Genomic DNA, 69,606 nt, shown 5'->3' with positions numbered 1-69,606 from the left:
TAAATTCGCGGAGTGGGGCACAGCTTGGAAAAAGGTTAGGAAACCTCAACGCACCAGTTAAGAAATTTCAAAGGAGGGCTCTACACGTTCAAGGGGGAGAACAACTAGGCTTGGGCAGGGCCTGGGCACAGACAGAGGTAGGACACGACTTTGCACACCTAACACCAGGTCAAAGGAACAGAAATTTCACAGCAAGGCGGGATCACATTTAGCTGCTCCCCAGCAGTGGGGAGTGGTGGGGTAGGGACAGGGAGCCCGGGAAGTCTCCCCTCGCAGACACGGTGTCCTAGCAGATCTTCTCACATGGGCAAGGGAAGGCTTGCAGTTCGAGGACTGTAAGGCTCTGGCGCCCACTACTCACGCCCCTCCCCCCACCCAATCCGAGCAGCAAGACATTGTCGCGAGGTGTGTTTTCTTTTAAATAAAGATTCTTGGCCTCGGCGCCAACGGTGTCCACTCGCCGTGGATCAGACACTTTCCTTCACCCCCCTTTCCAGGCCCGGTCCCTGTCCCACACTGAGTCAGACCAAGGTGAAGGAGGTTCCGGAAAGAAGTGCGGGCAACGGCAGTGGGGGCCAGCCCTGGCCACAGTCCAGTTTTCCACCCGCGGAAAGAAGGCGAGTTAGAAAATAAAAAATAAAAATAAAATAAAATAATCTCCCCCTTTCCCCCCTCCCCCCAAAGGGCCCGGTCCGCGGTTACAGCAGAGGATTTCCTGAGAAATACTGCAGCCGGTCTCTGCTTAGTTTTTTTTCTTTCATCCTTCTGTTCTGAAACCAAATTTTCACTTGTCGGTCCGTCAGGTTCAGCATCCGCGACAGCTGCAGCCGCTTTTCTTTGTTGATATACACGTTGAAGAAAAACTCTCGCTCCAGTTCCCGGATCTGGAATTTCGAATAAGGGCAGCGCTTCTTGCGGGTGCGGGGGGCGTCTGGAGGGGAGGGGAGGGGAGGGGGCAAGTGCGAGGAGAGGGGAAGAGAGACACGTGAGACCCCGGCGACCCCAGCCCCACCGCCCGGCAGCCCTCCCGCGGGCGCAGCGCTGGGCCGAGCCACGACCCCCTGGCAGGGCGAGCTCGTCCCGCATCCCGGGCCACCGTGGGACCCGCGCCCCCTCCCCTCGGACGAGGGCCGGGGCTGGCGGAGTCTGGGGGAGAAGGAAGCCAGCCGGGGCCAAGTGCGTCCCCGCGGACAACGCGCCCCCCCCCCACGACTTCTGCTCAGCCGGGCTCCTCTGCCCCTTCCTGCGCTGCCCTCCTAGTGACTCTGAAAATCCGCCTCCCCGCCCCCCCAGAAATCTGGGGGAACCGCGCAGAACAGGCGCAAAGAAGTGAGACCGGGCGAGAGTCGTGGGGAGGCAGGGAGGAAGCGAGCGAGCAGGCACCAAAGACACCCGAGAGCTGCTTCCGGGGGCCCTGGCGCCCCGGGACGCCCGGCGGGCCGCGCCTTCCCCGCGGCCAGGCTAGGCCGGCGCAGAGGCCGCGGGCCGCAGAGAAACGCTGAGCCCCAGGCCTGGAGCAGAGTGGAGCCCTGAGCCGCCTCGTCCCCACCCCCTGTCGCCGCTGACCCCCGGCTTGCTCCGGGTTCTGCTCAGGGACACGCGAACACAGTTTGAACATTTGGAAAATAGTTTTTGAAAGAAGCAGAGCGGCCCTCGCTGGCCTCCCCGGCCTCAGGTTCTGCTCCATTGCCTCTCTCCCCCACCACTCCCCCTCTCTGAGTTTCTCCCTGTCTTTCCCTTGCCCTCCCCTTTCTCCCCCTCCACCCCTCCCCTCCCTCCCGCCCCCCCGGCAGCCGGGCTCCCCATCCTTCCTTAAATGCTCCTCTAAGTTCACGATCAAAGTTAATATAGCCCGCGATGGTGGCGCTTTTAAAAATTTCACAGACCGAGGGAGATAACGGGGAGGGGGTTCACCCAGCTTTTCCAAAGAGCCCTTTTCCCTCCGTCCCCACCCCTTCTCCATCGTAAAAAGTCGAGTCGTTGGGAGAGAGGGCTTTGTAGGTTATAATAAAATCCTTTGAATGCTTATAAAACTCCACATAAAATCGGACTGACCCAAAACACGAGGCCGTCCCCGCTCGCCTCGCCTCCCCCCTACTCTCGCCCTCCCTCTCTGGCTCCCTCCCTCCTGCCCGCCTGTTTCACGGCCGCTGCTACCTACTGGGGGCGGCTCCCTTGGCCGGCTCCTTGGCCGCCGAGTGGGCTGAACCGGACGAGCTGGGATTCGTGTTTTCCTCCTCGGCCTCGGCCGCCTCGGGCCCCGCCTCAGCCCGGGACGCCAGTCCCGAGGCCGGGGGCGCCTCGGGCTCCCCCTTGGCCTCACCCTTGCCCGGGCAGGGGGGCTCGGCGGGCGCGTCGCCGCCACCGCAGTAGGCGTTGTCGAAGAAACGGTCGAAGGCTTGGGGCAGGACGCTGTTCTTGTTGACTGAGGAGTAGAAGCCGGCGGGGGCGGCGTGCGGGGCGCTGGGGTGGTGGTGGCCGCCGTAGGAGCCTTCGTTTTTCATGAGGATCTCGGTGACGGTGGAAGGAGGCAGGCACTCCCGGTGCATGAGCTCGTCGGCCGCCGCATAGCAGGAGGAATAGCTGTTCCGGTGGTGCCACTTGCCGGAGGGCTCCAGGCCGTAGGAGACCTCCCGGACCGGGGGCACTTGGGCCGGGTAGGGATAGGAGATCTGACGAGAGGGGGCCTGGGGCAGGAAGGAGGAGACCGTGGAGAACTCGGGCACGTAGTAAGTGCAACTGGGCAGATAGAGGTTGGAGGCGCAGCTCCCTCGCTCGCCGAAATCAGCGCCCCTCTCCTTGCGCGACGGCGAGCAGAAGTTGCCCAGGTTGACCGAGTTAAACATCGTTCTCTTCTCCTGCCGGCTCCAGATGGAGGTTTTGGACCTGATCTAGCGAGGGGGGAAAATTTGGGAAGGCGAGATGACGCGTTATCCGTCTTAGTCTCTCTCCCCGAGCACGTGATCCAAAGTAGATATTGTCATATATCAGTTCGGAGCACTTCGCAGTCGTAGGAGGGGTTCTCTCTTAGGTAAGATGGGGACGTTCAGGCGATTGGTTTGCAAACACCGCAGAAACATTATGAAAATCAATTGCAGATTTGTATTCGTTTTTCTCTTGACACTCCCCTCCTCTCCATTCCACAGAGCGAGCAAAGGAGGAGAGAGAGAGGGTTGGGGTGGGGTGGGCGGTGGGATGGGCGGGGGCGGGGGCTAGGAGGGGGTAATTGTATTTTTTTCTAGCTGCTGCTCTTCCCCCCCTCCAGGATTGGGAGAAGGAGGAGGGTTCTCACGTATGGGGGGGGGGTCTTGCCTCCTCCCCGTGATCAGCCCAAGACAGGGCTAGGGATGAAGACCTCTTTCCCCACTGCCTGATTCTGCCAGAGATGTGAATCTTTTCCCCCAACTCTCAGGGACTCTTACCCCACCAACCTGAAGAGGGTCACAGCGCGTGTTTACAAGAGTTTGAAGAAGTCGATTCTTTTCCTGGCCAGGGCTGGCTATCAAGGCTCCCTTTCCCCTTTGGAGAGACTCCCTGGAAGTGTATCTGAAGTTTCCCAAAGGTGAGGCGGCCCAGCAGCAAGCCAGTGTCCCAACTTTGTCTGGCTTGCTATGCTGCTGGTGGCTAGGGACTTAGATTAGTCATAAACAGTGGTAAGCAGTGAGCCAGCCGCCCAGCCGGTGCCTGGCGAAGTCTGGGAAAAACCTTCTCTAATGTTGTGTTAAATATTTAGTATGAGAGAGTGGCCCTGGGTGAATATTTCATGCCTGACTTTATTGTCAATCAATGCACAGAAAGCTACATCCACTGTGGATTTTTTAAGTCTCAAACCCGCAAGAAAGAGGTTGGAATGAGAGTCCTGTGTCTTCTCTGTCAGGGGCCCTTTGGGTTGGTGGTTCAGTCTCAGCTTCTTCACTGAAAAGAAGCCCAGTGTCGGCTCTAGGAAGGATATGGTGGAGGGACAGGGTTTGGGGCTCCTATCGTTGGACGCTGTGAGGTGGATGGTGGGGCCAGGTACAGGTCTCTGGAATAGACCAGCAGGGCAGTGGAAGGGAACTGAGGGCCCTGGGTGGGCTGGGCAGGGCCAGGGGTCACTCTCTAGTAGAAAACCCCAGCCCCTCTCCCTGCTCCCCGGGGGGCTGCAGCCAGGCCCTGGTGGGTGCCACTTTCCTGTTTCTCAGTCCTGCCCTTCCCTGCCAGCCTCCTGGGTGGCTGTGACCCCAGAGGTGGACTCAGTGGTTCTGAACTCCCTTGCCTTTCTTCCCACAGGACGCGTTTGAGCAGCTGAAAATCAGTTTATTGAAAGGTTCTAGACTGGGTACCAGAGCAACTGCCCACAAGCAGAAAGCAACCTGGCGTCCAAGGAGGAGCCGCTAGGGCATCATCTGTTCTGTTCAGATCAGCAGGAGGAACTGAAGCCCCCGGGGACGCAGTCCACCGCACCCTTAGGAAAAGCCAGAAATGGCCCAAACCCTCTTTTAACTCCTAACCCTTGTTTAAAATTGGTTTCCACTGTAAAAATATTATTTGTATTTGATTTTCCTTGTTGAACTTGACAAGGTACTGAGGCTCCGATAGTAGATGGGGAAGACACAAAAAATGGTACCTTGAGCCCAAATACAACCCCTCCCCAAATCATTCTTTCCCAACCCTCCTGTCTCCTCAAATTTGCTTTAGAGCAACACCTGGGTTGGAACAGCCTTGGCCATGGGTCCCATTCTCAGGGAGGCTCTGGCATACCCACGGATAGGTCCCTGGCATCCCTCTACCCATTCATTGCTGGGCACTGCTTCCCGAGCCCTCCTTTAGTCCTGGCCGGATCTTAAGTAAGGGCCAGATCTTAACTAAGGGCAAAAAGGAACTAGATTAGGACTTTGCTAACGAGAAGGCTGCAAGAAAAAAAAAAATCTGTTGCTTTTCCTCTTTCCCCTACCTCTTTTTATAGGGTGTACTGGGGCCGGCATTTTTAATTATAATGATGGGGAACTATGGACTATGGCTTTTATGGGGTTTGTGCTCTCCTCATTAAACCCGAGTTTATTGGAGGCAAAATGCTCCCCAAACAGTGATGGGAACTGGTAAGAGGGAGCTGAGAGGTACCCCTTGCAGAGGTGTGGGCGAGCATTCAGAGTCTCCACTCTGGCTTTCCCCACTTCCCCCCAGGGCCCTGGTTCCCCCTCAATCCTGGCCTCCTGGGCCTTGTGGGGCCCAAGCCCCCAAGGCAAATTCTGCACCGCCAGGGCCGACAGTGGGGAGGGGGTTTGCTTCCTGTGAGGAGACAGCTGTGGGCCTGAGCACTTGAATTTGACCACCAAAGTTTATTCCAGGGCCACCATAAAAGTGAGCCAGGCTGCTACAAGGAGCTGCTGGCGGCTCTGTTTCCTTGAAACAAAAAAGAAAGGCAAGAAAGAATGTCAAAGGAGCGGATGTTCAGGAAATTCTAGGGTCTCCCAATAGAGGCTTGTGAACATTAATATTTTTCCCCCTAAAATTAAGGCACAAAGTTCAAAAAAATGTTTTTCTAGTTTTGGTCTGACTTTTAATTTTTTAACAACTTAAAAAAATCCCAACAACTGGAGGTTGCTGCTGGGGTCAAGGAGAGAAGGCCTTGGCTGCTGAAGTCGGGGAGACATTGATTGGCAAAAGTGCCCACGGTGTGGGCGAGTGGCCTCCCTGCCCAGTCCTAGGTCCAGGCCACCCTGAAGCATAGGCTGAGCTGCCTGCCCCAGCCGGCATCCCTGAGCATCCGTGCCTCCCCCGACGTGAGACCCAAAATCGGTCCCCAAGTTGATCCCCAGAAGCCCTGGCAAGCCCCACGCCGTGGAGAGGAGGCTGCCTTCCCCCCTCATCTCATGGGTGCCTGTGGCCTCTCCACCTACTGGAGTCCCAGCTTTCACCTGAAATCCTCCTTAGCAGGGCCATCCTGCCCGCCCCACTGACTCTGGGTGGCCTCATTCAGGCAGCTAGCAGGCAGCTGTGGTTTGGGCAGCCGCCTCGGTACTCTGGCCAGGGCCACGACAGACTCTTCCCTTTCACACACAGACACCAGAGGTGGCTTCAGAAGGGGGCAGTATCTCCAGGTCCTAGCCCAGCACCCCACACACAGTACTGGGCCCCCTCAGAGCTTGTCCACCTCCTGCTGCTGCTCTGGAGAGAGCAGACTGCAGTAGGGAAAGGGGCCCACCCCACAGACCAAGAACTGGGAGGAAACTCCAGTTTGGAGAAAGGGGGCCCTTAGAGCTCTCCAGTCTGTAAGTTCAGTTTGTGTGGGGTCAATAAAGAGAAAGGCAATCAGCGCATGGACACCCTCAGTGGATCCGAGGCTGGGCCAGCGAGGATTGCATCCTTTTGCACAAAATCTCTCTCCCTTGCAATGCCACTGAGTTTAATAATCCCTTTAATGTGCTTGGGGATTTTCAGGCGGGGATTTTCAGGCCTGCACCCCGTGACACCTCCCACCCCCAGCCAGGGAACTAGAAGGGAAAGGGACTGCCAGTTCTCAGACTCCCATCTCTCCTCAGCCCTGGCCATTGCCCCAAGCCCAAGGCCCCAAGTCAGGTCACCTAAGAGGACGCTGCTCCAAGGTTCCTCCGGCCCCTGGACAGGAAAGGAGGAGGGAGAAGGGCAGCCCCTCTGCCCCCACAGCCCCACCCCCTTTCCTCTTCGGAGGAGGGATTGTCCTGGGAGGCTAGCAACGCGACCCCATTTCTCCCAATAAAAGTCCCATTTTACGAGCCAGTTTCACTGGCCCCTCACCAAATGCTCTAAAACCAAGGAAATGTCTTAAAAGCAGTCTGGAAATGGAGCCACTACCATTGGACCTTGGTCTCCAAACTCAGCTGCAACAGCACACACACACACAAAATGCCTTTTCTGGGCAGAACTGCAGTGCTGAGCCACCCAGATCTCCGAACTCTTGGCCCAGTGCAGGCCGGGTTGGCCGGAGCCGCCATTCCCCGGCTTCAGCGCCTACTTAGGCTCGGACCCAGTCCTCGCAGATCAAAGTGAGCTGGCGGCATTTTTATGAGATCAACTTCAGTGGCTCGTTACTTGTGATCAGATGCCTGGGTTGAAAATGCAAAAGGGAACAGCCCATCAACCCGAAAAGGAAAAGGAGAGAGAGAGAGAGAAGGCGCAGGCATGGGGTGAAAAAATTCAGGTGACACATGGCAAGAAGATTCCAGTCACCCACAAAAAAGACCCTTTGCCTGCAGCGAGAACTGTTTGTGGGTCAGTCCCAGCCTCCAGGCGCTGCCATTTCTCCCCGGTTTCAGGAGCCAGGAAACCTGACTTGCCTGTGTTCTGAAGCCTGATACGAAAGCTTCCACAGTGTGGACCTGCCACGTGGGGCAGAATGTGGCCGCCTGCACTCCCTTGCCCCAGCGGGGAAGTTGCCTTCTGCTCACGATTCAAAAGTCTCTCCCATTTTGCTGCTCTCCTCTCTGAGGTCTCCGTGGTCCTCCGGTCGCTACAGCCAGAAGTTGAGTTACAAGAAGATTCGCCAGAGATTTATCGCCTGGCCCCAAACTTGGAGAGCCTCGTTGTCATAAACAACCGTCTATTGTCTAGACTTTTATCTCCGGGTATGGATCGTGCATTACTGAGGCTCAGGAGACACGGGCCTTGCTCTGTGGGGTGTGCGTGCAGCTGAGTGCTTGCCCCCTTGCCCCCAGGGGTTTCTGTGGGTAGGTTTAGGAGGGGACGCAAGTGTGTGTGTGCCCTTGGAGCTGGGCAGGTATACCTGAGTGTCCAAGGGTGAGGGCTCGAAATGGGGAAGGTCTGTCTGTGCCTGGGAACGTTCTGGTGCATGTACTTGTGTGTTGGGTCAGAATTTGTCACGGTATACTTTGTTTCTCGGGCATTTTAAGTGTTCCTGTCTGGGCTTTTGCGGGTTTTATTAACCTGTATCCGCTTGGCCTGTTATGTCCCTTGGAAGCAGATCATCTGGTGTTTTTCAGTATTGGGCCCATTGTGTGTGTGTGTTTGGCTTCTCTGAGAAAATGGGTTTGGGTGATACCTTTCCAGTCTCTCCCTCAGATTTCTGCACCACCTCAGCCTAAATCACACCTCAGCCTCTGCCTTCACCGCAATGTCTTGCCTTGCTTCGCTCACTGCAAGTCCCTGCCTCTCCCAAGTGACTACCAATTTTCTGTCACAGACACAAAATACATTTTTGCAGGATGAGGTCTGGCTATCTTTGCCTTTCCCACACTAGGGGGAAATGTCGCAGCTCGTAGTAAACTCCCTCCCTTCTTGGGGCTCCCCTTCTCTGGGCTGAGGGGGACATCAGAAAGGGCTTCCCCAGTCCACTCTGACCTTTAAAGATACTGTCCAGACAACTCCAGATAATGACAGAGAGGGCCTGCCACTCCCTCCCTGGCGCTTCCCGGCAGCAACTGTCCTCACCCTGGCCACCCCCTCCGCCCCTTGAGCCCAGGCAGTAGGACGTTTGCCCAGATTAAACGTCAGTGGGAGAGACACTTATCACCTTAGATCTCAGGGTCAGAGGCTGTTTTTGAAAGCCAGGCTCCTTTAACACCAGCAGAGATAATCAAATCCTCCCCCTTTGTTTCTCATGATCAGAACACAGGGTGGCAGGGCTCCAGGCATACAGGCCTGGGAGCTCCCTGCCTGCCCCCACCGCTCCTGGCAGCTCCCACCTGGGCCCCAGACCCCACTTCAGGTCCCAGATAGTTCTTAGGCACCCTCAACCAGGTAGGTCAAGTGGGACGGGGCTGATCCCAGACTCCGTCCGGTTTTCCAGTTGAGAAGGGTGTAGGTGACAACCAGCAGGGGTTTGTGGGGCATCAGATTTAACCAGAAGCCCCCCATCAGTGCACCCCTCCCTTCCCTTGCCATTAGAATTCCCATTTCTCTCTCTCTCCCCCCCCCCCCCCCGCCCTAGTGCTGCTACCCTGGTACCCTGGAGGGAGAGGGCCAATGATTCTACTTCAGGCTCCTTTCTTCGGCCGCCTTCCTTCGCCTGAGTCCGCCGGCTGCCCGCTGCCCGCTGCCCGCTGCCCGCTGCCCGCTGCCGGCTTCCCGCAGCCCAGCCCGCCGCCGCCTCCACTCCGGAACTCGCTTTCCCTCCAGCGTGCAGGCTGCGGCGTCGCCTTACTCCGCCTCTCTCCCTGCCTCCCTCCATCCCTGCCTTTCCCCCACGTCTCAGACCAACAGATATCTAATATACTTGTCTAGGCTGAGCCGGCTCAACGCTGGGGGATCGCAGCCGCGTTACAGGGTCCTAGCGCGGCGCGCTTCGCTCCCCGTCCCTCAGCTGCAGCCCCCTACTTTGCTAGTTGCCGGGTTCAACAGCTTCTCTCTCGCTTTGCCGCTTCTTCCCCCTTTCTTTCCGCCTCTGGATATGAGAAATAAATAAATCCACGGCTCCTGCCTCATCAGCCCTCCCCACTCCTGCTGCCTCACTCCCCCTCCTCCTTACCGAGTGTACCGCCTTGTTTTCGAAGAAAATCTTAATAGTCAGACATCTAAGCTGTAAATGAACATTTTTTTTCTTTGTGACGGCTAATTTTCTCTCCAATTCTTACGTCTTGCTCCGCTTCGCGGTGGAATGGAATGGATTTAGAAGTCTGCGTATGGGAGGGGGTGAGTGGAGAGATGGAGCCCAGAGTTACAGGCGGTGGCGAGAGATACGGAAGACGGAGAGATACGGAGAGAAAAAGAGGCATTGGGGTGGGGAGAGGAGGGAGGGAGAGGGAGGGATGGATGGAGGGAGGGCGGGAGGGAGGGGGCCCCAGCTGGCGGGAGCGGAGCCAGAGAGAGAGAAAAGGAGAGAAAAGTTTCCCGGAGTCTTCATTAGTTGACTTCCTTCTCTGTCCACTGCTTCCCCCAGCCGGCCGAGCTCACCCCCAATAAAGGAAGGAGGGGGGGGTCTTTTTTTTTTTTTTTTTTAAGGCCCCAAAGAGTCCAGTGTTTACAAGACCAGAAATGCCACGGCCACGTCCTGGCAGAAAGAAAGGCTGAAATGGAGGACTGACGCCTTCCTTATAAGGTACGATGCTAACTTGACCTTCACTTTGTCAGGGCGCCCCCCGCCCACCCAGACCGCTGCAGGCGGCCAGGCAGAGCCCAGGCGACCCTGGCCTCTGCCTCCCTGCTTCTTTTTCTCTGTCAAATCTCTCCTTTCCTTTTTTTTCACTTCATCTTTTTCTCTTTTGTCCTTTTCTTCACTTTTTCCTACCTTTTCTTTCTTATTCCCTTCCTTCTCTTTTTCCCCTGCTTTTCTTCTTCCTGCCCCTTTCCTTTCACTCATTCCTTTTATTCTTGCCCACTGGTTTCATGGTTTCCCTTGATTCTCTCTTGCCCAGCTCTCTATTGCAATCTCTCTCTCTCTCTCTCTCTCTCTCTCTCTCTCTCCTGATCTTTTGAATCCCGGAAACAAGAATAAATATTTTAAGTACTCTCCCATCCCCACCCCAGCTGACCTCCACAGCCCTAGCCTGGCCTCTGCCCCCATCCAGGTATCTCTGGGGAAGAGGGTCCAGGAAAGAAGGCCGATTTAGGATTATAGGGGCTTCACTCTGGGCCCAGTGCCCACTTGAGGATGGCAGTGAATTTGGTTTTGGTAAGACTCTGTTTTCCTCTCACTGGCCTCACCCGCCAAGTCTCTGTGACCCTAGTCGTCTTGAATGGAGGACGAAGCCCTTGTTGTGGCAGTATGGGGAGAGCAGAGACCACTGCTCTTGAGACTAAGGGGGAGACTTAAGGACCAAATTGTTGTTTGCCCTTCTCTCAGCTTCCAGCCCCTAAAATCCTAGAGATTTCACTTAAGACCTTTGGGGAGGGAATTTAGAGAATTAGGGATTTCTGGAGATTCCCACACACATGAAAATAGGAAAGAGATAGATTATCCAGACCTCTCTGCTTTGCCTCTTGTTGCCTCCCATGCTCCAACAAAGCCTCGGACATTAACTCTAATCATATCTTGTGTGGCTATAAAATAAATGATATTATGGACACCCCTATAATTATCTATTATTCACTTACTTGTGATAATTAAAATACTGGATGAGGCAGATCTATGCAGACAATGTAAAGCCAAGCAAATATCCTGGAAAATGAAAGTGAATCTGTGTCCATTCTTGAGTATGTTCCAGAATCTGTAAGCCTGCTAGGACCTCCTGGATTTAGAAGTAGCCATCTTGTAGGGGATAGGGTCATATTGGGAGACGCTACCACTTCCTTTTCCCCCCTACATCCCACTTCTCCTCCTCCTTTGCACAGACACCAGAGAGGATCAGACAATCAAAGGGAAATTCTTTCTCTCTCCCCCTACAATTATCCAGATAATTGCATGAATTCTTCCTTGAACATTGCTGTGTGGTCAGGGTTGAGATTTCAGCAGGAAGTGCAAGGGACAGGATTCCAAATGGGGGAAGCTGAGAGAGAGTCCTGTGTTCTTACATTCCCATACTTTATAGTTCTGTCTAGTGTTACATTGTTTCTTCAGGCAAAGATCTTTGTTCCCTTTCAGTCATATTTCTCCCTTCCCCCTCCCTTTCTCTCTCTCTCCCTCCTCCCTTTTTCCGGTCCCTTTAAAGGAGACCCAGATCATCCTCTGCTCTTAATAGATGACTATAAAAGTAAAATTAATTCCCCCCTGCCTTTTAATATCAATATCTCTCTGTTAAGTATGCACATTGGTGAGAATAAACAGAATTAAGTGCTGCAACCCAAACCAGCAATTATATCCAAGGGTTTTTTGGGGGGGAGTGTTTCGTTGTTATTTGTTTTTTTGTTTTCCATTGGGCTTATCTGGGAGTGTTTACTCTGCCGAGAGATAACCAGGGGGTATTTGTATTATTTTTACAAGCTCATTGGGGCCTGAGCCAGTACCAACCTGGTAGAAAAAGCAACCATGAAGCCAGAGAGAGAGCCAAAGGAGGGAAGAGAGCGCCAGATGGAGATGAAAAGGAACCACGCGGAGAAATGCAGGGAAAGAAGGAGGCGGCAGGTCCCGGAGCAAACGTGGCAGAGGGCAAGACAGGCACTCAAGGACAGAGGTTTATGTATTTTTATTAAATTTTTTTAAAATTTGGGGCTCAGTGAAGAGAAGGGACGACTCAGAAAAGGGGAGGGGAGAGGGGATTATTCGAGTTACAGCGTGACCACCCCAGAAGGGGAGAACACTGGATACACCAGATCCTCGGTGATCCCCGGTGCTGGTGCTGGAGCAGGAGCTGCACTGGGCTCGCTCTGGTTCCGATTTGCCGCCGTCCCACAGCCCGTCGGGCTGGGCTATCGAAGCCCCCCCTCGCGGCCACCAGGGCTTCCTCGCTCTCCTTATCATTCCATCTTTATGACGAGGCTTGTTAACAAGACCAGCGAGCTGGCCACGCACATCTATCTCTGCCGCTCGAGCTCAGCCAAGCAGCGGCCGGCGGGGGCGGGGTGGGGAGGGGACTGGCGAGGCACTAATTAATTGATTTCTTTGGACAGTAAAGTATGGCCGCATCTACATGGAACCTATCGACTCATAAACAATATCTCTGTTGGGTGTGAGTGTATTGTCTCTCAAAGAATTTTTCCATAGGCGTGTGTCATGTAGTCCAGGATTTTTAGCTGCTAAAGAAAGACCCAAGTGGGTTTCATTTTTAGGGGGCCAGATCGGAGTTAGCTCAGCTCCAGAAAATACTTTATGACTGCCTCTGAAAAAGCGTTGGGAATGGGTTTTGTTGAGAAAAACTTGGGTTATTGGATAACCTTTCCCAGTTGCTTGGTTAAGGTTAAGGATGGGAACTGGAGTTGAGGAGTTGGGCAGGCCGGAGTCCTCTTCCCGGTCGTCTGGGACGGAGTGGGGTGCTCTCGGATTTGAGAGGAGCATAGAAGACAAGGTCCAGCCTTTACTTCATACTTCCCTGGACTTGAGTTTTTAAAGTAAATTTTTAAAAAGTTAAACAAACCTTAGCTTTCAAGAAGCCCTTGCATGCCCAGCACACAGCCGGAACCTACCTGTTACACACCTCACCTGGTTGCTGCGCTTCCTTCTTTCCCCCTTTCCTAACTGGCAGCTCAGAGTAACTATATTTATATTATATCTAGAAGAACACATCCTGAGACAGAAGGGGCAATGTAATTATACAATGCTAATTCCATGCAGGAGTGGTTATGCAGTCAGACCCTTCCGCAAACAGGACCTAGGGCTCTAAATATAGACCCTGACCTCAGACAAGAGAAGCAACAGTTAAATAGAGATAGAAGACCACTCATATAAATAATCCACGTAGACACAGAAGGGGGTTTGTAAAAGACAGAAATAATAGAAATACAGGACAGAAAAGAGGTTCAGCTGATAGAGAATGTCATTGCCAATGCCTGAGCTTCCTCCTGCTACTGTTTTTAAGATTGCCAGAGAAATGTGTATTATAAATACAGTAATATGTGAAATCAAAGTATGTACTTCAATGTATTTGGTACACATACACCATGTGTACAAACATAATTCACAATATATTTTTCATACACTGGGTTGATAGGCACTTTGTGTATATATAATAACATGATGTATATTTTTCATGCAGTTTTTTAATGTGGATATATTAATATCTGGATGCATTGTCCATGTACTGATTTTATATGCCCTTTGGAGTGTATACATCCATGGAGCTAAATAGATGTAGGACTGTACCTTCCCTGCGCAGGATGTGTGCAAGTGTACTGTTTAATCTATGTAAATGAATTTTTACATGTAATGGGTATACATGCTATATGTAATCTTTTCCCAGGAGGTTGTTTTCCCATACAATAGATGAGTGCCTCCATATGTATATTTTCTAGAGAAATATATTTTCCATGCCCAGAATGTACATGTAATATAGATGGCTGTGCATTTTAGACTGTTTCAGTATATCGGTTATGTCGGCAGTATGGCCAAGCGTGCATTTTGTGGAACGGCTTTTCCATGCTCCGAATGTGGACTGTGCGTCTTTCACAGGGAGCTTTTCTAGCAACAACTGCCGGTGAGTTCCGCACAGACCGGTCGTTGAAGGAAGTTCTCCACTCCGGTTCAGGGAAACTGACAAACGGAAGGCTTATCTCGGAGTCCCCAGGAAGCGGCTCCGGCTCAGAGAGGAGAACTCACCCCCAGGCAACCGGCTGGGTCACAATGGCTAAAGGTCCGCTGCGTTTGGTCTCATCCAAGCCCAGTTCCTCGGCTCCGGTGCCAGGCTCCCTCGGGCGGCACAGCGTTTCGGAGCTTGGGGCAGAGCCGCCGGCGGTGACGAACCCGGCGGGAGGGCGGGCCGCCGCTGTGGGGACGCCGCGTGCCCAGCAGAGGGAGGGCACTTGGGAGAAAGGCCTGGTTCCCGCAGCCCGGCAGCGCCTCGGACTCGGGCTGTTCTTTGAGGTCACCCACAAACCCACGGAGCGTCCCCCCGCCCCCGGGCTGTGGCTCAGGGCCGAGCGGCTGGGCGGGTCCGGGTCTTCGCGGTCTCCGCGGATCTGGCCAGCAGGGGTCATCCGGTCCTTCGCGGGAGCCGGCGGCCCTCGCGCGGCGACCGGAACTGCCGGCTCTGTTCGGGCGGCGGGGCCGGGGCTGGGAGGCGCGCCGGGTTTCCTCTCCCCGGGACCCCGGGCACACCGGAGCCGGAGCCGGGGCCGGGTCAGGCGGGCGGGGAACTGGACTGAGGCCCCGGAACCCTGTCCGCCGGGCCGGGGCACGGAGCGCTCCGGGCGCGGGGAGGGGAGCGAGCGGCCAGGCGCCCGCGTCGGCCACCAGCGGCCGGCGGGCCTTTGTCTCGGGGCCTCCCCTGAGCGGCGATCGCGAGCTCGGACCCCAGCTGCCGCGGTGCTGCGCGTCCGGTGGCGGAGGGCCCGGGACGCACGCTTCTCCGCGGAAAACCGGCAGCTCCGTCTCGACGGAGGCGGATACCGAAGGGCGGCCGCTCGAGCCTAACGCTCGGCTTATACGCGGCTGCGGGATCCCAGGCCTGCAGCCCACCTCGCGCTAAATTACACCGAGACCTTCGGCGCCTCCCTGTGCCTGCCGCGCAGAGAGGGTTGGGGGCTCCGGGGTGCGTTTCCCCCACGGGTCGGGGGCCTAAAAACCGCTCCTACTTTCCTGGTAATGGCGGGGAGGATGGGCGGGAGCTCCGGCCGGTCCGGAACCCAAGGTCCCGGGGGTTTGATTTTTCGAAGATCGGGGCCGGCGGTCCCTGCACCGCTCTGGGTCTGAGCCATCGATCGCGCCGGGTTTCCGGCTGCATTAGCATCCACAGAGCCCGGGCTGCCGGGCCCATCTCCCGCCCGCTCGATAGTGGCTTTAAATACCCTAGCTGCGTGTACGCAGCTCAGACTGGAGTAGAACTGGGTGATAATCAGGGCCAAATACACAACTCATTTGAATGGCATAAGCTTACACATACACAACAGTGAAATTATTTTTCTACCTGGATTATCCAGATAACTCTCTCCTTTTCTTGTTCCTCAAGACCCAATTAGAGACACAGGGTGCCTTGTCTTAAATCAGTGGAGTAAATTGTAGTTTGAGGACTTAAGCCAGACAAATACTTGCAAAATAGATGCAATCTTTGCCCAGATCCAGAGCTCAGCCAGGTCCTGGGTATTTGGGTTGTGGCTGCAGCCATGACCTTCTCTTTGGCCAGGAGACCCAAGGACTTGTTATTCAGCCGTTGGGAGGAGGTTATAGTGTTTTTCCTTCTCTGACAGCTTCCCCAGTTATTGAGTCTCAGGGCCTGCATAGACAAAACCCAACAAGGAACCTTCTCTCTCAGATCTGCAGTGTCTCTGGGAATAAACCAAGGGAATAAATTAAAGGCCAGTTATTCCTGACCTCTCTAAATTCCCTCTTTCCTATTTAGCCAGAAATGCCTTCACTGTTAACTCTTCCTGTATAGATGTGGCTTAAGAAGAGGGTAGTCTCTTGCCTGGATTCACTGGGATTCAGACCTCCCCCAACCTTTATTCAGACTCAAGGGTAGCCACTCAGTCCCTCCCCTACACCACCAGCTCAAGGCTGCCAGAAGCTATCCAGTCCCCAGCCTACCCCGAACTCTGTGGGCCCTTTATAGGAGTACTCCTAAAGCTTGGGATCTCCTTCCTGCCCGAATCCTTCAGATGCACACTCAGCAGGGGATTGGGGCAAAGGGAGGATGGGATTTGGTCTAAATCTGCTACTTTTCCTAGTTGCAGGAGTAAAGAAAGGAGGGGAGAAAGAGAAAGAAAGATTTCAGGGCAGGAGGCGTGGCTCGGGAGGCTGGGCTCAGAGGGGGGCTCTTGTTATTCTGGAGCAGGCCCAGGAGGGTGGAGGGGGAATTTGGAGGAGACTTCGTGATTGGAGCCTGGCTGTGAGAAAGGGAAACTCAGGGATCAGAGGCTCACGGGTGGAGGCAGAGGGAGGGCATCCCATCCATAAGGAAGGAGTGAGGTGGAGGTGCAGAGGACTCCTGGGCTCAGCTGAGACTAGACTCTGGCCTGGACCTGGGCCTCTCTCTGTCACGGCCTGGAGGGGCCGCAGCTGACAGAGGCGGAGCCTATTTCACCAGCTTCAAGGGGTCTTTAGTACACTCTCCAGTCATCTTGCAGTGCACAAAATGTGCTTTCAGAGTGAAGCCACAGGGTTAGAACCATCAGGGTGAAGTGTGGACCCACCAACCCCTGCCCCTACCCCATGGCACTCTCACCATCCCAGCTCCAACCAGCTCTTGCCCCTACCCTGGCTTCACTTCTTGGAGATCTTGCAGCTCAGACTTCCTTTTTGTGGTGCTGAAGGTAGTTTCAGCCTCCTCCGGGCTGTCCACATTATTTTTACAACCCCACGACTCCTCAGATATCCCTCTCCTCCCTGCTAATCTACCATCCCCCAATTTTCTCTCTGCTAGTAATTGCTTGGGACTGGAGATGGCAGCTCATCAACAGATCTTGGTTGCTTGTATATTTTTGTTGCCCCTGCAACCGCTCTTCCTTTATTATTATACGTTTACTATTTTTATTATTCACCTGGGCTGGAAAAAGTAAAGTGGGGGAACAGCTAGGAGGTTGGGGATCCCATTCTTTCTGGGCATAGGAGACGGTGTGTATGGAGCCAGTTTAAAATTTTTCTCTCAAAAAAATCACATCATCATACCATCATGTTTTAATTATTATTATTAATATTAATATGATGAAGCAACTCTGTACAAGGACTATATAAAGGGAAAACGTGCTAGAGACAGACGTTTGCATAGGAGGGCACACTACAGAGAACCGGGGAGGGAGGAAAGGAGGGCATCTACCCACAGGGATCACACTAGGTACTAGCAACAGACACAGAGAACAGGACACAGATTGACAGAGAAGCTCACAGAAATCAAGTTTAAAGCGACAGGAAGAGAATATTGCATATCTTTGTCCCCCCACCCCGTTTGGAGTGTTTTGGTCTCCTTTATTAAGCTGGGAGAGTCAGGCTGGAGTGGTGAAACTCAAATCCAGCACCCCAGAGACCAAGAGGTCACAGGAGGGGCTGTATGAAGGGGTACATGGGTGACCAGGCAAAGAGGGGAGTGCCTCATACCCAGCGCCAGCCCACAGGGGAGTGTGCAGACAGCTGGAACGGTGGTGATTTCTGCAAACGTGTACATAGGTTAATGTGGGTGGGGAAGTGTGTCAGGTGCCCAGTGCGGGATGAGGGTATGTGATTGTACGGCTACTCTGCAGGGCTGTATTTGGGGATATGAGGCTGCCTCTTTGCAAGTACAGTCAGGAGAGTGGTGTGGGCCAAGTGCTGTACTGGGCAGCTGTGCCTATATGTTTGCCCATGCCTCTGCACAGTCTTTCACAGGGACTTGAATCTGGTGGGAGAGTGGATTGCCTTTCCAGGGTGTGGAAGGAGAGACTTTCCCCAGGTGGGAAGAACTCCAAGCTGGCGGGCCAGTTTCACACTGTCCAGGCTGGGCTTAACTCCCATCATTCCCCTGCTTCTCGCCCTCTTGATCCTAGCAAGGGTGGGTCAGCAGGTGGGAGGTTGGGGGACTCTCACCAAGGGGAATCAAAACAGAGTGCAAGAAGGCAGGGGGGCTCCTTCACAGCTTCTCTTTCGGAAGCCAGCCTGGGATCTACTGGGCTGGGGCTGGGGCCTGAAGGGGGCTATGAATAAAAGGCCCTCGGCTGGAGAAGCCACTTTCTGGCCTCCAGTGGGTTTTGGGGATGTGCCCTTCCCTCTGCTCTGGTCCTCCTAATCTGCGGCTCCCTGGCCTGGGGGCGGAGACAGCGGATCCTGAGACAAAGGGCGCCGTTGGGGAGCAGGTGGAGTAGGGGTGGGTAAAAGAGAGAAAGGAGTTGGGTGGGGGGCTGCAGTGCCCCCTCCTTCATTGTCACCAGCCTGGGAAACCCGGGCTGAGCGGGGGCCTCCGCGGCCGGTAGCCCCTTTTAGGGGCGGATTCTCTTCCCGCCTCGTAAATTACGCCGGTCCAGCCTCCGGCCGGCCGTGACCGTGAACGCCAGCGGCGAAGCGAGAATCTGCAGCGGCTGCCAGAAACTCTCTCGGCCAATCAATGCCGCGCTTCGCAGCTCCTTTTACAGCTTCCTGGGCTTCCCGGAGGGCCAGGTGGGGGTCCCTGGGGTGGCTACTGAACCCGAGGCTGCGTCCGCTCAGCTCTCAATTCCCCGCTTGCGGCTTCCGGTCCGCAGCCGCCTCAGCGGCAGGAAGAGTGGATGGCAGCACACCTGTGAGCGAATGGGCGCAGGGGGCTCGGGAGAGGGCTGGGGACCAGGAGACGGTTCGGGTGGCCTGCCCTAGAGGGGACAAAAGCCTGATCATCACCTTGTCCACAGCCGGGTCTGCCAAATGCTTATGCCTGGGCCTGCTCTGTGTCCAGGCCTGGAGGACCCAGACCCCAGCGGACCTGGACATTGCCGATCATTCTGTTCTCCCAAACCACACTTCCTCCTAGGTCCCCCCACTTCCTTCTGCCCTCCCAGAGCTACCCTGACCCCTTCCCTGCTCTCTGCCCATCCTCCACTCTTGCTCCCTCCTCGCAGCCTCTCCTAACCCCAATAACTGCAAGTTCTGAGAGCCTTAGTCCCACTGTCCCCACCCTCGCCTACTCCTGCAGGCAGACAGACCTAAGACCACGGAAGGAAAGTGGTGGGAGGGGACGCCTGAGTCACCTTTCCTCCAGATCTTCAGACGGAGGCCCAACGCCCCGGTCCCATGTCAAACTAGCCCCTCCCCAGCGCCTCAGCCTTCCCTGCCCCTACCCCCTGCCTGCAGCTGTGGGCTTCCTCTCCCTGGCTGGGTTCTTCCCTTCTCTCTGGGACCTGGCAGGGTCTGCTGGGGGGTGTGTGGGAGGGAACCACGAACAAAACAGACAAGAGGACATCCCAGGAGGACCTGCCAGAGACGCCTGGCGTTCTAAGCGGGGACTGTGTCCCAGGCAGTGCCCCCTCTTTGCTCTCTGCCAGAGACAGGCTCAGTCTGGGGCTGGCGCCCGTGTCTTGCCCCCTAAAAGAAGGAGAGAGCTTGCTCCCTCAACAGAAGTCTTTTCTTTTTCATTCTGCGGTTCTGAAACCAGATCTTGACCTGCTGGTCACTAAGATTCAAGCGGTCTGAGAGTTCCCTCCGGCGCTGCCTTGTGATGAACTCGTTCACCAGAAACTCGCCCTCCAGCTCCGCCAGCTGCAACTTCGAATAGGGTTTGCGCTTCTTCCGTGAGCGGCTGTGGATCGGGTACCAGGGCGCGCCTGGGTGGAGACGAACCAGCAGGGTTGGCCAGGGGACCAAGAGGTGACAAGCCCAGTACCGTCGGTCCTTCCCCAGCCCCTTTCACCTTGGCCTAACACCCGACCCCAGGCTCTTCCTCTCCTCTCTTAGGAAGACTCCCATCCCCACCAACTCCTCCGCCTCCATCAATCTCTTTTTCCCCTTTCACTCTTTCTCCTTGCCTCCCCTACTTCTCACTGCAGTATCCCAGAACCTTCCAAATTCCTATCCTCTCACTTCTCCCCAAACCTCTTCTTCTCCAGGATATCCTGGCCCCTTCCTCTCACATCCTCCAGGATGGGGTCCTGATTAGTTAGAACAGACATGAGCGAGTGACAAGAGACAACCACTGGCCTTTCTTTAAAAAAAAAAAAAAGTAGGTAATGGGGGCCTGTGGGAAGGTGGAAAGAGAGGCCCTGGGAGGGCAGGGACCAGCCTCTGGGTCCCCACCCCCCAAGGCCTGGGGAAGTGTGTCAGAATCCCCTTTCTCCGGAGCTCCCTGCCCCCTCCAGCTGCAGGCCGAGGAAAAAGGGAATCTCTAGTTCTTTTACGGGGATATTTACATGTTTATAGGGCTTGCCCCCCCCAACTCCCTTTTTTAAAAGAAGCGCTTCCTCACCACACAGTCTGTCACCCCAGGAGGCCCTAGCTCAGTCCTACACTGCCCACCCCCCCCCCCGCCCCGCCCCGGGTCAGACGTCCCGTCCGGAGTAGCCTCGCGAAAGGGCCGGGGTCCTTACCGCTGGCCGCGAGGCCGCCGCCGGGGTTTAAAGGCGATACCAAGCTGCCGGGGTCGCCCGCGCCGGCGCCCTTGTTGCCCTCGTTAAGCAGGGACGAACTGGAGTCGGATTCCAGCGACTGGCACGAGGGCGGGTCGTGCGGGGGTCCCGCGCCACCCTCGCCGCCTGCCGCGTAGTCGTACTTGAAACCGAGAGCAGGCGGCCCCGACGGCTCCAGCTGCAGCAGCGCTGCCCCGGGCCCGACTCCTGGGCCGGGGTCGCGCCCGCGCTCCTCACGCTTCAGGCCCCCGCCGCCGCCCTCGGCGCACGGCTCGCGGTAATAACCCTTGCTGTCCTCCACGCGCGCCAGCTCGCACGTGCGGCCGAAGGGCGGGTTGAGCGACACCGGGCTGCCGAGATAGGGCTGCGGATAGCCATTGCACGGCTCCGCTGACGGCCAGGGCAGCGAGCACACGTTGTCGCGGCGCGGGTAGGACAGCGAAGGCAGCCCGGGCAGCTGCGCCCCGGACGCACGGAAGTTGGGGAAGTAGAAGGTGTCTCCCGTGTGGATGTTCACCAGCGGCCCCACAAACCCGGGATTCAGGAGATTATGCTCGCCCATTTCCGCGGGGCCCGACCGGCAGCTTCTACTTTATTGCTATCTGACATTAAACATAGTTAAACCTGCACCGGCCACCCATTGGCCGTCCAGCTCACGTGGGCGCCGCCGCCAGGGGGATGGGTGGGGACAGAGAATCCCCCCACCCCGCACCAACTCCAACTTCCCCCTTCCCCAATGGGGGGGGGAGGGAACGAACCGCGGGGGCAGATTTATTCTCTGGCTTCTGGTTTTTAAAAAATCATATAAAACCTAACGCAGAGATCGAGGCAATCGCCCGACACGGGGCAAGAGGGAAAAAGCCACACCAAAAATACCCGCACATACACGCTTCTGCACCCTGCACTACCCCCCCAGATGTATTATCTTCTCACCAACAGCTGGCCGAGCCCAGCCCGTCCCTCTTTAATTAGCTCCTTTATTAACTAAAACCGTTGGAATTTACAATATCTCCCCAATAAATTACTATTAGATATTGTGTCATATAAAGTTTACTGGCTGTTTAAGGAGACGGATGAGCCCTTTGGCTCGGGGTTTATTTACAGTAGAGGAGAAGTGGGGGTAAAGACAGGTTTCCCTGTCGCTGTCTCTCCCAGCCCTGCCGCTGCTGTGCTCCTTTTCCTCAGCTCTTTCTCCCCAAGAATTTAGGGAGACACCTGGGGTGTCTCCTCCAGGAAGGGCTCAGGGAGGATTACTAATGCTGGGTCTTCCCCATTCTCCAGCTGGGAGCCACCCAGCCACACACCTTCACTCACCGTCAGAGGAGAGATGCAGAAGAGAGGCAGAAGCAGCAGAAAAAGGAAGCGCCCAGCTCCATGAGGACTTGCCTGCCTGCTCCTGAAAATCTGGGGGCTGAACTACTCTTCCCCATGACTTCTGTGGGTCAGGGGGGCTTCTGGGGGCGTCTCTTGGAGACTTTGCAGCAAGAGGCTCTGGGCTCCCAGCAGGGCTTGGCTGGCCCAAGAGGCTCCTGATTCCCACTGTGGAGGAGACACTCACACCCCAGAACCAGCCTAGCATACCACTGGGACCATCAGATAACTGTGCCCAGCCCAATAGGTGTGCTGGGACTAAGGGAAAGAATGCCAGAGAATTATCTTGTTAGGGGTTTAAAATTATTTTTATAGTGCTAACCTCAGTAGCTCCTTCCACAGAAGGCTGAGGACCCAACGCTGGCCATAGGCGAAATTAATCGACATCTGGAAACCACAATCCGGTCTCAACCAAGTCCACAGACACAGCCAAACAGATTAAAATGAAAAAGGAAACAAACCCTCAAAACTAGGTGTATTCTATTGGAGTCCAGTAGACACAATACTCAGATTTCTATGCGATTACTTCGGGCTCCAGCAAAAGCATGGCTTTAAGTAATACCAGGTGAGATCAATAGTTCAGCAAAAGTCTAAATATGACAGAACACCAGAAGATTTGGAGAAAATGAGGGAGACGTGAGTCTGAGAGAATCTGGGAGAAAGAAATCCATGTGGGTGAAAGTTAAATATCTGAGAACGAGCGGAAGCTACAAAAGCAGAGCGAAGCAGAAGATTCTCATCTCCCTCTTTTTCTCTCTTCTGCAGGACATGGCAGAGAGAAACGCAGATTCTTCGAATTCCACAGCTCCCTGGGCGATTTCATATCCCAAACCATAGCTGGGACAGAAATGTGTCCGCGCGGGCTTCGCCCAGCCCGGCACAGCTCGCAGCTCGGCACCCGCCCCTCGCCCCTCTTCCCCTTCCCTGCCCTGGCCGTCCAAGGTCCCTCCCGCCCCCCCCCCGCCAGGAGCCCGCCCCGCGCCGGGCCCACTTGCCAGAACTGAAGCCAAGCGGTGGGATCCCAGCCCCGGCGCAGTCACCTTCAGTCAGAACCACGAGAGCCGGGGCGCCGAGGAGCGGGCAGGAGAGAGCCTGAATTGGCCTTTTCGTGCTTAATTGATTAAGGGGCTGCGCGGCTGCACAGAGCATCCCTCGGCTGCAAAATCCATGTCACAGCATCTCCAACATCTTATTTATGCCTCTTTTCAAGATGCATTAATGAGCGTTACTGAATATTTAATTTTAAAAATTTATTTGGGGGTTATTTTTGGTCATAAAGATAAACAGGGTGTGACTTTAATATCGTTGCTGTTTTCAATCAGAACGTTGCACCGGCGGCGAGGTCTCCAGGCCTCCAGGCCTCGCGCTCAGCCGCTATTGTTGGTGTGGGGGAGGCCGAGTTGAGCTTAGCGAGATAATCGCTAGTCCTTGTGCGGTGGAGGTTTCTCCCCATTCTCTTTTTCCCCTCCCAGATGACTCCAATCTCCTAGAAGGGAGACGCCAGGAGGAAGGTCTTAGCCTTTTCGCATCCCTCGCCAGCTCGAAAATCTCAGGCCCGGAGCTGTGCTCGCTGCCCTCCCGGCCAGGCCGCTGAGCACGCAGAGAGGCGGCCACAGGGCGGCAGATGCAATGCCGGGGAAATGAGGATGGAGTGAGGACTTCCTTCTTCCAGACACGCAGTTTCTCCCGGTCCGATTTGGCCCCATCAAAAAAGACCAGTTTCCCCACGTTTCGGACCCTGGGCACTGGCACACGCACAAACCCCTCTTCCTTCCCCCTCTTCCTTCCGTGCAGCCGACCTGATTCCTCTAGGGGAGAGCTGCCGAGGCCCATCAGCAAAATTCACATCCCCAGTGCCCTGCCACTCGAGGATCACTAGGAACCTAGGGGTTATCAGGACCCCGGCGAGGACCCAGGCAATCTAGGCGCCCAGCCTCCTCGTGTACCACCGCGGTTCTGTGCGCCTTTAAGGCTCCCCGCCGCACACGCAGCTCAGGCGCCCCTTTCTTAACCCTACTCGGACTAACTGGCTGCAGAGCTCCGCTCCCAGCCTGGGTCCCCAGGACCGGCGGGAGGCTCGGGTGCAAAGCTTCAGATCTAAATCCAGCCTCGGCGAGAGCTGCTCTCCAGGAGCCGACGGGGGACTTGGTGAGGAGAATGCTTAGGACTCGCAGCAGCCGAAGGCGCTGGGCAGCGGCTTCTAGCTCGGTTCAATCCGCCGGCACTTCGCAGCTCACATGGAAAACTGTACTGGCCTGGCAAGGCTCTGGACCCGCGGAGCAATCTCTGCGCCCGCTCTTCCGCACATTCATCAAATCACGAGATCAGAAGAGGTGGACTGCCTGCTGGACCCTGGACCACAGGTTCCTGATGCAGCTGGCCTGGCTCAACCATGGCCCGCTCATTAACTCAGGGGTTAACTAAAACTGAAGGCCAGGATGTGGTCCAAGGCTTTCCTTGAAGACCCGCGGCAGCCCTCTTGCTTCCTCGCATCCACCAGCTGGATGCGCCGCCGCCTCTCCCGCACCGACTCTGTCTAAGCCTCCGTCCCTCCTGCATCTTCACGGGCTATGCGCTGGTCCTCGAGTCCCCACCGCCGCCGAGCCAGGCGAAAGGAGTTATTATAAAATCTACGGCCGGCTCTGGTGGCAGGGGCAGAGCAGCTGCGGGAGGCTTAGGCCACCGCGGAGTGGCTGTGAGCCGCAGTGTTCGGGCTCCCCAGGCAAACCGAGGTCGAAATTATACCGCGCGGTGCTGCCTTCTCCCGCAACAGTCGAGAGGCCAAGGCGGCCCAGTTCAAGGTCACTGCCTAGTTTGCACAAAACGGTTCTGCCGCCTATGCACATGAGGCAGGGCCTGGGTCTCTGAAGGGAGGTGAGCAGGAGCTGGGCTGGGCGGGAGAGGCGAGACGGAAAGCGGCGGGTGGGGAAGGTCTGGGCCCCAGCCCGACCCCTCTGCTCTCTATGTGTCACCCCTTTAGGGCATCTTAGGCTTGGGGCAGGATTTTGTCGGGGTCAACCAAGGCTGACGGGTGGAGGTAGGGGCTCAGACTCCTCGTTCTTCGCTTCACCAGCTCATCCAGGGGTCCGAGCCCACCTGGCTCCCAGGCCTCCTTACGGGTGCCTAGGACTTAAGGAGAAGGTGAGGAGGCCCCTTCCCCCGTGCTGCCTTCCAGGGCTCTGCAGCCTGGAGGAGCGGGGTGTGAGAGGGACCTTGGGTGAGGGGGCCCAGTCAGGCTCTCAGGCTCACACAAGCAGCCTGGGGTCAACAGCGTCCTAACCTCCTCCAAGCATTCAGTGGCTCCACTTGTCCCCCTCCCACCACAAGATCCCAGCCTGATTGCTACTCAGGAAATGGGGAAGGGATAGGGGTGGTCCCAGGCAGGAACATCTGGGAGACCATCCCTCCACCCCTCACCTGAGCATCCCTAAGTGAGCCATCTTCCCCCATTTTCACTGTCCTTTCGGCGCACTAATAGTTAAATAATTTCGGGGTTCTGACATTTTCCCCCTCGCCAGCAGAGGATCTCTTCCACCTAGTGAATTACTGAGTATCAGGAAAGGTGTGGGGACCAAGTTATTAAAAAAAAAAAGCACCTTCTCCACAAACACCACACCTACAGTCGCCAGCAAAGTATGGGGAGCCCAGGGCCTGGTCTCCGTGGACCTCGAAGCTCAGTATGGGGTGAGGACTACCCAGAGTGCCCTCTGCCCCACAGCCAGCCGCTCCCTGTGACCATGGCCTCTGACCAGGCCTAGCTCTGGGGAGGGGCTGAGTTCTGCCTGGGGTCTGATCTGCCCAGCTACCCAACTGCTACCCAAATCCAAGCCTCCAGTTCGGGGCGGGGGCGGGTGTGGCGCTGGGCAGGGGCGGATCGGGGTAAGGGCAACGGGCCCGGGAGGCTGGTGGGGGTGGGAGGATGCGCTATCCCCAAGGCTGGCTGGGCTGGAAGAGCGGGGGTCCACTTACCTTTGGAGACGGAAGAGGTTCAGAAGGGTGCGGGGCGGGGGTTCTCGGCCTCTAGAAACCCTCTGGGTGCCCCCTCCCAAGGCGGCCCGCAAGCCCAGCCGAGGTATCTGAGGAGGGCGGGGCGGAGGAGGCGGAGGCTGCGGCCAGCGGTAGGCGCGCGGGAGCCGAGTTGCAGAGCATCTCTGGAGAGGCCGCCTTTTATGGGCGTTATTAGCGCCCCTGTCTAGACTGGAGACGACACCTCTGTGTGTAAACAGAGGCGGCGGGCTCTGGCGGGAAGGGGGATGGCGCGTCAAGGGGGCGAGTGGCCCTCCCCTTCTCTGGCCACCGGAAGATCAAGGCCTTTTCCACCCTCCCCCCTTCCCTGTGCTCCCTGTGATGTCAAGGTCAGAAAGACCTAGTCACGGTCAAGGCTAAAAGAGGAAGAGCCTGGTTGGTTGCGAAAAGGCTCTGGCCCCCTCCTCCTCCCAGAAGCCCCTGGCTCCCCAGGGCCCCTCAATCCTCCACCAGCGCGGGTCTAGATACACATCTGCCTGATCCGGCACTTGGAGTTTTTGAGGAGTGGGCTCCTGACACCATCCAAGTCAGACCCAGGTGGATCCTAGGGTGGGGAGTTCTCTTCTGAACAGAGGGGGCTGCTGCAGGGTCCCCAGCTTCAATCCTCTGGTAGATGGAGAGTGTCCCAGGGGCTGCCCCCGCCTTATACCCACACGGGGCCTGCTGACCGAGCCGCCTGTCGAAAAGCCTCAGGAGCAGATGGTCTGGAGACAGTCCCGGAGGGATCTCCCGAGAACTGCTGGCCTTGCTCCCTCAGGTGGGTTCCTGGCTGTGGGACTGACTACCGGCCAAAAGGCCCATTCTGCTGGCCCTAGGTCTGAGGACTAAGATGTGGGTGGGGAAGGGGTTTTCTCCCCAAGCTCAGGAAAATATCTAACTGAGCCCTCCCTGGCAGCCTGGTATAGAGCCCTCCAGACCGAGAGTCCTGTGAGGCTCCAGCTCACCCGGGTCCCCCCAGCCCTTGCCTCGGGGAGCCACAAGGAGCCAGGGATGTCATCAGATTATGAGAAAGATAGCAGGAACCTCAGTCCCAGAGAAGAGCTGTCCATTTCCCGGGGATGCCTCTATACTCACAATCCTTCAGACATTTTCTATCCCCTTGCCCCCGCATATTTATTGCATCCTCACTCTCACACAGACACTAGAGGACTGGCCTTGGAAAGAAAGGCTTTCTATAGATTTGCATAAAGAAAAGAAAACACACTCTACGCCCTGAGATCAGTGCCGGCTGACAACATTGCTACACGTGCACACACACAGGCAGAAAAGGCTGAGGAAATTCTGCACTGGTCAGAGGCTCTACACACACGCATACACACAAACACACGTATACACACACCTTCACAGGAATGTCTCACAGAGTTCCCCAATGAGAATGCCAACTCTCAGAGGAAGGAAAGGTAAGGAACCAACACAATCAGGGAGAGAATCATACTTTTTCCCAACTCTGGGAAGTGTGTGTCCCCACAACGCATACTCACACAATACCTGTCTCACCTAGGACTTTCCATTCTCGTGCTTACTTTTATGGAAGAGGCATCTCCAAAACTGATCCAGGAATATTTGATCCAGTGCATGGGACGCATCTTAAACACCCTGCGGCACACTGGGGCTCACAGGGACTCAGAGGGACCGCAGTGCTTGCTTGGGTCACTGGTGTCCCAGTGCAACCCCAGTGAGCCCGCGCAAGCTTTCTTCTCTTTTCCATCGCCCCCTTCTGGGGCCTTAGGGCGTATCCCTCCATGTGGGAAGACTCGCTCATTTGCCCTCATGTGGATTTGTGTGCAGAAGTGGAAGGATGCCTCAGAGAACTATAGAATTCTCTTTCCCCACTGAGTGTCCAGCTTCCACTGACTCTACAGCTGTGCCATGGGACTACCCAATGTACCCCCAAGTCAAGAGGGGTGGGGGTATCAAGGGAGCCCCAGGTCTCTTGTCTACTCAGTTCCTTTTTCTGACCAAACACACACATTTAATTTTCAATTCTTCCCATCTCAGGAGAGACTCAGGGGTTTTGGAGAGAGGTTAAGGTGGTGAGTGGGGAGAGAAAGGAGAGATGGAATTAAGAATGAACATTATTCCTGGGAGATTCATCTATTCCCTCCTAGATCTGTACTGCCCAGCGTGGGATTCTTTGGTGGTTAACCCAGAGTTGAAATGGAGTAGAAAAGGACTGGCAGCAGTATCAGTAGCGGAGCCTCCACAGAGGGTGAATTCCTCAGGCTCTTTGTCTCTCAGATTCGGGGTGTGTGTGTGTGTGTGTGTGTGTGTGTGTGTGTGTGTGTGTGTGTGTGTGTGTGTGTGTGTGGCACATACACACACCCCTGAAACATTTATTTAAATAAAATTTTAAGAACGTCAGCCATCAGGCAAAGTGAGATCAGAGAACTCTGATTTCCAACCCAATGCCTCCAGTCTTTCTGTGTCTCAGGAACGGAAAAAATATTATATATAAATAAAAATTGCTGCAGTAAAGATTTAATCTGAGATAACATTGTTTTAGGCTATATCGCTTTTTAAAAGTCTCTTAACCTGACAACTTAACGATCTCATTAACTCAGCCAGATAGGGAGATAGGCACAGACGGACGCAGCAGGGAAAACAAATTAGTGGCAGAGTCTACAGGGCTCCTGATTGCCTGGAAGACTGGGGTTCCCGACAATGCTGGAGAATACAAGTGAGATTGGCTTAGAGGACTGGGGGCCCATGGGGTCCTAGCAGCCCGACCTCTTGCATAGGTTGGTGGAGAGGAAAAGGGAGCAGCTTGGGAATACGGAGCTTGCAGCGGCCTCCCAGCAGGGCAGACTGAGGGGACCCCTTCCCAGCTCCAGCTCTGAACTGTCTGGAGGGATTTGGGACCCTCTGGGGGCAGTAGAGCCTCAGGAGCAAGATTAGCTCCCCACTGCCTCCACGCTGCCACCACCACAGCATCCAGTCGCCAGCTGGGACACCACTTTCTCAGCACAGAGATCCAGCTCTGAGCTCTATTAACTGAAGTGAACCCACTCACTTGCTCCCAGGCCTTCTCAGTCGCTGATCACATCCTTCTCTCCCAAGCGTACTCATCTATTTGGGGCATCAGGATGGGAAAGAGTTTTCTTCTGTCTAGATCGTATCAACAATCTGAAAACCTCACTTAAAAAACTTACGTGGAGCAGAATATAAATTTGGGATCTATCCAGCTGGGGGTGTTCTCTCTAATCTTCCCCCTGCCCATTCTGGCTGAGTCAGGGCAATAGAGCCTACCCCAAGAACCAGTGGATAGAAGGAGTTTCAGAAGGAATCTGAGCGATAAAATCAAGGCAAAAAAAAAAAAAAAGATTTTATTTTAAAAACAGGTTTGTGGTATTTTTTTCCTTTTTGCATTCAGTACATTGTCATTCAGACATCACAATACTATATACAGATACACAACATTTTTTAAAAGCCTGTTTTGGATGAACATTTCAAAAGAACACGCTTTTGTAATGCACCAGTGGGAAGGGAGAAGGTGAGCCCCCATCCCCCAGCACCAAGTTGGCCTTTGAGGAGGGAAATGTCAGGCAGCGTCTGCGTTAGCTGGCTAACTGGGAGACAGCTATCTTGGCCTCCTGGAAGAAAAACTGCTGTCCTCAGGACAATGAGTAAAAGTGAAAATGTGAGGCCTTCTCAGCTACCGCCTTGACGGAGAAGCAACTGGAGAGGGAATCTGCCGGGGGACCCGCTCTCCATCCCCTTGGAAGAGAAGCTTGTCCGTTCCCTAGAATAAAGTTCTGCTCCTGTGCATGGCCTCACCCTCAGTCTCGCCACAGAGAGAGAAGAGAAGACAGATTTAGCAGCATGGTGGGAGTTTCTGTCTTCCCTGGATTTCTGCATGTTGATTGAGAAGCAGAACAGAGGAGGCCATGGGGGCAAAGGTGGCTCCTCAGAAACTCAGTTCCTTGGTCCGGGTGGGGGAGAAGGGTAGGTGTCTCTTCATCCAATTCCAGCTTTTGTTGAAACAGGAAAGAAAAAACCTAAGCGCTGTCTGTACTCCAGTCACGATGCCGTGTCCCTAATACTTCTCATTAATATTAATGTGACTTTTAAAATATGCACAGAAACATCTTAACTGGGAAATCTTGCCTAACTAAAGAGTGCCAGAGGGACAGGGAACGGGAGGAAGGACTGGACGGAAAGTAGGAGCTCGCCAGGTCCTGCTCGGGGTCGCACCCTTAGGGGGATCATCTACCTGCCCGGGCAAAGGATGAGGCAAAAATGGGGTCATTCGGGGTTCCCCAGCTCTGCTTTGGCTGGAATGATTGGGCTCTTGGCTGCCACTCGGCGCTCCGGCAAGGCGAGGGGCAACGGCCAGAGGGAGTGGAGGCAGGCTGCCTTCCTCCCACTCCCGCCCGGACCCACCTCCAAAGCCGCTGAGGCGGGGTAGATGCCATCTGCATAGGGGTGAGGGGTGAGGATGGGGTGGGGAGTAGAGGGCGGCAGAGCACACCCTTTGATACCCTCTGCCTCCCAGCGGAGTGGTTCCTCTTTCTGGTTAACATTAAATATTTGTCTGTACCCGAAAAGCGTCCTTCGGTGTGTTCGGATATGGTACAAATCGGCGACATAAATAGACGGGGCGGGCAGCTGGGTGGGCGGTCAGGTAGAGTGAAGATGAGGCGCTTTTGATTTGCTGACCACCTTCTTCTCTTTGACCCGCCGGTTCTGGAACCAGATGGTGACCTGGCGCTCCGAGAGGTTCGTGGTAGCCGAGATGCGCCGGCGCTTCTCTTTGGTGATGAACTTGCTGGCCGCATACTCCTTCTCTAGCTCCTTCAGCTGCACCTTGGTGTAGGGCACGCGTTTCTTGCGCCCGCGGCGGTAGCTGTTGACCTCGGGCTGTAGGGGGACCACGTCTGGGGGGAGAGAGAAGGCGGGCGGCAGGAAGTGAGTCGCATGGTTGGACCCAGGACCCCGCGAGGGGCCTCAAGTCCGCACGGCTGCGGAGGCGCAGGTTCCGGCAGGGACTCAAAGGGAGCTGACGGATTGTCCCCAAATCTTTTGCACCTCTGTTATTAGCAAGGCCTCGACTTAGGTGAGGACCCTGGGGTATTGCCTCTGGCGCAAACTTTAAAGGAGGGGGCGCCCAAACTCAGTAACCAAGATGAATGATATTTTAATGCAATGTTTTAAAATATATAAACGAATGCCCAGGAATCCATGATGAACAAAATATGAAAATTTTAAATAAATACGGGACCAGTATTACTGATTTTTCCTTTTGGCTCAGCTTCCAGTATGGCTCTACACAGCACTCCTTATTAGAATCCCTGTTCCCTTAGAGGGGTCCCTCCAAATTGCAGCCTGGTCTGCTAGCCTGCAGGATTGCAGGTATTCAGGAAAATCCCTCTTTCCTGCAGGTAGGTCATTTGGGCATGGGTCAGTTTATACTCTGCCCCATTATCAGAGGAAGGTGTTCTTTTGTATGTTTGAGGGAGGGCATGGTGGGCAGGGAGACAGTTTCAGTGGGCACAGACCCCCAAGTGGGGCCTCTTGCCTTTGGTCACTGGCTCTGCACTAGGAATCTGAGGCCAGCACCGACAGCTAGAGAGAAGAAAAGTGGCCAGGTGAAGCCAGACTGCCTGGGAGCCAATCTCTAGGAGTCCAGTGTTGTGAGCCACTTAGTAACATCCAAGGTGGGAAGTCCTAGCACTGAGATGTAGGGAATCAGGTCCCTAGAAGTGGAGGGTCCACACCCAGGTGTGTGCCCACCAGAGGAGACACCAAGAGAGCCCTTCTTGGGTTGAAACCAGCTGTTCACGTAAGTCTTCTATAAAAAGAAATCAGTGCCCCTCCCTTGCCCCCATAAATGTCCACTCAGCAAAACAGCAAATCCTGCTCCCATGTGCTATCCCTGTCATTCCTCTGAGGCTGAAGGAGACTGTCCCCACCCCATGCGGGAACCCCAATCCTAAATACCTTGTCATCCCACTACTAGTTCAATTTCTTCATGCTCTGAGAATGTCACAGGCAATACGTGTCACTTATATCCCCCCTTCCACTCCACCCTCACCTCTGTCAATAAAAATATCATAGCAACACTTTCAAGGGGAAGTGGGGAACTAGGGAAATTATCTGAGTAACTCACCCTTCAATTTTTAAAAACGTAATTGGCAGACTTCTTCATGCAGGATTTAATGAGTAGGACTGAATATCTGAGATTTCCCCTTCATTCTTACTGCCCTTTGGAAGTGTAGACACAGTCTAGAATAAGGACACAAAGCTCTTTCTGAAATGCTTGTTCTCACTGCCCCCCCACCCCGCCCTCATGAAACACCTTCCTTATACCCATTCTCATTGGGTCTGCTCTCTCTCAGGGACCCTTGTCTACACAGGATGGGGAGAGAAGAGGTCACCATCAAATGCAGGGGGCGAATAAAGTACGCAGAAAGAATATGGGAGAGAGGGGGTTCCAATGGCCTGGTTTGGCTGTCTTCATGACGACAATTTTTCAGGAAAATTGTTGCACTTGTCACTTTTCTCTGCCTATGTAGGAACAGGCCAAGTTTTTTTTTTTTTTTAATCTGCAAAACAAAACAACTTCACTTTAGCAGAGCAGATCCTTTATGTTAAAAAGGATTTTTTTTTTTGCACAAGATAATTTTTAAAAGTCTCACAGTTCTTAAATGTGTCTTACTCTTACAGATGTAACTATGATTTGAGAAACTGACGATTCTGGAATAGGAGTAAAACAGAGAGGGTCAGTAATGATACCGTGAGGCTTTTTTTTTAATCCTCGGAACATTTTTTCCAGTCTTATTTTATTAAACCCATTTTACAAGATAAGGAATCTGAGGCTCAGAGTAGGTAAAAGAACTTAAGTGGCAGAGCCAGATTTCAAACCCAGATTTTTGGACTCAACATAATGACACAGTAAGTTCTAAAATGGAAACAGACCACTTGGTACAATTTAGCTTTAAAGTACCTCCTTTTTCCTGGAGAGCAAATGGGATAAACGTGGGTTTGGGTTCCTGAATTAACCAGATAACTGTCCCTGATTTTTTTAAACTTCACTTTCTGGAAATGCTCACAATTATCTACCCAATTTTGGGTCTCCTAAACCCCAACTATAAATTTCCAATGAGGCTTAATCAACAAACCCTAAAAAATCAGTTTAAAAAAAGCAGATAGCTGGTCTAAATTGGTTATTTTTCTCTACAGAATGCCAAGAGTTGATGTGGCCAAGTTTTTCATGGATCAGACCTAACGGCTGGTTGTTTTGGCCAACTGGGGAAATACCTTCAGTCTTGCCTTCTGAAAGAAGCCCCCTTTCATTGTCTGCTGTCTTGTCTGGAAAGGAAGTGGGATCTGCAGATGTGGAAACATCTGGAAGCTTAGGCCTCGAGTTGTGTCTATGCTGCCTAAAGTAAGTAGAGGACTTGGTGATTAATTTTACAATCAACCTTTCCCTAATCTCCCTTCAGAGCGTGTGGGCGTGCACACACACACACACACACACACACACACACACACACACACACACACACCACTTCATACCTGGGAACCTAATAGACACTTTTGAGGAGCAGATAAAAATCAGATCAATGCTCAGCCACAGCTCTCTCTTGGGGTCCTGTGTACATGTTCCTACTGCCCACTGGCTCTTGACCCACCCACTCCCAAAACAGGGCTCTGGTCCTCCGAAGAGGACCTTGTTCAGCTAGAAATCCTAGCCACTCTTCTCAAGCAAATTCCAAAGACTTGTCAGTAGAGACTTCCAGTATGGCCCAAAGAGCCCATTATCTCCTTCTCTCTCTTACTGTCTCCTCCTATCCTATCTGTCTCTATCTCTCCCTGTCTCCCCCACCCCGCCCCCCTCCTCTCTGCTTCTCTCTTGGAATTTCTGCTGATTCTCTCGGAATTTCTGCCTCTCTCTGTCAAAATTAAAAACTGTCTATACTAACTATAGGAAGAAAAAAAAAAGAGCAAAGAAGCAAGGGTCTAGATAATTGGGTGAAGGAAGAAGCCACAACTCAGCTGGGCCCTAATTATCTGGATCTTTCTGAACAATTGCCTTCATCTCCCACACCAGCCCAGACTGCCATAGATGAGGTCTCTCAGAGCCAGAGGCACTGAAAAGAGACAGTAGTGTTTATGCCTAGATGCTGCCGAACAAACCACAATTGCATAGACAGAGTTATCTGGAAATCTCACTACTTTAAAGGAGCTCTGTGTGGGTAGAAAGATGGAGGGTGTCTGAGCATAATTTCTTATTCATCTGCCTTTTGCCTGGACCTCTGCACTCACTGAGATACACCAGCCCGATTCTATTTCCACACCGGGAGTGTGTGAGCACATAGCTGTTGAGATACACTGGGTTTTTATATCCACTTCCATGCCATAATTTGCAAGTGTATTAAATCTCAGTTGGGCTATATATTTTTTTATGTCAAAGATATTTTTCTCTAGGAGGCTGTGATAAAAAAGTGCTTACTTTTAGTTTTTTTTTTCCTGGGAATCTTTAAGATGTTTATTTTGCTCAAAGATATTTCTGAGCTTCTCTCCAATCTCTCACTCCCACCTTGCTCCACATGCATACACAGCAATGCCAGAGCAGCTCCCTCTCATCCCCTCTTCACACTAAACCCACCGCCCACTGCTCTAGACTTGTGCCTCTGCCCACAGTGGGCTGGGTGGGCATCTGCCCCTCTGCCCTTCAGCCCCTTAGCATGGCCTGTTGGCTACCAGCTACTGATGCTCCAGGAATTCCTGCTAAACCCCCATCTCCTAAGCAGCTTCCCATCTGGGTGGGATGGGAAATTAAAGGGCCATATCTCCACAACACACTATTGTACACCTACATGTGAGTTGCCTATCTTCTAGAAAAGTGTTATTATGTGTTTCGTATTAGGTGGTTAATAACAGAAATCATATTACATAAAAATATAGTCAATGCAGAGTAGGTAACGCATGACACCATGTACTAAAATTCTATCAACCTAAATCTTCTGGCAGCCAGAAATTGGGTGTCTAGTGTGGGTCCCACCTTGGTCAGTTGTGTTATACTAAGTCATCTTATAATATTTACAAGAATGTTATTTGCTACACTTTTTAATATCATTCAGTAATTTTTTTTAACCATCTGTCCTTGCCCCAATCCCGGATGCAGAGGAATTTCAGGCCCACCCTTAGGAGGTCTTCAGGTCTACACTTCCCAATGAAAATGTCCCTGGGTCCACATGTAGAGTTGGGGAGGGGGGGGGCTCTGGGCAGTGTGGGGAGCCATATATGGCTGGTCGGGGCCCCCAGGACCCCTGTAGGCATCAGAACGGAGCCAGTCAGCCCTCTCCCACTGAGCTCTGCTCATATATAGCAAGAGCAGACTCAAGCTCTGGATTCACTAGACCCTGAATCCTGATTTCTCAGCACAAAGCTGAATACGAAGCTCCTGATGTGGTTTTGAGAAACCTGGAACTGGTCTTTTCCCCTGTGGAGTGGGGGGGGGGGTGGTGGTTTGCAGGATCCCTTCCTGTTCAGAGATAGCCTCAATTGGAAAGGGAACAGAACACCAGTAAATTCCAATCCCCCACCGCATATGGAGCCAGACAATGCAGAGGGGTCCCCTGCCTGGGCCTGGACCTCAGATCCTTCCAAAGCAGGTCTCCCCCCCACCCTCATCCTCACTCCCCTCTAAGAGAAAGAGACACTCCCCTGTGTCTAAGGCATGGGGAACTCTCCTTCTCTCCCGCATTTGGGGGAGTTGGTAGTGCGAACACCCACAGGATTTGAGCTCAGTGCACCAGAGAGGCAAAGAATTTTATAATCCAGGAGAGGGATGTGAATTCCCTTTTCTCCACACCCTCTCTAGAGATTTTAGCTCTCTTGTTCCTTTAACAATCAGGAAATTCGTGGCCAAATTCTTAAAATAAATCAAGAAAAGAAAAAAGAAAACACCCTACATTTCTGTAGATCCCGGCAAATTAGACCCCTATTTAAAAACAACAACAAAAACTGTCCAGTGCCTGCAGTGCCTGAATGATCTTGGACATTCAGGCAAACCAAATGTTTGGGGGTTCTAATTTTTTTCCCCAATTAATCGGTGGGTTGAGCGTTTTGTCCTAGTGGTTTTGGATTCCAAGGCACCCAAGGCCCACCCCACCCCCCATTCCTGGCCGGAAGCGGGCTTAGGAGGCCAAGAGCCGTGCGTGAGACTGGAGCCCGCTGGGGGAGGAGGAGACAAGCTCCCGACTGGAGCGGAGCCGGCGGCCGGGCGCTCGGGCGCCTGTGATTGCTTCACTCTCCGCCCGGCAGCTCCGGGGAACGTGTCGGAGCAGATTTCTTCCCCGGCGCATTCCTCAGCGCAGCTCGCCCGGCCGGCTCCATCGGCAGCCCAGGAGAGCCGGCGCGCCGGGGCCAGACGGCGGGGGTGGCTGGGGCGCGGAGCCCCGGGGCAGGCGGGGCTGGGACGGGTCCCTGGCGGCGGTGGCGGCGGCGCTCGGGCCCCTTCCTTACCTGGAAAGGGAGACTTCCAGAGGTGGGCGGACTGAGACTGCTCCTTGGAGCAGTACACCTGACTGTCCCAGCCGTTGGAGAGAGCCCAGTGCTGGTAGCCTTCGACGGGGATGAGCGCGTCGTGACGCGGCTCCGGGTGCCCGCTGATCCCAGGCACCACAGACACGTCCAGGTAGCCGGGCATCGCCTGGTAGGAGCTGGCGAAGCTGGGATAGAAGGCGAACTCCTTGGCCCTGGAGGACAGGTCGTCACCCGGCAGGGCGCCCGACGGCTCGGGGTACTTATCGCCCGGGTGGTAGGCGCAAGGCTTTTGCTGCAGGTTCACGTTGTGCGACAGGCGGCAGCCGTAGTAGCTGCCACCGAAAGGGTAGCCGTAGCCCAGGGTGGCGCTGGACGAGGTGGGGGGCGCCGGCGGCGGGGCGCATTGGCGCGCCGCCTCCGGGGCCGGGATGTCCGTGTAGACGGCGCCCTGAGGGGCGCCCAGGGGAGCCGGCGGGCGGCCCAGCACGGGGTGCGGAAGCAGGTCGCGGCAGTGGCTGGCCGGGCAGCTGCTGCCCAGCCCGTCCATGCTCGGGGCTTTGCCGGGGCTCGCTCCGCTGCAGCCACCCCCCGCGCCGCCCGCGCCGCCGCCTCCCCCGCCGCCGCCGCCGCCGCCGCCGCCGCCGCTGCCGCTCTCCGCCGCGCTGTCCTCATAGACGTACATAAGGCTCTCCGGCCAGCGAGGATGCAGGAGCAGCGAAGTCGTCATGACATGATCTGCTCGAGCTTTTTAAAAACTCCACTTGCCAGAGGCTGCGAGCTGGGGAGACACCTCGCTCCCTTTTCCCCTCCCCCATCCCTCCTCCCTTCTCTCTCTACCCCTCCCCTCCTCCTCCTGGTGCTTCCACCTCCCTCCCTACATGTCCTCTACGCATGCGGGGACATTTCATTAAGAAATCACCGGCTCCCGCCAGCCTCCCCTCGGCAACCCTCCCGCGCCCACGTGACGCCACCCGTGCACGTGATGCCTTGGCCGGGTCTCCTGGGGTTCCCACCCCTAGTGGTGGGGCGGGGCGAAAGGGAAGAGGTCTCTGCTGATTGGCTCTCAGGAGGGGCAAAGAGGAGGGAACTGGGAGATTTAAAGGGACAGGGCAACGCCCCCTGGCCGGCCTCGGGGAGGGAGAATGAGGAGGGGGAGCCTGAATTTGGCCGACGCAAAGGGGTCTGGCAAGACCAGGACTTTTCCTGGGAGCCTCCCACTAGGCTTAGAAGGCGTGTGGGGGAGACTGATTCCTACCCCAAAAGATCGCTGACTGGATTGGGGCTTGGAGCTAAGGGTCGGGGAGACACCGTATTTTTTTTTTCTTAATAAATAAAAAAACTGGAAAGCAGGCGGAAGCGCACCGGCAGGGCGTGGGGAGCCCTGGGTCTGGCTTTGGCTGACTCCCTGGGAGCTCCGGCTGGAAAGAACTCGACACCGAGCAGCAAGACTTTGATGCCGGGATTGTGTTTCCATTTCCGACTTTCAGCCACTTTCCCCAAAGCCCCAGTTGTCTAAGAGGGACCCTCTCTAGGCTCGTTGCCCGCAGGTCTTCCTCCAGCGGAGCAGAGAAGGCTAGGAGGATGTAATAGCCCCCAAACACAAACATCATCACACGGAGGGCGGGATGCTCTCAACGAAAAATTGAGATAGAATAAAGAAGAGAAATGGGGGCAATAGAATAGAGGGGTATTTCAACATACAATAGAAATTAAAAGACTCGGAGTGAGATTTTTCAAAGAAAAGGGGGAGGAGGAGCAGGGATTCGGTCTAGGAAAGCTGAAAAGCTCTTCATGCGAACAAGAAGAGCACGCGCTCTCAGATCCGTGTACAAAAGGAAACGTGGGATGAGGGAGAGTCGGCAGCGCTGCCCCTTTGGAGGGACATTTCCCAGGCGCTACTCTGGGAGACCCCAGGAGACCCGATCCGAGCCCGGCGGATCCGCCTCCGCCCTCGGCCGCCTGGGTTGAGCCGGCCATAGGCTGAGGGGCCAGACAGAGCCGGGATCAACGCAGTTCCCAGCTGGATAACCCCAACTTTAACTCCCATAGCATCCCCTCCTTTTAACGTGAAGTGTTTCGATGCTTTGAAACTACCCAATCTTTTCAAAGAAAAAATTAACCAACTTACTAATTTTCTAAAAAAGCCCCCCTCTTCTCTCTTCCCAGTCTCCAGACTTGTCGGGCTTCCTGTGCTCAGTTTGGTGCCTAAGTAGAGGCACCCCTTTCCAGAGAGCATCTCCGTGGGATTGAGCCAAGTTCCCTTTCAGCACAGGGCCTCCCTGAGGAGGAGAGGTAATAAGGAGAGAGAGAAAAAAGGGGAGAGGGGCTACAGCATCTCCCTCTTTCCTGCCTCTGCCAAAGATTTTAGATGCTGGGTGCTCCTGTCCAGACCGCGGCCAGGAAATAGCCTCGGGCTAAGCCGAACCCGCTGGATCCCTTCAACTTGAGAGCAAATGGCCAGGTCTGTACTGAGATCTGGCCCACGGGCTGCCTCCCTTCTACCGGTAGGGGCAAAGTGGTGTTGGACGATGGAGAGCGCCCTGGCGTGGGTGACTTAGGATAAGAGACGCAATCTTTATCAGGGTGCTCTTCATTCGGAAGGGTCACCTCAGAGTTCCAGAAAGCAGGCTTTGGGCTGGGCTGGCAGTAGGAGGAAAAATATATCAGGAAGCTTGGAACATGAGCAGGCTAGCTTGAGTGTGTGTTGAGGGCGATGATGGTGGATGGAGGAGAGAGGAGTGGAGAGGAAGGTGGGTCTTGCTGGGAGCCGGCTCTTGGCTAGGAAACTGGCTTCTCTGCCTCCGGAGTCCCAAGGTCAAGGTAAAAGGAGGAAAGCAAACATGGCCTGGCTAGTCTAGACTGGGTCGTGTGACCTTGGCCCCCCGCGTCTGCCTGCGGCCTGCCTGGTGGGGGTAGGTGGGTGGAGAGGTCTGCCGTTTTTTCCCTCCGCAGGTGTAGGGGTGGTGCGGAGGCCCTAGCTTCCCCTCCTGTGCAGTGCGGGGTCCGGTTCCGCGTGGAGAACCCAGGGCGACGTGGACCGGGCTGAGTGGGGCAGCCGGGCGAAACAAAGGGCCTGAAATGGCCACCCCGTTCCTGGGGCTCCCTCCCGGGTCCAGGAATGGTCTAGCTCAACGCCAGATGCGTCTTCACGGGCCAGAACCCAAAGACGGGTCCCCCAGCCTTTGGGAGTAAGGGGCAGAACAGCAGAAAGGCTCTGGGTGCAGGCGGCCCAGCAATAAATAAAATCAATAGTAGGTTCTTTTCCAGATTTATATAAGGGCATTAACTATTCCTATTGCAATGAGATATGGATTTAACCCAGCAATTTTACAATTCCATTTATTAGGGGCTTTATGCGGCCAAAATTTAGCGACGAGCGGAAAGAGAGGGAAAAGTTCCCTTCGTCAAGGAGCCCAGCCGAAGAAGATGTAGGCCCCCCAGAGACCTGAGAGAGTGGGAGGCGAAAGTTCAGGACTCAGGGCGTTGAAAGCGCCAGAGAAGGGTCCGCATGCTCTGAACGATTTCCCACTCTTTCGCTGGGTTCCCCAAGACCTTCCGCGCCTGAAACTGCTGACTCCAAGACTGGGGCGCACCCGGAGCAGGGAGGGAGGCGACGAGGCGAGAGCCTGCGGCGCCGGGCGCCTCAAAGTAGAGCCTTGTTGGTTAATTAACTTTAAGCCTGGGGTCGCTTCTTTCTCCTCCCCCGAAAAAAAAGATGTGGATCTCGCTGAGACACAAATAAAACCAAATTAAACACTCCAGGAGAATATGCACTACTGGAAACATAGTAATTACATCGCCGAAGCGATGAGGCGATCCCGCCCTAGAAAGCCAGGCGCTGAAACCCTCGGCTTCGGCGCTCACCCCCCACCGCTGAGCCACACCTCGCCCCGCCGGGGGCTTCGCGGGTGGGCCGATGGAGCTGGACTGCGGACCTGGTTGAGAGGAAATCGGGAGGAATGAATAGGAATGTGACCCTTCGGTCTCTAGCTGTGATGATGTTGGTGTGTGCGGGAAAGGACGGAGCATTTCATCACACCAAAGGAAAATGGAAAACGGCCCCTCTAGCCCCGTCGAGAAGCCCCGGGCTGCGCTCTCCGCTCTTTTTTCAAAGGGACATTTGTGATGGCGAGGCCACGGGAGCCGCTCTGCCCTCAGCTTCCTCTATGGACTGAGTTCCCCGCTAAGTTCAACTCTGAAATTCTTGTTTTCAAAGACTCCAATATATAAAGGAGATATTCAATGTGCCGTCTCACTGGAAGTGTGTGTGTGTTTGCACGGTATACGTGTGCACACGCCCGGCCTGTGGGTCTGTGATTGTGGGCAGGCTCCATGCACTGTTCCAGCACATGCCCTTGTGGATACGGCCCAAGTGTATTCATGAAAATACCCAGCCCTCGCCGAAATCCTCTCTATGCAAATAAAGATCTCTGCTGGTCTGTTTATTTCTCTGGATACACACTTGATTTATATGCTCATCCTGTTCTCTACTTAGACATCCCCAGGAAAATGAAGAGGCAGATGTCTGTGTCTTTCTAAAGTTGAGGGGTGAAATTCCTGGCCCGCTGTGTTAGAGACCAAGTCGGTGGGGTAAGCTAGCAGCATTTGCAGCAGGAGTTGCTGCACACACTCGAGGGCTGGGTGAAGCTTGAATTCCAGGCGAGGGAGAAGGGGATGAGAGAAATGAGGTTGGTGTGCCCCTTATTCAGTGCCCAGATTGCCTTCTTTGGAAAGCAAGCATCAGTTGATTTCCCTTCCTCCCCCTCTTTCCTCTGTTTCCTCCATATTGCCCAGAAAAAAAAAAAAGAGCTTGAAGCTCTGAAGCTCCTGCCCCCCCCCCGCCCCCCGCTTTTTTTTTTATGGGAGAAATTCCAGTTTAAAAAAAGGAGGGGGTGGGTTGAGGCTGCAGGAGAACAAAGAGCCTTACCACCATGGGGTCTGGATTCTCGCCCAGACTTGGGGCCTTGGTGGGCGGGCATAGAGTTTGGGGGGCCCTTTCCTGTCCAGGATACGGGCTGCAGGCAGGATGGAAGAGATTTGTGGAGGATTGAGGATGTAGGGCTTGAGCTATCTAGGAAAGAAAGGGATGTTTGGGATAGAGAGGTCACTTACAGGAAGGGTTAGGAGTTCCGGGGTGGGGGGGTGGAACTATGAGAGAGCCCCCTGGGAGTGTGACTGAGCTGGGAGAGCCTTACACACTCAGAGGAGATTAATTCCTGTTGGGTCACAAAGGGTGATACTGGTGGGGAAGGAAAGAAAAGTGGCTGATCCTGGGGCTCCCTGGCCCTGCCCAGTCCCCTCCTCGCCTCCTTTCCCTCCACCTCCCTTGGCTCTAAAAGGTTGGGGGTGGCCCAAGGAGTGTGCAGATGCAGATGCCACTCCCAGGCTCCTGGATCCCTCTGGAACCTGCTCCACTTTAATCTCTCCACCCCCACAGTGTGGACTCAGAGGAGAGCCACCCAGGCCTCTCCTCCCGGTCTGAGACTCACCCCCTGGACAGCAGCTACCACCCTGGCATCTTCCACCTATATTGTTCTTCCTCCTTGGGCCCCCAGCTTGAGGAAGATGGGACCAGGATGGGCTGAGGCATCGCTTTGCTCCTGATTTCAGAGTTTTCTGCTCTCAAACCCAAACTTGCCTTCCTCCAGGCCCTATTCACTTCCCTCTCCTAGACATCAGGGAAATCCACTCTCTTCTGCTGTCAGTTTAGGATTGCAGTGTTGGCTGAGGGTTTGGGAAGTCCCATCAAACTTTCCTCTATGGTTCTGCAGGGATCCACTCGAGGGTCGGGGTTTAGGCTGCCATCACCAGTCTTTTCCTGGATTCTCCTCCAGCCTGCCCCCAATCACACCTGTGGTGCTCTGTGTTTTGAGTGGGGAGATCAGGTAGCTGCTTCCATGCGGAAGTCTCAGGAAGCCTCCTCCAGTGGCCTCCAGTGTCCCTACCTCGGCCCTCATTCTTCCATTGCTTCCATCGCTGTCCTCTCAGCCCTGCCAAGCTCCTCACAGAGACCCTTCCCAACCCTCCTCATCCTCTCCTTCCCCAGACCCATCCCCTTTCTAATCCTCATCCCTCCTACTCCCTTTTCTTTTTCAGCAGCATCTCAGCCAGTCACTTGCCCTCCCCCCACCCCCAATGACAGAAGTTCCGGAAATAAACACAGAGTTAAGAAATTAACAAAATATATCTCCCGGCTTCTTGCCTCCCCAGAGCCCCTACACTTACCCCATCCCTGCAGTGGGAGAGGGCCCTCTGTTCCCCTCCCCTCACCCCAGACACCTCCTCCTTTTAGGAAGTCCTTCAAAAACAGACAAATAAAATCTCTCCTGGTTTTAGGGCCTGTCTGAGAGGGAAGTCCAAGTTCATTTTCAAGTTAGACAAGGGAGTTGAGGGGGGTTGGGGAAGAGGTGGAGGAGTGTTTGCAGGGGGCTGGATTTGGCTTCCTTTCAGAGATCTAACAACGGGCCCTTTTGGTCAGAAAGCCAACAAACCGAATGCTTGGAAAAGGTATTTATCACTTTCAATCATTTCCTCCATCTTTTAAAGTTTAAATTTGCGGCTCCTAGAAATGAGACAGATCAATCTCTTCTCTTCTCTTCCTTTCCCTTCCCTTCCCTTCCCTTGCCTTGCCGTCCCTTGCCTTCCCTTCCTTCCTTTCTCTCTCCCTCTCCCTCTCCCTCTCCCTCTCTCCCTCTCCCTCTCCCTCTCCCTCTCCCTCACCCTCTCCCTCTCCCTCTCCCTCTCTCTCTCTCTCTCTCTCCCTCTCTCTCTTTCTGTGTGTCTCTTTAGGATTTCCAGTTACTTTAAAAGAAGATAATGGAAAATAACATTTTTCTCAGAAGGGGTTGTAGACCTCAATACCGCATTCTTCTGGATCAAAATGGACTGTTTATCTTATATATCCTTTTAAATAAGAATGACTAAATATAAAAGACATAGCTGAAGCACTGGACATTTCATCTCTAACTAGGTGAAATACTGCCCTCAATTCCACCATGATGCTGAGACCTGGAGTTTAGTGGGTCCTAAGAGGCAGATGGTAGAGGACGTAAGTATATTTCATTATGAGGAAGGAGAAAAATTATACCCTAAATGGATTACAGCCTAGTTCTCCCCATGACCAGATACCCTCAGAAGTCACAGCAGAAGATACATTCTAATCATTCTACTTTGAAAATAATTGAGCTTGACACCAGAAATTAAGGGACCTTCAAAAGATGCCTTACCAAAAGAAAGAAAATTTAATTTTCCTATCTCCAAAAAGAGGGAAATGAAAACCTAAGACTCAACTAAAGGGCAAGAACCCCTCTTTGCTAAAATAGCCAATCTTGCTTGGGATCTATGGAGCAAAAATGCAGGAAGGAGCTTGAATGTCTGGGTACTTGGGACAAGATTCCTGCTGGTGGCAACTAATTCCACCTTCCTAAAAGATATAATTTGGTGAAATATTAGTTACTGGAGGGAAACTATCCCTATGATATCCTTATGAAGGGGGCTGCTAGATTTTCTCTCCCTCACTGTCTCTTCCCTCTCACCCATATTTATCCTTCTCTAGGGAGTATTTAGAAGAATTTTTTCTCTTGGTTGTGGTGTTGTTTTATACATACGTGAAGCAAAGTTGATGAAATCTAAAGAACTAGAAAGGAAGATGGGGACATCCATGTTCTCTCCTCGCAAAGATTGCTGCACTCACTTGCATAGTCAGAGAAAATTGAACTCAGATAAGAAGAAATCTCTTTCAAGGTATAGAGACCACCTCAGACTTCGTGCACTTGATGGCCTTCAGCATTTCTGGGGAGCATGACTGTTGAGTCCTGGTTTTTGAACACTGCTGGATAGTACACAGGCTGGGGGAACATGTATTGTGATGGGTGTGCATCGTGCTAGCGTGGAGACATTTACAGGTTGGTCATGACAGGGGTGCTGGTGAGGGCAGGCTGATGATGGTGAAAGAAAAGGAAATACAGTGAGGATTTGAGCTTGGGGAAGACCCCTCGAATCCTCCAACTCCAGCTCTCTGCAGGGGGGGCCTTCTCTCCTTCAGCTGAGCCACTATAAGCAAAATGGGAAAAAAGACCATCCTCACGTTTCTGCAGAGATGCTATTCCTAATGCATTAAGGAAATCTTATGCAATTCCTCTCTTACTCTGAGGCCTCAGGAAAACCTTTTTCTGCTAGAATCTGCATTTGTGATTTGAGGCACTTTAACTCTCTTTTCAGTACTTGGTTTATTAATGAATATCTCTCCGAAGAAGTAATGCAGATTTATTTCTCTCATCTATTATAGACCTATCATCTCTAGACAAATAAGTATATAATATATGCTTTGTTCGGTGTTAAGGGAACTTTAGATAAATATTAACGTAAGATACGTGCCCTCAGATACCCATCTCCATCTAATTAGGTAATCTTTGTAAAAAATTTAAAAATATTTCCCTTGAATATGAAACATAGTCATGTTTAAATTAAAAACAAATGAAAGCCTTTATTGTCTTTATGCCATTGCTGAGATGTGTGTGTGCGGTTTGGTGGACCTATGGTTTTGTGGACAAAGATATATGTTGACACAGACACACAGGTTTGTTAATCCACCTCCATCAGTGTTTTCTCTGATGCAGAAAGCTATTAAGCAGACATGGTATTCAGGCATATGTAAGGCAGAAATTCTTTTTTATTACCGATTTTGTTAAAAATCTTATATTTAAGAGAGAATAAAGACACCACGTCTGAGGATATCCAGGACCGACTTTGCAGTATATAATTCTCAGACCCATTTCCCCTCAGCCATAATTAGCGGAATTACGCGCCTGCCAGAAACCAAATTGCCGTATGGCCAAATCTGGCAGAATCCTGGCGTTGGCACTGTTCTTTCAGCGCAATTCTTTTCTCTGCACAGATTTTTAGGAGTTTCGGGTCACTTCCGGAGCCTGGATGGCGAGTCCCCTCAGCCAGAGCAGTCAGCGGCCGCCTGGCTCCGCCGGGAACACGGCGCCAGCATCTAATTCCTTTCTCTTTTCTTTCTGGATTGATCCCAGGACTTCGAGAGTTCTTTCGTTAATTATAACAGGCTGATTTTTAGGGGGGGTTTTTTGGTGGGTTTTTTTTTGGTTTTGGTTTGTTTATTTGTTTGTTTGTTTTTCCATGTAGTAATTATTTAGTATTGGATTTCACTAACTTCGACTAAACTGAAGCTTGGCGAAAGCCGCTTGCACGCAGGACAATCAATGGCCGACACGGGAGGACAGCGGGACGAGGGCCCGCGCTGGGAAGCGCCTGCTCCGCTCCTGCGGCGCCCGAGCAGAACCGGCGAGCCAGGCACAATCACACCCGTAATCCTCACTGATGCACTTGCGTGCGCTCTATGGGCACTGATAGCTGAGCACACAGGTGGGTACTTTTCTTTGTGGGGCAGAGCAGACTCTAATGAGATCCCGGAGAGCTCTGGGCATGTGGGAGGCGCGAGCCGGCGCGGGTGCCCGGGCATTCAAGGACATGCTGCTGTGAACCGATCCGGAGGTTTTGCAAGTTAGTACCCTGTGCCTCCGGGGGTTCCGGTGCTTATCTACAGGGACACATCCTAACTGCGGATTTTTTGTTGCTAACCACCACTGCCAAGACCAAGAATCAGCCAGCTTTCCCTTCCTTCTCTGCCTGTCTGCTTGTTCCTGTGGAAAGGGTACCTCTCAAATGGGGAAAGAAACCCTCCCCCTATTTTGTTTCTTATGCCCAGTCTTCGGATAGAGAAGTGGGGTGTGTGTGTGTGTGTGTGTGTGTGTAATCATACACTGACAAAGATTTCTCAAAAAAAAAATAGTTGAGAGAATCTCTGGTTCCAAAAAAAAGTGCAGAGAAGTGGATGGGTAGATGGGTGGGTGGAAGGGCTGCAGGCCAGAGGCAGGGAAGCCATGAGAACAGACTTCTGTAAAGCTGGCTAAATCTCAGTTGGTGAAAGTATAAAGGAGGAAAGCAAATTATTCAGATGTTAGGGATCTCAGTATTAAATTCTGGGTGGCTATGTTTTTGTTGCCATTTGCTCCTATAGTACATATGAAGTGGCATAGTCATGTTTCATATAGAAACTCATGATGACAATATCCCCATACAGTTGGGTATGCTTCAGTTATACTTCTAAACATGGTGCACTATAGGTCTACCAATTTCCGATATTAAGTTTTTCCTTTAGAATACTTCATACTTTAAATAACAGGGACAGGCTCATAAACAGTGGTGAATTTCTCTTTTCAAACATTGCAAGAAAAGCAGGCTCACTACCTTCTAAAGCTTAGCCCCACCCTTGAAAAAAGAAGTTTCCCAAATGTGATTTGTCCTAGGAAGAAGAAAGCCCAATCCCATCCCTTCTCCCCTCAAGATGACTGCTCACTTAGTCTCGGGGTTCTGGCCTCTGGGTGCAGACAGAAGAGTGCCTCTTGCAAGGTCCAGAGACATCCCTCCTCTCTCCATGTTGGCCTCTCAAGGCTCACTCCTTAGGATCTGAACCCGGCAGGGATCTCTCAGATGCTGAATGTGTCAGTTGAAGTCAAGTGGAGTGACGCCCCAAATCCACGCTGCAAGTGCATATTCAGCCTAAGAATTATGTGGAAGGGGCTGGTCCTCGCCCAGCTTTGATCATCCAGGAAAAAATACCTGGAGGGCCAGGAAATATGTTTTCCATCGACATAAGGAGAAAACCAGTGTTTTCTTTCTCTCTAGCTCTCTCTCTCTCCATATATATGCATTTTGATAACTATATCTAGTTCTATGCCTTTTATTGCAACAGAAGCAATATCCTTTGAGGAACTGATGCCCCGGAAAGACAGATTCTGTCCTTTTAAACCAGGAAGAATGCACAGAGGACCCGTTCCAACATCTTGGAGCACACTGCACCGGTCTCTATTAGATTTTCCTTTTTTTCCTCAGTCTTTTTCCTTGCCAGGGGCGATGAGCCTCCACAAGCAATCAGAATTCTCCTCTTCCTGAATTACACAAATAATCAAAAGTTGAGAGGAAGAGTTGTGGGAATGTTTTCAAAATCTCGCTGTGATGGTGTTTTCTAGTACTGTCCCCCCACTCCCACGGACAGCCTTCAGGCTGTGACCCGCCCCAAACGGTGAACCTGGAGAATGAGGTCCATGCTATTTGAACAGGAAACCTATCTGTAACAACTTTAAAATCTGCCTTGGTTACGAGGTAACTTCAGTTTCAAGAATCTAAAGCTGCGGGGGAGAGTCCCCCATCTCAAGGCCTAAAAGGCCCCTTTTTCTGCCCTCGGGGACAGAGCCAGCTCGGAGGTACACGCTAATAGGGGGGGATTCTCAGTAGAAAATCCAGTGGGGTCATAATCTCGCTCCGGATCTTTATTTTAGACTTCAGTCCAATTATTTAATTTTCTTCTCTCCCAGGGCCGTTCAAATTGCTCGGGAATATTGCCTTCCGATCTGCCCTCGAAAACTGATGACCTCCTCCGGCCGAAATCAGGCGGAGGAAATGGCAGAAGCTGAGCAGGGAGCTCTGGGCTGAGAACTCGCCCTCCCTTCCCGCCCCGCAGCCGCGTGCTTTGGCCCGCGCTTTCGGGACCGCGACTTCGAGGGGTGCGGGCTGTGATGCTTTGGGTTTTCGTTCCGTCCTAACCCCCCGGTGATCTGGGGTCCAGCGGCCCCGACGCCGCCTCCATGGAACCTTCCGAGGCTTTGGGCGGCTGGGGTAGAGCACGTCCCTCTCCGAAGGAGCCCCAGACGGTTTGCATAGTTCCAGGCAGACGTCAGGTTCTTTTCTCAACCTGAAGCAAACGAAATCTTCAGGAGTCACAAGCTCAGTTCCCAGACCAGGTGGCGCCTGCCCGTTCACATCTTTGTTTTTTTGAAGGGAATAGATTTAAAGGAAGAAACAAAACAAAACACCTCGAATGGGGAGAAACTAGCGGAACTTCCCAGAAGCTGGGTCCCGCTGCAACGTCTCCACTTTAGGGGACCGAGTCACTTTCTCGCATTCGCCCTTCCAGGACCGATCGCTCCCCAAAGCCGTTTTTCCAGAAGTTCGGCCCCCTGTCCAGGCAGCGTCGGAGCTTCCGCAGCCTACGGCGGGTACCGGTCTCCCGCCCCCGCGGGGCGCAGCACCAGGGTCCCCAGATCTTCGAAGCCTTTGGACTCTGCTTTCGCGTGGATGGGCAAGAAGGAGCGGCGGGAGTGAACTGAGGGATTACTGACTCCCGACGCCTCCAAAGACCGCACTTCGCAGCTTTGGAACCCCCAGAGCTGCCGACGCCGACGTCCTGCTCCTTTATGGCATTGCGGGCATGGGGGAGTAAATTCAACCCCTAAGTGTCTGCACTAACGGATTCTTTCCTCCTTAAGTCTCTTTCATTTTACTCAGCAAGCCTCGGCTGCTCTTTGCTTTGGGATTTAACAGACCTCCCCGCTCCCCCAGTGTGTTTTTCCAGCGTGCGTTCCAGATCATCTCAAGAAACCCAGCAGGGAAGGGCGCTTAATGTAAAACTCCAGGGCAACTAGGGGGACAGGAAAACACTCACTTCACACATACATGAATAAGGTAGTGAGTGTCGCTGCAGAATGGTACGTCTGGGGGAGAATGGAGATGCCCTTTTATTTTTAATAGCGGGCTAGAGGCTCGAAATATAGGTAACAGAGGGGATCAAGTTGCTGGAAACTTCGCCTTCGGTGACGTGTCCTAAAAGCTGCTCCCACCAGGGGTGAGATTTCGAGAGAAGCGAGTGGATTTTGTTTTGTTTTGTTTGTTTTTAATTGTAAATATTCAAACTCTTCTTGAGAGGACCTCGTCCCTGCCAGATGTGTCTTCTGATCCTACCAGAATGGAACACGTAAAAAATGTTAAATCCAGTTTGGGAATTAATCGAGTGTAAAATATGATTTTGTCTAGGGTTGAAAGACCAGGCAAATCTTCTGCTTTCACTGAATTTTTCTGACCTCTGTGTCCAGTGATAAGTTTTACTAGATTGTTTTCAATAACAAAAAAGATTTTTAGGATTGTGTCCACTTCCAGGCTCCCCAAGACCTGGGGGTTTCAGGCACATCTTCATTACAGAAGAGGCCAGAAGTTCCATGGGAGAAGAAACCAGTCTATTGAGAGTGGAAGATCTAGGTAGGCAAGCTACAGGATCTTGTCTGTCTTCGTGGCCACGTGATGGCGGTCACCTCTGTTCTTTCACAGAAGTCCTCTCTTTTCCTCCCCATCTTTTCTCTCTCTCATTCATCAACACAAACCATCTGGAAAAAAGTCTCTTTGGGCAGTGATGATCTTCCTTTTGAAGAAAGAAGTATTCTCACAAAGATGCTCTCTATAGTAGTTGAACCATTGGTTCTTCTCGAGAATTTTCCAGGTTGGTCTCTATAGCAACTATTTTCCCCAAATCTGGTAGCTCTTCACAGCTGGACTACATTCCCCAGCTTCCTTTGCAGTTTGATGTGGCCATGTGACTAAGTTTTAGTCGATGGAATGTATATGCCGTTTCCTGGCCAAAGCTTTTAGCAAGTGGATGTGTCCCCATCCCCTCTCCCAATGCTTTCTGTCCACTTCCTCCATTTGATGCTGACCTTGAGGCCCTAAGGAATAGTGGAGACTCACATGGGAAGAGCCTGGATCACTGAATCACATGTGGAGGAGAACTGCCCACTGACAGGAATCATTTGCCTAAGACTTTACCCAAGGGAGAAATAACCTTCTTTTGTGTTTGTATCACTGTACATTTTGGATTTTATTCTTGACTAACAGATGAAATACAACTTGATTTTTGTCTTCCATCATCCCTTATAAGTGTCAATGGATGGTAGGTAATCTTTCTTGGGATTAAAACTCTAAGAGGCTCTAAGACTCTTCTGCCTCTTCTTATGTGACAGTCCGAAAATAGCTTCAAGTCATATACACAATTTCAGATCTGTACTTAGATTGTCCAGTCCAGCGTATCTTCAAGATCCTGAGTTTGATTTAATGTGAAATCTTCTCCTCTCCCTAATTCAGGATTGCTTCAGCCTAGATGCTTGTAGAGGGAAGGAGGGGGTGATTTTGGCTTATTTCTTAACCTTCTGTTTCTTCCCCCCCGCCCATCTTCAGCTGCTGTTTCAGATCAACTAGTGGTTCAAGAGGCGGAGAGAGTGGAGGATTGGTTGGAACAATGTTTAGTGATTTTGAGTTGTGGAGATAAGCTAACTAGACCAGGGCTACTGTAGTGGAAACTGCATAGCACTAAATGAAGCAGAACTTTGGCGATTCGTTACTTAATTTGACATATAGACAAGAGAGTGTAGATCTAGACAATTTAGGATTTTTAAGTAGATTTTCTGAATTATTGGTTTGATATATTTCCAGATCTGAGTAAAGAATCACCGTTCATTCACTAGGTTGTGTAGAAATGGCCCAAACTGGTCCCCTGCAAAAGTGGCTGGTATGAAAGCATTTCTCCAAAGGTAATGAGGATACATTGCCTTGAACTGGTTCACCCAAATTACCCGCATCATCTTCCCTAAGATTGTAGACTAGACTCACTCTCAGGAAATGAGTTCCTATTTTTTGGCCCTTTCCAGTACTAGGAACTGGGCCCTCTCCGTCCTGAAGTTCTGTTAGGCATTCTACTTCTCTTATGGAAATCAAAGCCGCTAAGTCAGATAGTTAGAATGCCTGTCAGACTCTCTGGCATTTTTGAGACACTGGCATCCCTCTTTATAAGCAGTGCCAAGACATTCAGGCCAAACTTGGGGTCACCAGTGGGGGAGAAATCCTGTCCGGCCACAGCCTGCCAAATGCAGAAGTGTTAATAATGCAGTTAACTTTGTGGATAATGCTCGACTATAAGATTTTAGGCCTGTCTACATGCTGATAAAGGAAAAATTTCAATCCTTCATCGGGTTATTTCCAAATATCTAGATATGTGGTAGTGAGTGGATCAATTAGCCAGAAGACATCTTCTTCCTGCTTACAAACAGTTGCTTGGCATTACACAGACCTAATTAAGTGTGCATGTTATTGAGTGGCATTCTCTGAGCAAAGAGCTATAGCACAGGATGTGGGTAGAAAAAAAGCATTGAAATCTATGGGTGAGACTCAACTAAACTTGGAAACCTGCTTACCATTGTGAGCCAGGAGGGATTTCAGATGTTCACAGATAACAACCAAATCAGTCTGGAAATTAGCCTGGTCTTTGGAAAGAATGGTAGATTGGGTTAAATATTGAATTATCCCTCCTGGATGACGACTTGATCCACTTTCTGTAGATTGTGTCCAATCTTCTAATTCACTTTTTCAAGTGTACAGTTGGTTATATTCGTCATCATGCACTTTCTGGGAACAGTCAAAGTGGAAAGGGACTTACATTCAAAAGAAGAGGTAGTGGGTCTCTTTAAATGAAATATATTATTCTGACAGTGAGGGCTGTTAGACAATGGAGTGGGAATAGAAGAGTGTGATATACAGTTCCCTTGTGTAGCACTTTGAATACTAGATCTTTTCTAATTTACCTGAGCAGAAATGGATGAGTACTCGACTAGAGACAGGGGCATGTCCAAGATGACCTCTCAAGACCCCTTTTTTTTCCTTCTTTTTTGCTTTTGGCTTCTATAATTTTCTGATAACAGCTGTACCTGTAAAATGTGTCAGATTCAGTAGCAGGGTCAGGGGCTGCTGTCACTTGGCAGACTTCAACAACATGACCCTGGCAAAGACTTTGGAATAAAAACATCAGGAAAATGAACACTCAATGCTCCATCGCCAGAGGACCGGCTGGGAGCTGTCAGGTTGAAATACTAGTCTATTTGGGAAGGGAAAGAACAGGAGCAAGGCCTCCAACACTCCTCTCCTCCTAGAAAATACCCCTCAAGCATCAGAACTGATGCCAAACACATCAAATTAATTAAGAAAAGAGATAAGAGAGGTATTAAGGCTAAGCTTCTACCCTAGCCAGTCTGTCAGTCAACACCCCTATCAGGAGCAAGGCACTTCCCGCACTGGGAGGGGAGACACCACAAAACAAGAGGTGAGGCTGTTCCCTGCACACAGGGAGCCTTATTCCATCTGTGCGGGGGATGGAACATAGGCTTAGGACCCAGACAAAAAGATGAGAAGACTGAGAGACAGGAGAGGTGATGGACATCAGTGCAGGGGGAGGAGGAGAGGAAGCTGCAGCTGGAGGAATCAGACAAGAGAGGAATCCCCGGGGAGGGTCGATCCCTCGGAGTTGGGGAGGAGACATGAAAAGGGGCTGAGGGCAGAAGTGGGAAAAGACTTGTGTCCCAGATTGGGCAATGGCTTGTGCAGTGTAGCGACTGGAGAGGACAAGGTATGTGTTGTTGTGGGCAGCACAGGAGCCTGGTTGAGCAGAAATGCTGCAACACGAAGTCACGGGAGAAGAGGCTGGACACTGTTGAATTATAAATCTGGCAGGATAAGATGAATCAAACATGAATTTCTGGGTAAAGGTGTTTGTGACAATAATGCTGACAAGGGGAGAAGCTTTTGTTCTGGCTACCTTTTTTTTTTTTTTAGCGGTACGCGGGCCTCTCACCGCTGCGGCCTCTCCCGCTGCGGAGCACAGGCTCCGGACGCGCAGCCCCAGCGGCCATGGCTCACGGGCCCAGCCGCTCCGCGGCATGTGGGATCCTCCCGGACCGGGGCACGAACCCGTGTCCCCCGCATCGGCAGGCGGACTCCCAACCACTGCGCCACCAGGGAAGCCCCTGGCTACCTTTTAGAAGTAAAATCCAAGCGTATGAGGGGGGATGCAGTCATCTCTTGTCAGAAACATAAGGCCAACAGAAAAAGCACATTGCTTCACCAGTTCCAGCATGAAGTAGCAAAAATATCTTCCAGCTATAGCAGGAGTGTCCAGGGAAGAGCCAAGAAATGTGTGGTAGCGTGTGACTCTTTATATGTCTCCATGTGTGTGTTTAAGGTTGTGGGTACATGGGGACTTCCCTGGTGGAGCAGTGGTTAAGAATCCGCCTGTCAGTGCAGGGGACATGGGTTCGAGACCTGGTCCAGGAAGATCCCACATGCCGCGGAGCTACTAAGCCAGTGCGCCACAACTACTGAGCCTGCGCTCTGGAGCCCGCGAGCCACAACTGCTGAGCCCACGTGCCACAACTGCTGAAGCCCGCGCGCCTGAAGCCCGTGCTCTGCAACAGGGGAAGCCACCGCAATGAGAAGCCTGGGCACCGCGAGGAAGAGTGGCCCCCGCTCACCACAGCTAGAGAAAGCCTGCATGCAACAAAGACCCAAAGCAGCCAAAAATAAAATTGGTTAACAACAACAAAAGTATTCTAAAAAAAAAGGTTGCAGGTACATGTCTTTGTATGTTCTGATTGTGTTTCTTCTTGAACACTTTAGAAAAGTATACAAAAGATGCACCAACAAATAGACTAGTGCATTAAATTAGTAGGTAGATAGATGATAAAGTTTGAGAAATACATATCCATGGAGGAAAATGTAATACTAACCACTCAGTATACATGCACACACACTGGATAACATTCATATATATATTACAAATGCAAATATACGAAGATACACCATTTCAGGTCTGTACAGAGACATAAGTGCTATTAACTGCTATCCATTTCACATTCTAAGAGAATAACAGACATTAAATGGTGTTTAAATCATCCTATCTATTATTTTGTCTATAAGAAAGAATACACCTAACCAACTACTTCAAGCACCATAGTGCCTGTTTAAAGAACTACAAAAAATTAGTCCGATATCTAACGTGCATTAGCATGTATGCTGTAGAGGAAAGTGCACTGAATCCTGTAGGAATCAAAATATATGAATTATTAATCCACATCTATCGCTTAATACAGAGTATGCTTTGTTTTTCTTATAAGAAAGAGAAATTTTCTTTTTTTTAAAAAAAATATTTATTTATTCGGTTGTGCTGGGTCTTAGTTGCGGCATGCAGGCTCCTTAGTTGAGGCATGTGAACTCTTAGTTGCAGCGTGCATGCGGGATCTAGTTCCCTGACCAGGGATCTAACCCGGGCCCCCTGCATTGGGAACGTGGAGTCTTAACTATTGCGCCACCAGGGAAGTCCCCAGAGTATCCTTTGGTAAGCCACTTTCTCTCTGACCCTGTTTCTTCATCCATTAAGTGTGAAAGTTGTTTATAAAATCTAAGCTTCCTTCTAACTATAGTCTTAGAATATATTTATATATTTTAGCTATAGTCAGAATATATATATATATATATATATATATATATATATATATATATCTATCTCACACAATGTTATCCAAGTGCCCAGAAAATTTGGTGGAAAAGAAAATTAGATGACCATAGTTGTCTACAAATGCCCAAATAATTTTTCAGTTCTGTTTTCTAATGACAAAATTCCAAACATTTTGATATTGTGAGGACTGAGGGGTTAATGACAGAAATTTTCACCTTTCAAGAGCTGAGTTGGTGTCGTATGGACAATGAAACTGAGAATGAATAGGTCTATAGTCACTTGTTCTACACAAATGTTGGAGATTATGATGGTAGATTACACAATGGAATGCTTTAGATAAGTCAGTGAGAAAATCAGTTACGTTGGCCATTTGGCATTGGGTAGTCAAAACAGCTTTTTAAAAAAATTTTAAGCAGATGGACTGTTTTTCTGTGTTATGGATGTGTGCCCATTTCCTCCACAATTAGTGCTCGGGCCCTCTTCTCTCTAGATCTCTCTCTACCCTCATCCCAGTACTCAACACAGAGACTTTGCTCTGGTCCCCCAGAGCAGCCACATTCTGAAAACCTATTAGTATGCCGTAACGTTCCACATATGTATGCATGTTGAACATACAAACCGTCAAATAATAGCATGCTCTTTTTTGAGGGCTCCTAGTAGAGCACTGGCACTTGCCATAATATTCCATTACAAAAAATGAAAAAAAAAAAAGTCTGCAGCTGGTAAACTTCATCCTGAATGTCAACAGGGGTCTGATCCCATAACACAACAGTCTGAGATAACCTGCATCACAAAGCCAAGACTGGCTGTGATTACTTAGCATTTATATAGCACTTTATCTGGGTTCTGTACGTCAGCATCATTAATGGGAGATAACTCACCAGGAGTTACAGCTGAGAAAAAAATTCATGACAAAGGAGGAAGAAAGAAGGGAAAGTTTAAAGGATTTGAGTGATTCCATAGGGGCTTGCGGTTACTCAGTAATGGGGAGAGGGCAAAGATGTTATTTAAAGAGGACAAGGAAAGCTCTTTTGTCTCTCCCCTGTGAACAGGAGTAACTGAAGGTGCAGAAGGAGAGAATGAGTTCAGACAAGGAAGAAAAACCATGCCAGTGAGACTCGCTCAGCCTGAGTTTGATTAAAAGAATTTATAGTTTGTCTTCTATAGCACCTTAGATCCCAGGGAAATTATCATCTAGCAAAGACTGTGATTAATGGTTGGAGGGTGGTTCTGTCTGGAAGCAAGGGGATGGACAAGATACTTTTTAAAATTGGCTTCCAAGCCCAGAAGTCTATTGTCTATTTTAAAAACTAGAATATTAAAAAATTCATCAAAGTTTCATTGTGGCTTATTTTTTTGTTCTACAAATTTTTTAAAATTGAAGTATAGTTGATTTACAATGTTGTGTTAGTTTCTGGTATATAGCAAAGTGATTCAGTTTTTTGTTTTTTAATAAATGTATTTATTTATTTATTTTTGGCTGCATTGGGCCTTCGTTGCTGCACGTGGGCTTTCTCTAGTTACAGTGAGCAGGGGCTACTCTTTGTTGTGGTGCGCGGGCTTCTCATTGCGGTGGCTTCTCTTGCGGAGCACAGGCTCTAGGCGCACAGGCTTCAGTAGTTGTGACATGCAGGCTCAGTAGTTGTGGTGCACGGGCTTAGTTGCTCCGCGGCATGTGGGATCTTCCCAGACCAGGGCTTGAACCCGTGTCCCCTGCATTGGCAGGAGGATTCTTAGTCCCTGCGCCACCAGGGAAGTCCCAATTCAGTTATATATATATACATATATACACACACACACACACACACACACACATATATACATATATATATATTCTTTTTTTTTTTTTTCCGGACGCACAGGCTCAGCGGCCATGGCTCACGGGCCCAGCCGCTCCGCGGCATGTGGGATCTTTCCAGACCGGGGCACGAACCCGTGTCCCTTGCATCGGCAGGCGGACTCTCAACCACTGTGCCACCAAGGGCAGCCCTCATATATATATTCTTTTCCATTATGGTTTATTATAAGATACTGAATAGAGTTCCCTATGCTATACAGTAGGACCTTGTTGTTTATCCATTTTATACATAGTAATATGTATCTGCTAATCCCAAACTCCTAATTTATCCCTCCCTCACCGCCTTTCCCCTTTGGTAACCATAAGTTTGTTTTCTGTCTGTGAGTCTGTTTCTGTTTTGTAAATAAGTTTATTTGTGCAATATTTTAGATTCCACATATAAGTGATATGGTATTTGTCTTTCTCTTTCTGACTTACTTCACTTGGTATGATAATCTCTAGGTCCATCCATGTTGCTGCAAATGGCATTATTTCAATCTTTTTCACGGCTGAGTACTATTCGGTTGTGTATATGTACCACATCTTCTTTACCCATTCATTTGTCGATGGACATTTAGGTTACTTCCATGTCTTGGCTATTGTAAATAGTGCTGCTATGAACATTGGGGTGAATGCATCTTTTTTTTTTTTTTTTTTAATTTCATTTATTTATTTATTTTTGGCTGTGCTGGGTCTTCTTTTCTGTGCGTGGGCTTTCTCTAGTTGCGGCGAGCGGGGGCCACTCTTCATCGCGGTGCGCGGGCCTCTCACTGACGCGGCCTCTCTTCTTGCGGAGCACAAGCTCCAGACGCGCAGGCTCAGTAGTTGTGGCTCACGGGCCCAGCTGCTCCACAGCATGTGGGATCTTCCTGGACCGGGGCACGAACCCGTGTCCCCTGCATTGGCAGGCAGACGCTCAACCACTGCGCCACCAGGGAAGCCCAATGCATCTTTTTGAATTAGGTTTTCTCCAGATATATGCCCAGGAGTGGGATTGCTGGATCACATGGCAACTCTATTTTTAGTTTTTTAAGGAACTTCTATACTGTTCTCCATAGTGGCTGCACCAATTTACATTCCCACAAACAGTGTAGGAAGGTTCCCTTTGCTCCACACCCTCTCCAGCATTTGTTATTTGTAGACTTTTTAGTGATGGCCATCCTGACCAGTGTGACGTGGTACCTTATTGTAGTTTTGATTGCATTTCTCTAATATCAATAATTAGCGATGTTGAGCATCTTTTCATGTGCCTATTGGCCATCTGTATGTCTTCTTTTGAGAAATGTCTTCTGCCCATTTTTTGATTGGGTTGTTTGGTTTTTTTGATATTGAGTTGTATGAATTATTTATATATTTTGGAAATTAAACCCTGTTGGTTGCATCGTTTGCAAATATTTTCCCCAGTCCGTAGGTTGTCTTTTCGTTTTGTTGATGGTTTCCTTTGCTGTGAAAAAGCTTATAAGTTTGATTAGGTCTCATTTGTTTATTCTTGCTTTTATTTCTATTGCCCTGGGAGACTAATCTAAGAAAACATTGTTATGACACCTAGAGTGGTGGGATAGGGAGGGTGGGAGGGAGGGAGACGCAAGAGGGAAGAGATATGGGGATATATGTATACGTATAGCTGATTCACTTTGTTATACAGCAGAAACTAACACACCATTGTATGTCAGAGAATGTTTTGCCTATATTCTCTTCTAGGAATTTTCTGGTGTCATGTCTTATACTTAAGTCTTTAAGCCATTTTCAGTTTATTTTGATGTATGGTGTGAGGGTGTGTTTTCACTTCATTGATTTACATGCGGCCGAGCAGCTTTCCCAATACCACTTACTGAAGCATAGTGGCATTTTTATAAAGTACAAATTAACTCTGTTATAATACATAAGAATGTAATCATTCAGTTAGCTGGAAGTATGGAAATGATCACTGGAGTATCAGCAGATTGAAAATTGCAAGGCTGTCTAGCTGTGGTTCAATGCTCAGAGCGTGGGTTTAAAGACAAAAGATGAGTTTTAAACTTGGTTCCACCACTTGTTACCTGTGTAAACTTCGGGAAATGATTTAATCTCCTTGAGACTTAATGTTCTCATTTATTAAATGGAAATTTTGTAGAACATATTAATAAAATGGGCTTTTGTTTCCAGCATTAGAGCAAGTAAAAATGCTTTACTATAAAACACTTAGAAATATGGGATAAAATATAAAATATTTAAAAATGCAGAGCTGAGCTTGTTAGAAAGAAAGAAAAGTCTCCTAAGGGACCGAAAATAAGAAGAGAACTGAAAACTTGAACCGTAAATGAGAGAGCTGATCCTGGAGGTTCCCTACGGCATATTTAGGAGTGGTTGCTCATCTTGGTAACCAAAAGGATTGGGTTTTTTTGCCTTGTTTTGTTCTGTTTTAAAGTTAAACACTAATCAGAATGTTAATTTTTAAATATTATAAATACAGGAATACAAACTTTAGATTTATTTGGGCTTATTTACTTCTTCCAATTTGATATGTTTAACTAGATTAAGTAATTTGTATTCCATTTCTCCAGTCAGTACCCACTATTTTTTTAAGGTTTTAATGATCATATCAGATTAGGAATCAAAATTTGGCCCAAAGAAAAAGGAAGAGTAGGAAAAATATCTGCTGCCTGGTAAAGGGAAAGGACAAAGAAGTTTACCTATCTTGGTCTGGGTTCTGGGCTGGAAAAGAATTCCAACATATCAAAACACATTCTCCGATGAGAATTTTTTTTTTTTTTTTTTTGCCTCCCTTCATGCCAGTTTGGGGTTCAATTTTTTTTATCATGTGCATGGTGTAGGAATTCTTTAGCTGAGAAATTAATATTAAAAGTGATGCCAGGCTTGGGACTTCCCTGGTGGCGCAGTGGTTAAGGATCCTCCTGCCAATGCAGGGGAAAATGGGTTCAAGCCCTGGTCCTGGAAGATTCCACATGCTGCGGAGCAACTAAGCCAGTGTGCCACAACTACTGAGCCTGCGCTCCAGAGCCTGTGAACCACAACTACTGAGCCCGCGCGCCACACCTACTGAAGCCCACACGCCTAGAGCCGGTGCTCTGCAACAAGAGAATCCACCACAATGAGAAGCCCGCGCACCACAACAAAGAGTAGCCCCTGCTCCCCGCAGCTAGAGAAAGCCCACGCGCAGCAATGAAGACCCAATGCAGCCAAAAATTAATAAATAAAAAATAAAATAAATAAACTTATATCAAAAAAAGTGATCCCAGGCTTGACTGCCTGGCAGGAGCAAACATAAAACCTCAACCAAGGTATACAGTATTCCTACAGATAAAGTCTTGCTTAAGATAAACTCATAAATCAAAATTGCGAAGGCACAAAGAAACCACCAGAAAGAACAAATGTCAGCAGACATATCAAATAGATTTGGACTCCTAAGAACTTAAGATAATACATCATCAGATCCAGATAATAAAAGAAGCATGTTCATATGATTAATGATACAAAGGAATAATTTTTAATAAGAAAAAAATATCAGAAAGAACAGACTAATTTGAAAAAGAATCTAGTAGAATATTTAGATGTGAAAAATATACCATACTTTATCAGTTCTAAGATGAGCTTTGATCACATTTTAACATTTCTGAAATCAGCGTATTTCCTACAGTTACTGTGGACTAGGCAGCTCTTTTGATGTAGTTGTCACTGCCTGTTCCTATGCATCAAAATTTGCAGGAGATATAACAGTGACTTTGAACAAATTCTGGAGGCTATATATATGGAGCACTCTTGTGAAATGCTCTTGATGTCACAGAGGATGCCATTATGTGGACATGCATGGAATTTAAAACACATTCAGAAGATATAGACTCTGAATGTGAAGAAGTTTCAGGAGTGCCCTAACACATTTATTTTCCTTATATTTTCTTTTCTTTTTTTTTCCACACCACATGGCTTGTGGGATCTTAGTTCCCTGACCAGGAATCAAATCCAAGCCCTCGTCAGTGAAAGTTCAGAGTCCTAACCACTGGACCACCAGGGAATTCCCTATTTTCTTTTCTAATGTACACACAAGAGTAATAAATAAATTATAAAACCTATGTCCAAAGTCTGAACTGGCTCTTGAAGTAGCAAAAACTTCTAAGTGTTAAGAAACTATTTGTTGGGACTTGCCTGGTGGCACAGTGGTTAAGAATCTGCCTGCCAATGCAGGGGACACAGGTTCGAGCTCTGGTCCAGGAAGATCCCACATGCCTCGGAGCAACTAAGCCTGTGTGCCACAACTTCTGAGCCTGCGCTCTAGAGCCCATGAGCTACAACTACTGAAGCCTGCCTGCCACAACTACTGAAGCCCATGCACCTAGAGCCCATGCTCCACAACAAGAGAAGCCACCGCAATGAAAAGCCTGTGCACTGCAAGGAAGAGTAGCCCCTGCTCACTGCAACTAGAGAAAGCCCACACGCAGTAGCAAAGACCCAACACAGCCAAAAAATAATTAATTAATTTAAAAAAGAAACAATTTGTCTTAGTTTAATTGCAGTAATGGCTTTTTTAAAAAATAAATTTATTTATTTATTTATTTATTTTTGGCTGTGTTGGGTCTTCGTTTCTGTGCAAGGGCTTTCGTCTAGTTGCAGCAAGTGGGGGCCACTCTTCATCATGGTGTGCGGGCCTCTCACTATCGCAGCCTCTCTCGTTTCGGAGCACAGGCTCCAGACGTGCGCAGGCTCAGTAGTTGTGGCTCATGGGCCTAGTTGCTTCACGGCATGTGGGATCTTCCCAGACCAGGGCTTGAACCCGTGTCCCCTGCATTGGCAGGCAGATTCTCAATCACTGCGCCACCAGGGAAGCCCAGTAATGGCTTTTTTAATGTCAGTAAAATAATGGTGCTTCTTACCTTTGATATCATCTTAGGCTATGTGAAGTACAGTAGTCTTTGTATGAGTCAGGATTCAGGACTGAAAAGAAATCTCTCTAGGTATTTTAAACAGGAAGAAATCAGGGAACTAAATGCTTACAAATCATTGAATGGGCTAGAGGAGTAGAAGCCTGAGTCAATTCATTGTCTTTATCACACCTGCCTTTCACACTGACAAAAATAAAAGCAGCACTAAAAGTAGCAGAAGGGTGAACTCTACTTTGTTTCTGCCTTCTAAATCTCTCATGAATACCTCTCTTGGGTGGAACCTAATTTGTATCCAGAACTTGGGAAATGTAGGTAGGTGTTTATATGTTTTGCTTTCTAGATCCTCTTATATGAAAAGATAAAGTAATGAAAATGGATGGTCAGCACAAATAGACCATATCTATGAGGGTAGCTAAATATAAAAACCAAATGAATAGAAGTGTATCATTTAATTAGTAACTATTGAAATTGCTAGTGACAAATTAAGGCCACAATGAGATACTACTATATACCCACCATATTGGCTCAAATTATTCTCATAATACCAAGTATTGGTGAGGTTGCTAAGCAGTGGGGATACTCATATAGTGCTGATAGGAGCATAATTTAGTACATCTTGAAGAACAGTTTGGCATTACCTGATAAGATTGAAGGTATGTATGCCTTAGGACTCGGCAATTCTAAGTATATAACCTACCAAAATTGCACATCTATATGTACCAGTATACATGAACCATAATGTCCATAGCAACATTGCTCATAATAGCACCAAACTGAAAACAACAAAATGTTCATAGCAGTAGAATGATTAAATATTTGGTATATTAGACAGTGGAATATTGTATAAACACACACAAAAATGAGTGAGCCATGGACAAACACAATAATATAGGTGGATATTTAATATATAATATTGGTCCAGAGATAAGGACACAAAAATTTACGTACAGTATTTATTTTATAAAGTTTCAAAACAAATGAAACTAACCTATATTGTTTAGGAATGCAAACTTAGGTAGTAGAACATTTTTTTAAATACAAGAAAGGGATTACCATGAAAATCAGGATTATGATTACCTCTAATGGAGAGGAAAACAGTTGTGATTGGGAAGGGGCACATGTAGGGCACCTGGGGTCTGGCAACATTCTATTTCTTGATCTGTAACTACAGTACTTAATTCAACAATACTTTTTTGTGCACTTTTATGTATGTGTGTTACACTTCATATTTTTTTAAAGTTTAAAAATAAAATAAATGGATGAATAAAAAGAAACCTAGGCATAAGGAAAGAGAGAATTATAGAGTTAGAGGAGAGATCTGAGGAAATTGTTCAGAAGATAATACAAGGAAATAAAGAGTTAGAAAGTATTAGAGACTAAAAGATGGGTTGGAGAATGAGAAGGTCCAACTTATATTAGTTCTGGAGGAGAGAATAAAGAGAATTGGAGGAGGCAACATTCAAAGATTATGGCTGAGAATTTACCAGAATTAATAGAAGACATGAATCCTCAGGTTCAGATTACACAAATCTTCAGCAGGATCGATTAAACTAAATCCATACTCATATATGTTGCTATGAATTGAACAATTCCAAGTACAATGAGAAAAGATTAAAAAGCAAACAGAGAGAAAAACACATTACCTTCAAAGTAACAACAATTATATTCACAGCAGACTTTCTGAAAGCAACAACAGAGACAAGATTAACAGTGGATAATGTATTCAAAGTACTGAGTTTTAAAATTTTTTCATCATGAATTCTTTACTCAGCTATACTATCATTCAAGAGTAAGGATGAAATAGATAAATTTCCAGACTAACACAACAGGTTTATTAACACAAACAGACCTCCCACTAAAGACGTTTTCTTTAGGGAATTTCCTAAAGAAAATTTCAACCCAGAAGGATGAAGTGAGATAAAAATAAGAATAGTGAGAATAGTTTTGTTGAGTAAAGAAACTGGAAAACATGTGGGTATTAAGCGTTGACTAGGGAAACAATAGTAAGAGTGACTAATCTGGGGATATAAAAATAAGGTGGTATTATAATACTGGACAACAATAACATATAAAATGAGTGAGATACAATCAGAATTAAAGTATTCCAAATTTCTTGCATTATTCGGGATGATAATAGGGATATTGTTTAAGCCAGTAAGATTATTTTTTAAAAATTAGAATAATCATGAAAAGAATAGAAATAGAATATACAACTTGCAAATTAGTAAAGGAGAAAAGGAATTTTTAAAAAAACTTTCATCAATTTAATAGAAAGCGGGAAGAGAGATGCATGGAAAAAATATAAGCACAAAATAATGTGGTACATATAAAACAAAAATTATCAGTAAACTCATTAAATATAAATGGACTAAACTTGCCAGTTAACAGATTGAGATTGTCAGACTGGATTTTAAAATTTAGTTATGTGCTGTTATATGTCATAATGACATAGAATGCTTGAAACTAAAAGAATAGAAAAAATACCAAATAAACTGGTATTACTATATTAAGATGAGACAAGATAAACTTTAAGATACATAGAAAAGTGATTATTGTGGGCTGGGGGGAGAGGATAATAGGAAGTTATTGGTTAATGGGTACAAAGTTTCAGTTTGTGATGGATGATGAAAAAGTTCTGGAGATGGATTGTGGTAATGATTGCACAACAATGTGAATGTACTTAATGCCACTGAACTGTTCGCTTAAAAATGGTTAAAATGGTAAATCTTATGGTATTTAGATTTTACCACAATTGAAAAATTAGACCTTAAGATTTTAAAAATGGAATTACTACGTAATCATAAAAGCAACAGTTTACCAGGAAGATATAGCAATTATTTACTTTTGTGCGGTCACTTCAAGTACATAAAACAAAGCTATAAGAAGAAATTTATAAATTCACCATAATAGTTGGAGATTTAAAAAATTATCTCTCTCTAGTAATTGGTATATTGGTAGACAAAAACTAGTAAAGGCATAGGAGATTTGAATAACACAATTAGCAATCATTCTCTAATGAATATATGTAGAATGCTTTATGCAACTATTAGAGAATACACATTTGTTTTAAGAATATACAGAGCATTTCAAAAACTGACCCAACACTGGGCCACAAAACAAATCTCAACAAATAAAAAGCATCAGGGTTACACAAGACCACATTTCTCTGCACACAAGCAATTAATTTAGATAGCAATAACAAAAAGATTAAATTCCCACATAGTTGGAAATGTAAGAAAAAATTTTAAAGTGTAACTAATAATGGAAATTAGATAATATTTAGATTGAACAATAAAGAAAATACACAATCAGAATATGTGAGATACAGCTAAAGTAGCATTAGAAAGGGCTTTATAGCCTTCATACATTACAAAAGAAGAAAGAGGAAAAAAAAGCTAAGTTCCAACTCAAGAAATTATCAAAAAAAAAAAAAGACAGTCACAGAACCTCCCTCCAATCAAAGCAGATGGAAAGAAATAATAATTGTAAAAGTAAAAATTAGAAAACAAGGATACAATAGGGATAATCAACAAAACTGCAAATTGGTAAATGCTCACTCACCAAAAGGCACCGTGAGGTCTCAATAATCAGGTAGACAAAATCACCTGGGTCTGTAAATGTCAGTCACTCTCTACTGAACCACTCAGGGCTTGCCAAGAGAGCTCATTAACACAGTAGCTATGAGGACAAGGTTGGAAATTACGCAAGAAATTTTTCTCTCACCAAGGTAGATCTGGCTACGATATACCTCCTGAGGATAATCTGCCAACGGCACAGACCAGTCATGAGCCGTATGATACTGTACCTGAGGGAACCAGCTAAGGCAGGTTGATTACAGTGGATCCCTTCCATCATGCAAGAGGCAGTGTTTTGTCATTGGAATAGATACTTTTTCTGTCTTTGGATGTGCCTTCTCTGCCCACAATGCTTCTGTCAGCCCCATCATCCGAACTTACTAGTGTGTTCTTCACCATTATGATAGCCCACACTGTATCTCTCCATCCAAAAGAAGTGAGGCAGTGGGCTCAGGCGCACAAGATTCAACGGTCTTAACATGTATTCCCATCATCCACAGACAGCAGACTTTATGGAATGGTAGAAGGGCCTAATGAAGACTCTACTACAGAGCCAGATGGGAGAAAATACTTTGTGATGTTGGGGTGCTGTCTAATATGACTGACTGGGAGAGCCATATTTGGAGATATTTCTCCCATAGCCAGAATATATGGGTCTAGGTACCAAGGAATGTATGTAGGGCTGACCTCTCTCACTGTTACACGTCATGACCTACTTAAACATTTTTCTTGCCTCTCATTCCTCTAACTTTGGATTCTGCTGATTTAGAGGTATTAATTCCTAGGAGACTTTTATGGCTTTCTGGCCATTTTATATTCATGCAACGGAACTAACAGGCAAAGGAGCTCCTCCAACAGCTGGGGTGAAACAGAGTGGTTGCCTTGCAATGAGAGCAGGGAAGAGTGTGCTTAAAACCCAGGGGATCCTCTGGGGTGCCTCACAGTACCTCCATGACCAGGGTAGAGCTAACGGAGGCTTAGAGCACCTCCAATGCAGGCAGAACCACTACAAGCTAGCTTTTTTAGGAATAAAGGTTTGGACCTCTCCACTAGGAACCCGAACCAGCTAGGTGCTGATTGAAGACAAAAGAACATGGAATGGGTGGTTGATTAAGAAAGTTATAAATAGCAACTACAGCTTTGTTCTGAAGCCTTGGGGCATACATGGGTGGTGCTGGCAGCTATGATGGTGGGAGCGGCAGCTTCCTGGCCTCTTGATCACAACCACCGTGGTATGTTCTTCAACTAACAAGTTTAGTGGTACCTTCTGACTCCTGTTCTTTCAGCCCTTCCAACAATTTTGTAAGCCTCGAATTTCTTTAAATCGTTGTAGTAAATTCCTTTCTGCTTAGAATATCTAGAGTTATTTCCGTTCTTGCATTAAGCCCTGACTAAATCAGATAATGATTAAGATAGTGTGGTATTTGCATAGGGATGGTCAGATTGGCCAATTTAAAAGAATAGAGAACCCAGAAACAGACCTGTGCTATTTAAATCTGGTATCTGATATTTCAAACCACTAGAGAAAAGGCTGGACTATGTACTAAATGCTGCTGGGGACAATGGGCACCCTTAGGGGGGAAATTAAATCCTTTTCTCTCACCAAACAAAAAAATTAATTCCAACCAGATTAAAGATGTAAATGTGAAATGCGAAAAGTGCAACACCTTTAGAGGAAAATATGTGGGAATTTAAAGTAAGAAACAGTATTATTCTAATGACTTTTAAATTACATCTCTAGCTTATACCTGTCCCCTAAACACCACACTCATATATCCAACTTCCAATTCAAAATTTCCACTTGGGTGTCTAATAAGCATCTCAAAATTAGCATCTTCAAAACCAAGTATTCATTTCCCCCCAGCAAACCTTCTCCTGCAACGTTCCCCCATTTAAGAAAATAGCACTATCACTCATCCATTTCCTCAGGCAAAAAACTTGGAGTTATTCTTGATTTCGATTTCATATAATCCTTACCAAACCCATTGGAAAATCTTGTTAGGTCTCACTTCAAAAAATATTCTGAATCTGACCACCTCTCACCATTTTCTCTGCTACTATCACTATCTAAGTCATCACCACCTCTCATTTAGACTATAGCAATAAACTCTTACCCAGTCTTCTTGCTTCTACTTTTACCTCTTGGACATTATGATAGTAGCCATAATGATCTTTTAAAAAATAGATCACTCCCTTGCTCAACATCGTCCAGTCATTTCCCATCACAGCATAAAATTCAGCTACTTCTCTGAAGTAATCACATACCACTCTTCCCCACACTTATGCCACTTAGGCACACTTGCCATGTCCTCAATAAAAGTTGGTTGACTAAATTTAATAACAAGTTTGTAATAGCAAAGACTTGGACGCAACCTCAAGGTATCCCAAAGGAGAATGGCTAATAAACTGTGGCAATTCTTTATACTGGAATACTCTACAGCAGTTAAAATGAATAAATAAGTCTCATGTGGCCACACAGATAAATATCAAAAACAATATTGAACAACAAAAGCTAGTTGAAGGATAAATATGGTATGCAAATTAAGAAACATAAAACAATACTGTATGTAGCTTATGTTACATACATATGTAGTAAAAGTATTAAAAAACTTCCATGGTGGGAATTCCCTGGTGGCCTAGTAGTTAGGATTCCGGGCTTTCACTGCTGTGGCCTGGGTTCAGTCCCTGGTCAGGGAACTGAGATCCTTCAGGTCACACAGTGTGGTATAAATAAATAACAAAATCTGCTTAAACAAATTAATTAACTAATTAAAAAGGAAAAACTTCCATGATAACGATAAGCATCAAATTCAGGATGGAGGATACCTCTGTGAAAGAGGAACACTAATATGATAGGGGAAGTGTACCCATGGGGTTTCCTTATATTTGTGTTAATAATTTATTTCTAAGCTGAAACGTTGGCACATAAGTGTTAATTTTCTTATATATATTTTTTGTATGCCTGAACTATTTAATAATAAAACTAAATGAGATAATAGGGACTGGTGTGTAATAATAGTTGATATTTATATAGAGCCTGGTTTGAGTTAGGCACTGTTCTAAGTGCTTTACATGTGACAGCTCATTTAAATTCTCACAACAAGCCTTTGAAGTAACGAATATTATTATCTCCATTCTAAGGATGAGAAAATGGAAACACAGAAAAGTTAAGTAATGTATCAAGACTAGATGGTGGAGCTGATCTGGGAGAAGAAAAGCAGTTTGGCTCTGATTTTTAACCATTGCACCAAATCGCCTCCTAGCCCTTATTAAACACACAGTAGGTTCTTAATATTCAGTTGAAACCTATGAGATTGTTTTTGGAGGCCAAAATGGTCAAATATGTCAGCAATTGCACATGGTTCAACCACTAAATGGCAAAGAAATACAAATACAACTGAAATGATCATATGAAAAGGCTCTATGATGACTCTGCCATTGCTTTTAAACATATGAAAGACTTCTGCATGCACATCCTATAGATGTTGTTACCACTGAAGCATGAGTGCTTGGAAATCCCTTCCCAACCATTAACATTGAAATCAAGTGAAGAAAGCAAGGCTTTTTAGGAAAGAGTAGTCATGATCAATGTAGGGTGGTGTGCAGCCACCGTGGGGTTGCGGAGGGCGGGGGGAATGGCTGAGTTGCCCTCTCAGCACCCTAAGTCTCCCTTCCTTTTTGCCTTTCTCAGTTTGTCCAGGAGGCTGCTTCACAACAGCCAGGACGTCGCCATAGGTTTGGCTCAGAAGCCCTTGTTTGCAGGCCTCTGAGTGAGCTCCTGAGAAACCCAGACAGGGCGGCAGCCTTTCTCATTAGAGCACGCAAGGGCATGAGATCAAAAATCCCTCTCCCCCAGCTCCTGGCTGCACCCTGACTCCCAGGAATTTGGAAATAGAAAGAAGGAGACAGGAGACAGATACACATTACCTCAGGTTCAATCTGCCTGGTCTTTGCAATTTTTGTCCTAATTTTTCATCTGAAATTTCCGAGTCTCGTCTTTTGCATCTGTTCAGTGACGTTGTCTCCTTCTCAGTCTCCATTTCTAGTGAATCAAAATTTAACTCCCTCTTTTTTAAAAATAAATTTATTTATTTTATTTTTGGCTGCGTTGGGTCTTTGTTGCTGCACGCGGGCTTTTTCTCTGGTTGTGGCGAGGCGGGGCTACTCTTCGTTGCGGTGTGCAGGCTTCTCATTGTGGTGGCTTCTCGTTGCGGGTCACGGGCTCTAGGCGTGCGGGCTTTGGTAGTTGCAGCACACGGGCTCAGTAGTTGTGGCTCACGGGCTCAAGAGTGCAGGCTCAGTAGTTGCGGTGCATGGGCTTAGTTGCTCCATCACATGTAGGATCTTCCTGGACCAGGGCTCGAACCCGTGTCCCCTGCATTGGCAGGCGGATTCTTAACCACTGCGCCACCAGGGAAGCCCTGACTCCCTCTTATGTATAGTTAACAAAATAACCTGCATGAAACACTGCTTTCCTCATGTCCTTCCTGAAGAACGATCATCTACTATATTCAATTCAAAATCCTTAGTGCAGATTTCTGCAACTCCTCATCACGTTTACAGGTGCCCCTCTCAACCATGTCAACCAGAACAAAACCCACATCAGTGGCTGGATCTAGCCTGGATCCTGTGTGGAAACACAAGAATGGACAGGGTTATATCTGCAAAGTGTAGTGAAATTATGTTGCACACTGTTGCATACATGCTTATTCTATGGGCATGAATTTCTATGTACGCACATGGAGG

The 69,606-nt window shown here is 49.6% G+C and overlaps 3 protein-coding genes and 2 long non-coding RNA genes across 7 annotated transcripts in view; 2 read left to right on the top strand and 3 right to left on the bottom strand.

The window, feature by feature from the left end:
* Positions 1-2,861, bottom strand: part of HOXC11 (homeobox C11) — a 3,178-nt gene extending 317 nt beyond the window's left edge. The window contains exons 1-2 of one of the 2 annotated variants that reach the window (XM_004274234.3): positions 2,162-2,861; positions 1-931 (exon numbers count right to left, since the gene is read on the bottom strand). The exon at positions 1-931 is cut by the window's left edge and continues 317 nt beyond it. In XM_004274234.3, coding sequence (XP_004274282.1) covers positions 699-931; positions 2,162-2,846 — 918 coding nt within the window. In that variant the 5' untranslated portion in view covers positions 2,847-2,861 and the 3' untranslated portion in view covers positions 1-698. Of the gene's footprint in view, positions 932-2,157 lie in introns of both variants that reach the window. The other variant, XM_049694453.1, reaches the window with a different exon arrangement.
* Positions 2,862-2,891: 30 nt separating this feature from the next.
* On the top strand, positions 2,892-4,991 carry LOC117202981 (uncharacterized). Its single transcript, XR_004485521.2, has 3 exons — positions 2,892-3,031; positions 3,413-3,562; positions 4,270-4,991. It is a non-coding gene; the product is annotated as an uncharacterized LOC117202981 (long non-coding RNA).
* A 9,901-nt stretch (positions 4,992-14,892) lies between these two features.
* On the bottom strand, positions 14,893-23,148 carry HOXC12 (homeobox C12). The gene is made up of 2 exons (XM_004274235.3): positions 20,458-23,148; positions 14,893-19,698 (listed from the first exon to the last, which is right to left on the bottom strand). Exons 1-2 carry the CDS (start codon positions 21,056-21,058, stop codon positions 19,460-19,462), a joined length of 840 nt encoding a protein of 279 aa, XP_004274283.1. The 5' UTR covers positions 21,059-23,148; the 3' UTR covers positions 14,893-19,459.
* Positions 23,149-29,198: 6,050 nt separating this feature from the next.
* HOXC13 (homeobox C13) lies at positions 29,199-37,494 on the bottom strand. Its single transcript, XM_004274236.4, has 2 exons — positions 36,364-37,494; positions 29,199-30,767 (listed from the first exon to the last, which is right to left on the bottom strand). Exons 1-2 carry the CDS (start codon positions 37,109-37,111, stop codon positions 30,511-30,513), a joined length of 1,005 nt encoding a protein of 334 aa, XP_004274284.2. The 5' UTR covers positions 37,112-37,494; the 3' UTR covers positions 29,199-30,510.
* LOC117202982 (uncharacterized) lies at positions 36,502-40,837 on the top strand. 2 transcript variants are annotated; one of them, XR_007470119.1, is made up of 3 exons: positions 36,502-36,640; positions 38,551-38,676; positions 39,731-40,837. It is a non-coding gene; the product is annotated as an uncharacterized LOC117202982 (long non-coding RNA). The 2 variants fall into 2 exon arrangements; XR_007470120.1 differs by having other exon boundaries at positions 38,551-39,635.
* Positions 40,838-69,606: the final 28,769 nt, after the last annotated feature.

The sequence above is a fragment of the Orcinus orca genome, chromosome 11 (assembly GCF_937001465.1).
Source record: "Orcinus orca chromosome 11, mOrcOrc1.1, whole genome shotgun sequence".
Classification (NCBI taxonomy): domain Eukaryota; kingdom Metazoa; phylum Chordata; class Mammalia; order Artiodactyla; family Delphinidae; genus Orcinus; species Orcinus orca.
The sequence above is the reverse complement of the archived record's forward strand: the minus strand, read 5'-3'. Positions and strand labels throughout refer to the sequence as shown.

What these genes read in the sequence shown, in the direction of transcription:
- HOXC13 (XM_004274236.4), bottom strand. Translation starts at nt 37,111, where the DNA reads ATGACGACTTCGCTGCTCCTGCATCCTCGCTGGCCGGAGAGCCTTATG. An exon ending in CTGGAAGTCTCCCTTTCCAG is followed by an intron (nt 30,768 to 36,363) that starts GTAAGGAAGGGG and finishes CTCTCCCCCCAG; the next exon opens with ACGTGGTCCCCCTACAGCCC.
- HOXC12 (XM_004274235.3), bottom strand. Translation starts at nt 21,058, where the DNA reads ATGGGCGAGCATAATCTCCTGAATCCCGGGTTTGTGGGGCCGCTGGTG. An exon ending in CGGCGGCCTCGCGGCCAGCG is followed by an intron (nt 19,699 to 20,457) that starts GTAAGGACCCCG and finishes GTCTCCACCCAG; the next exon opens with GCGCGCCCTGGTACCCGATC.